Source organism: Coenobita brevimanus, chromosome 59, assembly GCF_032717465.1.
Source record: "Coenobita brevimanus isolate Jiangsu-jjx chromosome 59, ASM3271746v2, whole genome shotgun sequence".
In the NCBI taxonomy this organism is placed as follows: domain Eukaryota; kingdom Metazoa; phylum Arthropoda; class Malacostraca; order Decapoda; family Coenobitidae; genus Coenobita; species Coenobita brevimanus.
Window position 1 is genome coordinate 362,088 of NC_137012.1, and position 72,089 is coordinate 434,176.

Below are 72,089 nucleotides of genomic sequence, written 5' to 3' on the forward strand. Positions count from 1 at the left end.
TTCTCACTCCCTCACTTCAAGCTAACCCCAAGAGAGCACTCTCTCTCTCTCTCTCTGTTTATCGTTTATACGTTTCTTTCTTTTAATATACGTTGGTTCTTAGCCCAGAGAGAGAGAGAGAGAGAGACAGACAGACAGACAGACAGACAGACAGAGACAGAATCCTTTTCTAGCCTGCAACATCAGTAATGAGGTCCAGACAGGTGTATTGTCACATCCTCAGAAATGTGTGTGTGTGTGTGTGTGTGTGTGTGTGTGTGTGTGTGTGTGTGTGTGTGTGTGTATGTGTGTGTGTCAAATTCTTTACTATCTTGGATCATATGTGTGTGTGTGTGTGTGTGTGTGTGTGTGTGTGTGTGTGTGTGTGTGTGTTCTTACCTAATTGTTCTTACCTAATTGTATCTTTACAGGAATGAGTCAAGCTCGTACTGTCCCGTGTCTTAAACCATATTTATCGTACATATCCTTAAATTTATGAATTGTTTTGGCACACACTATTTCATTCGGTAGTGCATTCCATTGATCAATTGCTCTGTTTGGGAAACTGAATTTCCTGACGTCTTTATCACCTCTCTTCTTATGCAGTTTTTTGCAGTGTCCTCTTGCTGATGCTTCTCCATATGTTAAGTAATCATTTATGTCTATTTTCTCCTTCCCTGATATGCACTTACATAGCATTATCATGTCACCTCTTTTCCTTCTCTCCTGTAGTGTTGGTAGATTCAGTTTATTTAGTCTTTCTTCGTACCTTAGGTCCCTTAAGCTTGGTATCCATCTTGTAGCGGCCCTTTGAACTTTTTCAAGCTTGTCTATATGCTTTTTGAGATGAGGACTCCAGACTACTGATGCATATTCCAGGGTTGGTCTAATGAATGATGTTATTATCCTTCTTAGCATGTCTTCATTTATGTATGTGAATGCTATTCTCATATTTGCAAGCAGTGTATACATGTTCCGTACCTTCTCGCTGATGTGGTCAGCCGGAGATAGTCTGTTATTGATAATCACACCTAGGTCTTTCTTTCTGATGTGTATAGGGTTTAATTTCCTAACTTATAATCCCAATCAGGTCTTTTTCCACTTTTACCAAACTTGATTACATGACACTTGTCCACACTGAAGTCCATTTGCCATGTACTACTCCATTCATGAAGTTTATTTAATTCTTCTTGTAGCTCTTTACCAGAGTCTGTGCTAGTAATTCTCCTTTGTATTTTTGCATCAACTGCAAACATATTCAGATAGCTCTCATTTCCAGTGTTACTGTTTATATCATTTATATACACTAAAAACATGATTGGTGCCAGCACTGAACCCTGTAGTACTCCACTAGTCACTTCTTTCCATGATGAGTAGTTTCCTCTTAGTACTGTCCTCATTTCTCTTTTTATGAGAAAGTCTTGCATCCAACAAAACAGTTTGCCTCGAATTCCTCCTTGATGGTACAGTTTCCATAAAAGTATTTGGTGTGGTACTGTGTCAAAAGCTTTCTTGAAATCTAAATAGATACTGTCCACCCATCCTTCCCTTTCCTGTATTGTGTTTGTTACTCTGCCATAGTAGCTCAACAGATTAGTAACACATGATTTTCCTTTTCTGAAACAAAACTGTCTTTCTGTTATCATACTGTGTTCTTCTAGATGATTTACCCAAGCTTTTCTTATAAGTTTTTCTAATACCTTGCTTACAACACTGGTCAGTGATACTGGTCGGTAGTTGAGTGGATTTTGTCTATTTCCTTTCTTGAATAAGTGGACAATATTTGCTTTTTTCCAAATATCAGGTAGTTTACCTTGACTCAAGGATTTCTTGAAAATTATAAATAATGGTTTACTTAACTCCTTCGCACATTCTCGTAATACCCAACATGAAATTTCATCAGGACCACTTGCTTTTCCTCTGTCTAATCTACTTAACTCCTGTATTACTTTTTCTGCTATTTGCATATCTGGTGGTATGTGTAGACATGCGTGTTCCACATAGTCCCTCTCAAAATTTTTTTCTTCTGTAAAAACTAATTGGAAATTCTTATTTAGTGCTTCACAAATATCTTTCTCTTGTGTATAAGTGATTCCCTCGTCCGTAATGGATTGTATTATATCTTTTACTTTGGTTTTGCTTCTGATATAGCTGTAAAACAGCTTTGGTTGATCACTACTTTTATTTATTATATCCTCCTCAAACTGTCTTTGGGCTTCCCTCCTTATTCTTGTATAGTCGTTTCTTGCCTGTTTGTAATTATTATACGCCCTTTCACTATTGTGTCTTCTGTATCTATTCCACAACAAATCTCTTCTTTCTTTTGATTTTTTACATTCTGTATTGAACCATTTCTGTATTTTCTTATCTGCTTCTTTGTGCTGTGGGATGTACTTCTGGACTCCTATTCCATAAAATTCACAGAATTTTTTATATACAGCATTTAAATCTTGTCCTCTAAGCTCATTTTCCCAATCAACTTCTAAGAAATACTTCTTTAGGTCTTGATAATTTCCCTTTTTATAGTTTAGTCTCTTTTTGTAACTGTCATTGCTGTTTACTATGTCATATGCTATCCTGAAGTTCTAATTTAGTACTGCATGATCGCTTTTGCCGAGTGGAGGGTGATATATTAAACTGTCAATGTCATTTTCTTGCCTAGTAAATATTAGATCTAGCACTGAAGGTACATCAAGTCCTCTTTTTTCTAGTGGCTTCCATCACATGTTGCGTTAGGAAAAACTCTTGTACGAGATCCAGGAGCTTTTGGTCCCAACAGCAATCTTGGCTAATTATATCTAGAGTATTCCAATTTATATTTGTATTGAAATCCCCAGTTAGTATAATTCTTTCCGATTTCTCTTCCATTTTATGTAGCAAGGATCTTATACTCTGAATTGTACTCTCTGCCAGGTCCTCATATTCGTCTCTTTCCCATGTGTTTGATCTGGCTGGCATGTACAAATTGGCTACAATTACTTTACCTTCAGATGTGTTGATCTCTAGTGCAATCAGTTCTACTTGTGATGGTATATCTAGGTTTATTTCCTTAACTTTTAGATTTTCCTTAGTTAATATTATAATTCCTTCTCCTTTTTTTACATTTCTGTCTCTTCTCCATATATTGTATTCCTCTAAGTTTAGTATGTCATTGGATATCCTTGGTGTTAATTTTGTCTCAGTTAGGCATATTATTTGTGGTTCATTTTGTCTGACATAATCATTCATCTCTAGTAATTTTGATACCATTCCATCCACATTTGAGTACATAACTTAATCATTTTGTTTATATACTTGTCATGACATGATACTACTAACTTCCTCCTTTTTCTTCCATCCTGTTTGTGTACCACTTTTGTACCTGCAATCCTATTACTTTGTAAAAAATATTTCTTCTTCTCCTCTTCTGATCTTCCCTCATTTTTTGTTTTTGCTTCCTCCCTTTTCTCTTTCAGTAATTCCAGTTCCTCTTGTGTTAGGCTTCTTTTTATCCATACATTTTTGAACTCCTCTTTTTCCATAAGATTCTTTGCATTTTTTAGTATCTCTTCCACAGTGCTCACACTCTGGAAAGTCACCTTTAGAGGTCCTGTCTTGCTTTTCTCGTATTTCCCTAACCTTTTGTGTTCCTCTATGTCTTTACTACAGATTTCCTCTGATACGAGTACTTCTTTCAGTAAGCTCATTACATTTGCCATCTCCTTTTTGTCTCTTGTGATCTTGTTTTTTATTTCTTCCTCTTCTATACCAGTCATTACTACAGATTTGTTTATCTCTACTGAATCTCTGACTAACTTTAGATTGTTTTGGATTATTCTTTTCACTTCATTTTTAATGCTTTTTTCCTCCACCCTTGTTTCTAAGTCTTTCTTTACTTTCACCATTTCAGCATACGTGGTTTCTACATCATTTTTGTAGCTTTGCACAGCTTCATTCACCTGTGTTATCTTCTCCTCAATATCACTGCTCTGGTCCATAAGACTACTTGCTTGCCTAATTGTCTCTGTGTCATTTTTGAACTCTTCCATAACACTCTCGTGATTGACTACTGTACTTCCCATTTCACTCACTTTCTTCCTAAGCGTACTCAATTCCACTGTTAGTTCACTGATGGTTGTGTCTTTCTTATTGGCCTCCCTTCCTAGTTTTTCTATCTCTTCCTTTTGCAAGTGCATTTGCTTCTTTATTTCATCAATTTCATTTTTGAAAGCCATTTCTAGTTTGTGTACACGTTCAACCAGTCTATTGTGAGTCTCCACTTCAACCAGTTCTTGGTAGAAATCGTCATTTTGCTTTTTACTTTTATCTCTTTTCTTTTGCAACTTTGTTTTACTAAAGTATGTATCCATTTTGCAATACTAAAAGAACAGAGTATGTACTTACAGAGCATGTACACTTTCCCCGCGTTGCTGTAGTCTAAACAAACCCAGCTGACTCAGCGCATTTTCTTCCTCGTGGTTCTCTTTTCTGTTTGAACAAGTCTTGTTTAAACTTATTATTTTTTTCCTTTTAATAATGAAAAATCATTTAGTCTAACCTGGTACAGAGCTTGACTCATACAAAGATACTAATTTAGGTAATGCCACTGGCCGTGTTGGTTTGGTACGGAGTGCCGATGTCGGACGTCTGCATCTGATGACTGTGTGTGTGTGTGTGTGTGTGAAATTCTTTACTATCTTGGATCATATGTGTGTGTGTGTGTGTGTTTGTGTGTGTGTTCTTACCTACCTAATTGTTCTTACCTAATTGTATCTTTACAGGAATGAGTCAAGCTCGTACTGTCCCGTGTCTTAAACCATATTTATCGTACATATCCTTAAATTTGTGAATTGTTTTGCCACACACTATTTCATTCGGTAGTGCATTCCATTGAGCAATTGCTCTGTTTAGGAAACTGAATTTCCTTACATCTTTATCACCTCTCTTCTTATGCAGTTTTTTGCAGTGTCCTCTTGCTGATGCTTCCCCATATGTTAAGTAATCATTTATGTCTATTTTCTCCTTTCCTGATATGCACTTATATAGCATTATCATGTCACCTCTTTTCCTTCTCTCCTGTAGTGTTGGTAGATTCAGTTTATTTAGTCTTTCTTCGTACCTTAGGTCCCTTAAGCTTGGTATCCATCTTGTAGCGGCCCTTTGAACTTTTTCAAGCTTGTCTATATGCTTTTTGAGATGAGGACTCCAGACTATTGATGCATATTCCAGGGTTGGTCTAATGAATGATGCTATTATCCTTCTTAGCATGTCTTCATTTATGTATGTGAATGCTATTCTCATATTTGCAAGCAGTGTATACATGTTCCGTACCTTCTCGCTGATGTGGTCAGTCGGAGATAGTCTGTTATTGATAATCACACCTAGGTCTTTCTCTCTTTCTGATGTGTATAGGGTTTTATTTCCTAACTTATAATCCCAATCAGGTCTTTTTCCACTTCTACCAAACTTAATTACATGACATTTGTCCACATTGAATTCCATTTGCCATGTACTACTCCATTCATGAAGTTTATTTAATTCTTCTTGTAGCTCCCTACAAGAGTCTGTGCTAGTAATTCTCCTTTGTATTTTTGCATCATCTGCAAACATATTCAGATAGCTCTCATTTCCAATGTTACTGTTTATATCATTTATGTACACTAAAAACATGATTGGTGCCAGCACCGAACCCTGTGGTACTCCACTAGTCACTTCTTTCCATGATGAGTAGTTTCCTCTTAGTACTGTCCTCATTTCTCTTTTTATGAGAAAGTCTTGCATCCAACAAAACAGTTTGCCTGGAATTCCTCCTTGATGGTACAGCTTCCATAAAAGTCTTTGGTGTGGTACTGTGTCAAAAGCTTTCTTGAAATCTAAATAGATACTGTCCACCCATCCTTCCCTTTCCTGTATTGTGTTTGTTACTCTGTCATAGTAGCTCAACAGATTAGTAACACATGATTTTCCTTTTCTGAAACAAAACTGTCTTTCTGTTATCATACTGTGTTCTTCTAGATGATTTACCCAAGCTTTTCTTATAAGTTTTTCTAATACCTTGCTTACAACACTGGTCAGTGATACTGGTCGGTAGTTGAGAGGATTTTGTCTATTTCCTTTCTTGAATAAGGGGACTATATTTGCTTTTTTCCAAATATCAGGTAGTTTCCCTTGACTCAAGGATTTCTTGAAAATTAAAAATAATGGTTTACTTAACTCCTTTGCACATTCTTGTAACACCCAACATGAAATTTCATCAGGACCACTTGCTTTTCCTTTGTCTAATCTACTTAACTCCTCCTGTATTACTTTTTCTGCTATTTGTATATCTGGTAGTATGTGTGGACATGCGTGTTCCACATAGTCCCTCTCAAAATTTTTTTCTTCTGTAAAAACAAATTGGAAATTCTTATTCAGTGCTTCACAAATATCCCTCTCTTGTGTATAAGTGATTCCCTCGTCCGTAATGGATTGTATTATATCTTTTACTTTGGTTTTGCTTCTGATATAGCTGTAAAACAGCTTTGGTTGATCACTACTTTTATTTATTATATCCTCCTCAAACTGTTTTTGGGCTTCCCTCCTTATTCTTGTATAGTCGTTTCTTGCCTGTTTGTAATTATTATAAGCCCTTTCACTATTGTGTCTTCTGTATCTATTCCACAACAAATCTCTTCTTTCTTTTGATTTTTTATATTCTGTATTGAACCATTTCTGTATTTTCTTATCTGCTTCTTTGTGCTGTGGGATGTACTTCTGGACTCCTATTTCATAAAATTCACAAAAAATTTTATATACAGCATTTAAATCTTGTCCTCTAAGCTCATTTTCCCAATCAGCTTCTAAGAAATACTTCTTTAGGTCTTGATAATTTCCCTTTTTATAGTTTAGGCTCTTTTTGTAACTGTCATTGCTGTTTACTATGTCATATGCTATCCTGAAGTTATAATTTAGTACTGCATGATCGCTTTTGCCGAGTGGAGGGTGATATATTAAACTGTCAATGTCATTTTCTTGCCTAGTAAATATTAGATCTAGCACTGAAGGTACATCAAGTCCTCATTTTCTAGTGATTTCCCTCAAATGTTGCGTTAAGAAAAACTCTTGTACGAGATCCAGGAGCTTTTGGTTCCAACAGCTTTCTTGGCTATTTATATCTAGAGTATTAAAATTTATATTTGTATTGAAGTCCCCAGTTAATATAATTCTTTCCGATTTCTCTTCCATTTTATGTAGCAAGGATCTTATACTTTGAATTGTACTCTCTCCCAGATCCTCATATTCGTCTCTTTCCCATGTGTTTGATCTGGGTGGCATGTACAAATTGGCTACAATTACTTTACCTTCAGATGTGTCGATCTCTACTGCAATCAGTTCTACTTGTGATGGTATATCTAGGTTTATTTCCTTGACTTTTAGATTTTTCTTAGTTAATATTATAATTCCTACTTTTTTTACATTTCTGTCTCTTCTCCATATATTGTATTCCTCTAAGTTTAGTATGTCATTGGATATCCTTGGTGTGAATTTTGTCTCAGTTAGGCATATTATTTGTGGTTCATTTTCTCTGACATAATCATTCATCTCTAGTAATTTAGATACCATTCCATCCACATTTGAGTACATCAACTTTATCATCTTGTTTATATACTTGCCATGACATGGTTCTACTAACTTCCTCCTTTTTCTTCCATCCTGTTTGTGTACCACTTTCGTACCTGCAATCCTATTACTTTGTAAAAAAAAATTCTTCTCCTCCTCTTCTGATCTTCCCTCATTTTTTGTTTTTGCTTCCCCCCTTTTCTCTTTCAGTAATTCCAGTTCCTCTTGTGTTAGGCATCTTTTAATCCATACATTTTTGAACTCCTCTTTTTCCATAAGATTCTTTGCATTTTTTAGTATCTCTTCCACAGTTTTTACACTCTGGAAAGTCACCTTTAGAGGTCTTGTCTTGCTTTTTTCGTATTTCCCTAACCTTTTGTGTTCCTCTATGTCTTTACTACAGATTTCCTCTGATACTTCTTTCAGTAAGCTCATTACATTTGCCATCTCCTTTTTGTCTCTAGTGATCTTGTTTTTAATTTCTTCCTCTTCTATACCAGTGATTACTATTGATTTATTTATTTCTACTGAATCTCTGACTAACTTTGGATTGTTTTGGATTATTCTTTTCACTTCCTTTTTAATGCTTTTTTCCTCCACCCTTGTTTCTAAGTCTTTCTTTACTTTCACCATTTCAGCATACGTGGTTTCTACATCATTTTTGTAGCTTTGCACAGCTTCATTCACCTGTGTTATCTTCTCCTCAATATCAATGCTCTGGTCCATAAGACTGCTTGCTTGTCTAATTGTCTCTGTGTCATTTTTTAACTCTTCCATAACACTCTCGTGATTGACTACTGTACTTCCCATTTCACTCACTTTCTTCCTAAGCGTACTCAATTCCACTGTTAGTTCACTGATGGTTGTGTCTTTCTTATTGGCCTCCCTTCCTAGTTTTTCTATCTCTTCCTTTTGCAAGTGCATTTGCTTCTTTATTTCATCCATTTCATTTTTGAAAGCCATTTCTAGTTTGTGTACACGTTCAACCAGTCTATTGTGAGTCTCCACTTCAACCAGTTCTTGGTAGAAATCATCATTTTGCTTTTTACTTTTATCCCTTTTCTTTTCCAAATTTGTTTTACTGAAGTATGTATCCATTTTGTAATACTAAATGAACAGAGTATGTACTTACAGAGTATGCACTTTCCCCGTGTTGCTGTAGTATAAACAAACCCAGCTGACTCAGCGCATCGTGGTTCTATGTTCTGTTTGAACCAGTCTTATTTAAACTTATTTCTTTTTCTTTTAATAATGAAAAATCATTTAGTCTAACCTGGTACAGAGCTTGACTCATTCAAAGATACTTATTTAGGTAATGCCTCTGGCAGTGTTGGTCTGGTATGGAGCGCCGGTAACGGACGTCTACCTCCGACGATGCCCTCTGTGTGTGTGTGTGTGTGTGTGTGTGCGCGTGTCAAATTCTGTACTATCCTGGCTCTCATATGTGTGTGTCAAATTCTGTATTATCTAGGATCACATATTTATACAGTATATATATATATATATATATATATATATATATATATATATATAGATAGATAGATAGATAGATATATATAGAGATAGATAGATAGATAGATAGATAGATATAGATATATATATACAGCTACCGCAAATTGACTTAGGACCTCATCCCACAAGGTATTAAAAAACACAGAAATCATAGTATATCACAATGTTTGTTCATGAAATGCTATTCATTAATATGAAATCATGTTTCCCTTGTTTTTCAGGACCAGTTAGATGTGTTTTGGCATGGAATCACTTAGATCTCTAGAGTAATCTAAGGACATTTCTTTGCACCAAACTTTCGTCAGTTCAGTCTTGAGGTTGTCCAGACTGGGTGTCTTCTCTGGCATGATTTTCTTTATCTTTGCCCACCAGTTTTCTAACGGATTTAGATCCGGACTGTTGCCAGGCTAGTCGAGGACCTCAATCCGATTATCCTGAAACTATTTTGTCACCTTTCTTGTGACATGGAGCTGAATCGTGCATGAAAAAGTCGCACCCATGAAGAGCAAAAAAAAAAAAAAAAAAGTAACAAATGATCTTTCAGAACTTGAATGTACCGGCAACCATTCATCATCAAGTTCTTAGGAAGAAAGTAGAGGCCTCCCCTTCCCATTTCACCTGAGAAACACCCCCATACCATTACTGATTGTGGGTGCTTAACAGTCGGCACCATGTAAGCAGGGTCATACCGACTACGGGAGGCAGGGCGACGAACCTTGGCAGAACGCACCTGGAACACTTGAAATGTGCTTTCATCGGAAAACATAACTTCCTCCACTCATCCAATGTCCAGTGTGCATACTTCTTGGCAAACTGAATGCGCTGCTTCTTCATGTGGTTAGTGAGAGGTGGTTTCTTGACTGCGGTGCGGCTTGGCAAACCCAGCTCCTTCTGCAAGAGGTGTTGGATAGCTCGAATTGAGACGTCTTGTAACAGCTGGGGATGCATTCTTTTCAATTCCGCTGCTGTCAGTCGAGGATTCTTAATTACTTCCCTCTTCAGAAACGTATCTGTACCTCTGGAAGTCGTCGTCTTCTTTCCACCGCCGTCCTTGTGCTGTGGTACGACATCTAGGGGGTGCGTTTCAACAGCTGGAGCGCCACGGAACGTGACGGCGCTTTCGGGAGCGAAAGTGTGGGGGGTAAAGAGGGGGTTGTTGCGGTCTTCGTCGCGGTTGGAACTATTTGATGAGGTGGGTCTCTCTGGCGACATCTGACAGCTGTAAATGGTTTAGATCACAGTCGTGTAGAGGATAACAGAACTCTTAATGCCAGGATATCATTCTGTGTAATTTGGGAGAGTGAACGGATTTTGAATACTAACACGTCATAAATGAAAAGATTTGTTACAATACCCTCTTCATTTCAATTAAGTACCGTACTGATTTTCGGCTTAAAGGAAGTAAAGGCTATGTGGATCTAAAGGGTACGGACTGAGGGTTTGTTTTCATCCATTCTCGCAAAAATCATACTTCCATGAAGTACCTCCTCACCTCTGCATACTGATCATATCTTCCAAAGTCATCTTGTTCCACTGTAGTCTTGCACTGCTGGGTTCATTTCGTCTTCAAAATCGGAGGAAATTACAAGAGGAAGCAGCTGTGGCGAAGGCAGGATTTGTTATGGTTCTTCATTACGGCTTAAATATTTCCAAAGTATTTCGGCAATATGCATTTACAATTATATTTTGCTGACAAATATTCATGTAACATTAATACTGTTGTTAGTAATGATCAAATATACATAACTGCTAAGTATTCTGAAGGAAGGATATCTAGCGTAAAAGCGAATTCGCGCTCCAAGTATTTGGTGGTTTCACTGCTACCCCCACTACCCCCGGACAGCTGTGGGGCGCTAAGGCCTGTTGAAACGCAGCCCAGAGGTGGCAGGCCGCGCACTGCAGCAAGAATCTTCATGACGGTCGGCTCTGCGCATCCAGTATGTTCACAAATCGTATTGATAGGGACATTATCCTGCCTCCATGCAATGATACGGACCCTCTCATCCCTTCAGCAGTACTTTCCAGGCATGACAATTCGACTCTAGGAAAATAACAAGGCAAACAGTAATGCATACGAAAAAAGAGGGAGGTGCAAGCTCGAAGCGACGGGAACATTATATACTCCCACTCTCGCTTCTGGGCAAGCACTGACTTCCTGAGTGTTTCATCACCTCCCGCCAACACCAGAGGAGTTGCCAGTTCTTGCCCAAAAAATTCACTTGGTAGAGGTGGAAATAGACAACTCTTCCATAGCAACTGTGTGTAAGTCCTAAGTAAATTTGCAGTGCGTATGTATCTATCTATCTATCTATATCTATTTACCTATATCTATCTATATCTATTTACCTATATCTATCTATCTATCTATCTATCTATCTATCTAGAGAGAGAGAGAGGCTTATAAGGTATGAAAATTTTCTTGTGGGGAAATATACGTATAAATATGTATGCACACTGATGCCTTTTATTAGAATATCGACAGCATGCACACAAACAGGAGACATGTACTAAAATTGTATATTGTGAACTAAAATCAAAGTTTAATTAAAATGCATTTCTCTATTTTCATAGATCCTCAGTTAAAAATAGTGGCCCAGGAAGAGGTGTGCTTCCTACAAGTGATTGATAGCCACTGATGTTTGGTATGAATTGTCCACTGTTGTTAGTTTCATTTCGAGTTGTGTGAAGCTTCAGTTGCCCCATTTTCGTAATTCGGAAAAAGGTTTGTTTTTTGAAGCTGTAATTGGGTCAGTGTCTCATAGATCTCCTAAGTATAATTTAACACCTGGTGAACAAAAAGCAATAAAAGTCCTTAAGAACTGCACTGATGTAGTTATTAAAGAAGCTGATAAAGGGTCAGCTGTTGTACTAATAGATACATCATTCTATGAACAAAAGGTGATGGATATTTTAAAGGATCAGGATACATACGAAAAGATACCAAAAAATATAGACCAAAAAACTATGAATAAAATAAAAAGGGTAATTAAAAATTATAAGGATAGACTAACTAAAGATGAAGTTAATTACTTAATCAACTTTGAATATAAGACAAGCCTATTTTACGGTTTACCAAAAGTTCATAAGTCCAAAATGATAACTGATCAAATTAATGTTTGTAGTACAGAAGTGATTTCCGTAACAAACCCTGTAGACCTTAAAATGAGACCAATTATTGCGGGACCAGCTTGCCCTAGGCTACCCACCGTCTCAGTCACTTCTTAGATATATTACCGCAACCTTTTCTGAAATACATACCTTCATATATCAAAAACAATCAACTTTTTTTTTTTTTAGTAGATTCCTACTAAATTAGATGATAATGAAATTTTCGTAACTCTTGATGTGGTAAACCTATATAGCAATATTCGTCATGAACTTGGATATGAAGCTATCACTTATTGGATTGATGAACACTGTGATAATACAAATCGTATACCTGCAGACCTAATGAAAGAAGGATGCAGTTTAATTTTGGAAAATAACTCATTCGAATTTAATGGGCAAAATTACTTACAAGTGTCAGGAACAACAATGGGGACAAAATTTGCGCCAAATTATGCCAATCTTGTATTGGGTTACTTAGAAAACACCTTATATTCTCAGGTGTCAGCACATTTTGGTAAAACAATAGCAGATAAAATGAAAAAGAACTATGTGCGATACCTAGACGATATCTTTATGAATTGGGACGAGAGAGATGGACATTTCTCAACAGTCATAAACATCATGAATAACCTGGACCCCAAACTAACATTTACATGTGACATATATATATATATATATATATATATATATATATATATATATATATATATATATATATATAAACAAATGCATTACACATTCCTGCCGACACACACACACACACACACACACACACACACACACAGGGGCGTCATTTGGGGGGGGCAGCGAGGGGCGCTCGCCCCCCCAAGCCTTCTGAGGGGGCCCCCAAATCAACTACAATTAATGAAAAAATATTAAGTTAACACCGTAAAATTAAAAATAATTTGTATTTAGCCTCAATAGGTTTTGAGTGAAATACATCGTGTGTGTGTGTGTGTGTGTGTGTGTGTGTGTGTGTGTGTGTGTGTGTGTGTGTGTGTGTGTGTGTGTGTGTGTGGGTGGGTGTGTGTGTGTGTGTGTGTGTGTGTGTGTGTGTGTGTGTGTGTGTGTGTGTGTGTGTGTGTGTGTTCTTACCTAATTGTTCTTACCTAATTGAATCTTTACAGGAATGACCTGTGTATTGAACCCTTTTTATCATATATATATATATATATATATATATATATATATATATATATATATATATATATATATATATATATATATATATCCTAAAATTTATGAATAGTTTTAGCACAATATTTCATTTGGTAGTGCATTCCACTGATCAATTGCCCTATTTGGGAAACTGAATTTCCTTACATTGTTATCGCCTCTCTTTTTATGTAATTTTTTGTAGGGTCCTCTTGTTGATGCTTCCCCATAGGTTATATATTCATTTATGTCTATTTTCTCCTTCCCTGAGATGCAGTTATATAGCAAAGTCATGTCTTCTTTTTTCCTTCTCTCCTGTAGTGTTGGTAGATTCAGTTTTTCTAGTCTTTCTTCGTAACTTAGATTCCTTAAGCTTGGTACCCATCTTGTAGCCGCGGTTTGTACTTTTTCAATCTTATCTATGTGTTTTTTTAGATAAGGATTCCAGACTACTGATGAATACTCCAGGTTTGGTCTGATGAATGATGTTATTATCTTCCTCAGCATATCTTCATTTTATATGTGAATGCTGTTCTCATATTAGCAAGCAGTGTTTATATGTTACGTATCTTCTCACTGATGTGATCAGCTGGAGATAGTCTGTTACTGATAATCACTCCTAGGTCCTTCTCCCTTTCTGATATGTGTAGGGTTGATCTTCCTAACTTATAATTCCAATCTGGTCTTTTCTCACTTTTACCAAACTTAATACATGACACTTGTCCACATTAAATTCTACATTCCATTTATTGCTCCATTCATGAAGCTTACTTAATTCCTCTTGCAGTTCTTTGCAAGAATCTGTCAGTAATTTTCCTTTGTATTTTTGCATCATCCGCAAACATATTAGCTTCCATTTTCATTGTTACTGGCTATGTCATTTATATATAGTAATAACATAATTGGTGTCAGCACTGAGCCCTGTGGAACTCGGCTAGTCACTTCCCTCCATGATGAGTAATTTCCCCTTAGTACTGTTCTCATTTCCCTTTTTCTGAGAAAATCCTGCATCCAACAGTACAGGTTGCCTTGGATACCTCCTTGATGGTACGGTTTCCATAAAAGTCTTTGGTGCGGTACTTTGTCAAAATGCTTTCTTGAAATCTAAGTAGATACTGTCCACCCATCCTTCTCTTTTCTGTAATGTTTCTGTAACTATCATAGTAGCTTAATAGATTAGTAAAACATGATTTTCCCTTTCTAAAACCAAACTGTCTTTCTGTTGTCATATTGTGTTCTTCTAGATGGTTTACCCAAACTTTTCTTATCAGCTTCTTCAGTATCTTACAACACTGGTCAGTGATACTGGTCGGTAGTTGAGTGGATTCTGTCTATTCCCTTTCTTGAATAGGGGAACAATGTTTGCTTTCTTCAAAATATCAAGTAGTTGACCTTGATATAAGGATTCCTTGAATATTAAATATATTGGTCTACTTAACTCTTCTGCACATTCATGTGGCACCCAACCTGAAATTTCGTCAGATCCATTTGTGTGTGTGTGTGTGTGTGTGTGTGTGTGTGTGTGTGTGTGTGTGTGTGTGTGTGTGTGTGTGTGTGTAATAATTACAATAATTTACTAGGTATATTAAAGGATGTCAATGTAAACATGTTCCTAGCCTGCTGTTCAGTTCAATTCAGTATCGAGCTGCCTTTTTTATTGTATTCTGGCTATCATTAAAAGCTTTTATTCATCTTGGGAAGAACATACCTGTAGGTAGGAGTCTTAAAAGTTCATTTAGATCAGTGGTTCCCAAAGTGGGGGGTGATCCGGAAAGATCCAGGGCGACGGTGAGGTACTGTGGGACCGTGAGGAAAAAGGGCATAGCAGGGGGGCGGCAGGGTGGCATGAGAACCAAGTAAGCATTTTTATTTTTCACAAAATCTATATGACAAGATCTAAGTCACAAACACTTAAACGATATATATGCTTCACAAAAAATAAAATTAACATAGAATTGTAGGCTACACGAAAACATGGTTTTATTCTATTTTGTGGTTCAAAGTCGGAGTTAAAAGTTCGAACGTTTGCCAATGCTAGAATATCCATTTGTGCGTGTGTCAGGAAGTAACTGGTTTATTAAATAATTATATATAGTATATATATTTGTTTACTGCTTTAATTCATTAGACATAGCTTTGCATGTGGCTTCAGAATGCTCGCTCGCCACCCCACCCATGGGGGGAGATTGGAGTAGGGGGGCCTCCTAAATAGCCTATCCCCCCCCCCAAGGAAAACTGAAATGACGCCCCTGCACACACACACACACACACACACACACACTCGAACACACAAACACACACACACTCGAACACACAAACACACACACACTCGAACACAAACACACACACTCGAACACAAACACACACACTCGAACACAAACACACACACACACAAACACACACAAACAAGCAAACACACACACACACACACACACACACACACACAATACAGGAAAGAGAAGGATGGGTGGACAGTATCTATTTAGATTTCAAGAAAGCATTTGACACAGTACCACACCAAAGACTTTTATGGAAACTGTACCATCAAGGAGGAATTCGAGGCAAACTGTTTTGTTGGATGCAAGATTTTCTCATAAAAAGAGAAATGAGAACAGTACTAAGAGAAAACTACTCAACATGGAAAGAAGTGACTAGTGGAGTACCACAGGGCTCAGTGCTGGCACCAATCATGTTTTTAGTGTACATAAATGATATAGACAGTAACAATGGAAATGAAAGCTATCTAAATATGTTTGCAGATGATGCAAAAATACAAAGGAGAATTACTAACACAGACTCTTGTAAAAAGCTGCAAGAAGAATTAAATAAACTTCATGAATGGAGTAATACATGGCAAATGGAATTCAATGTGGACAAGTGTCATGTAATCAAGTTTGGTAAAAGTGGAAAAAGACCTGATTGGGATTATACGTTAGGAAATAAAACCCTATACACATCAGAAAGAGAGAAAGACCTAGGTGTGATTATCAATAACAGACTATCTCCGGCTGACCACATCAGTGAGAAGGTACGGAACATGTATACACTGCTTGCAAATATGAGAATAGCATTCACATACATAAATAAAGACATGTTAAGAAGGATAATAACATCATTCATCAGACCAACCCTGGAGTATACATCAGTAGTCTGGAGTCCTCATCTCAAAAAACGCACAGACAAGATTGAAAAAGTTCAAGGGGCCGCTAAAAGATGGATACGAAACTTAAGGGATCTAAGCTACGAAGAAAGACTAAATAAACTGAATCTACCAACACTACAGGAGAGAAGGAAAAGAGGTGACATGATAATGCTATATAAATGCATATCAGGGAAGGAGAAAATAGACATAAATGATTACTTAACTTATGGGGAAGCATCAGCAAGAGGACACTGCAAAAAACTGCATAAGAAGAGAGGTGATAAAGATGTAAGGAAATTCGGTTTCCCAAACAGAGCAATTGCTCAATGGAATGCACTACCGAATGAAATAGTATGTGGCAAAACAATTCACAAATTTAAGGATATGTACGATAAATATGGTTTAAGACACGGGACAGTACGAGCTTGACTCATTCCTGTAAAGATACAATTAGGTAAGAACAATTAGGTAAGAACACGTTCATACAGATGTACGCACATTCATGGGCGTCATCTGTTCTCTGAAAGTTGGGGGGACGTGGGTTGCTAATTTTGCAAGCTAAGCGAGCCTATACAGCAATATTTGGTGCATATAAAGGTTATATTAAAATGAATATATGACATTAAGGGGGGGAGGGAATCATCTCAAATCATCAACAAGCTGTCTGGAGTATCCTCAAAGAGCAGTTATCGTATATTTTGCTTCATTTATCATTTATTAACTAGACCAAGCAAACTGTGTAGCACAGTACATACAGACTCTTAACGAAAGAGAACCATTAAAAAAATAGTCTCCTTGTTTTAATGACTATTTCAGGATTATTAACTTAGAATACCAAGACTCAACATGCATTCCATAGCACTTCTTTGTGACTAGCACCATATTCTAGTCTTAAGCTCAGTACACATGTTTAAGATGGAGATGGGATTTCTGTACCTAGTTAAAGTGAAGAAAACATACGTACAAAAATCTCTCTTTTCTTTGCAATTGTCTACGTACTCAAAATTTGGACTTTATAAAACATTTGTATCAAGTACATTATCCCCTGTGAGATGTGGGGACCCAAGGCTTTCATAATGCCCAGCCTTCACCCCTAACAGCATTACAATAAAAAAAAAAAAAATCAATTCACCCCTTGGAGATTCAAACTGCATGCAAGACAAGACCATCATCCTAACTATACTTCTTTTACACTAACTTGGCCTAGATTTCCATTCTTTTGCAACTGATTTCACATAGACGATACAAGAAGACAATGCTATCGCTCTGCATCCATTGCACAGCACTTCCTCGTGATCAGCATCATTTTCTAGTGTTAATCTATTGTTACAACTCAGAATTCAAGATGGAGAGATGGCAAGATTGGGCTAAGTTAAGGTAAAACCAGTACAGCACCCACAAATCACTAAGACAACATAGTACAGTACTTTCTTCAACACAGGACTTCCTTCAGCATAGTACTCCCTTCAACAGAGTACTCCCTTCAACAGAGTACTTCCTTCACCACAGTTTGGTTACAGAGACTCTCAGTTTTGTCCTGGTAATGCTTCCCTTCTTCACTGACCCTTCACAAAATCAGCAATGAACAGGTAACGAAGGTAAGCCCGTGGAAACTAAGCCTGGAAAGTTAGTCTAATCCATAATATACTGTTTACTAAATGGCTTGTTGATCATTTTGCACTATGGCACAGAACTAAATAGCAGATGAATTATGAGATGATATTCCTTCACCTTTAACATTTTATTTCTGTGTCTGCCTCCTCTCTTCCTATTTCTCCCATTTCTCCTGTTACTTTTTATCACTCCTCTCTCCTTTCAGGTGGCTTTACGTTGAGTGACAAGCCTAATGGTTTCCTGTAAGCCAGGAAACATTTACAGTGCTGGGTGGTAACCATATAACCAACCCATACGTGTTCCCTACGTTTCAACAAGTATGTTGGTGGAGGGTTTGTGCCCCTCCCCGTAAAACAACTCAAAGACAAACGGCCACCCCTTACGGGATTATTGCGCCTGGCTATAGATGGATACAAAGATGCTTACGAGGCTCCTAAGCACTTCTTTACCAGTGTATACTCTTGCATGTGGCAAATTAGTTCTCTCTTGTTTAATATTAACATGATTGCAACTTATGTCTAAAATACCTGCCGCCGCCGGACCACCCACCCCGCCACCCCCCACCCCACCACCAAGCCGCTACCACACCACCACCCCAGGAGGACACCACGGTGGGGCTAGTGACCCAGAACAAGAGGGTCACCGGGACACTACTGTCCTGAGTCCCTCTTCCCCGCAACTATCCCAACACCAGGTAAGCAGAAAGAGATAAGGACCCTGCGAGCAGGACAGCCGTCACCAGAATCGGGGTGGGATTGAACAAGATTCAGTCCCAGGTGACACCGCGTTCACGGCCACTGTACGTGACGGGGAAGGAGCGGCTACTGTATGCCCTTCAGTTACCTCCCCAAGGGCAGGCAGGCCTAAGGCTACGGCCAAAGTACGTACCAGGGTAAGGGGACCCTCGGCTACAGCCTCAGTACGTACCGGAGAGGGCACGGCCTCTGTGCACCCCTCTCCTGCCTCTCTCTCCTACGGGAGCAACACCCCGTTCACGGCCACTGTACGTGACGGGGAAGGAGCAGCCACTGTACGCCCTTCAGTTGCTTCCCAAAGGGCAGGCAGGCTTACGGCTACGGCCGAAGTACGCACCAGGGTAGATAGACCCTCGGCTATGGCCTCAGTGCGTACTAGAGAGGGCGCGGCCTCTGTGCACCCCTCCTGCTTTTCTCTCCTACGGAAGCAACACCGCGTTCACGGCCACTGTACGTGACGGGGAAGGAGCGGCCACTGTACGCCCTTCAGTTGCTTCCCATAGGGCGGGTAGGCCCACGGCTACGGCCGCGGTACGTACCAGGGTAAGCAGACCCAAGGCTACGGCCTCAGTACGTACTGGAGAGGGCGCGGACTCCGTGTACCCTTCTGCCTTTTCCTCCTTCGGGAGCAGCACGGCCACTGTACGCCCTTCAGCTGCGAGTCCTAGGAGTCACGAAACCGCGCTCACGGCCGCTGTACGTGACGGGGAAGAAGCGGCCACTGTACGCCCTTCATTCGTGGTTCCGAAGGCCCTCCCGACGCAGGAAATCCCTTGCGCGGCCGACCCTTTCCCTCTCGGCTGCGTGGGACGCCCTTTGTCACTTCCGGGAGTGTTGCCCCGGAGGTGCTGCCAGAGTGGTGGCGTGGCCCGATCCAGGTCCTACCGCTTACCCCTGGGAGATCCCTGCTCCTGCCGGACACCCAACGGAGATGGTGCCACAGCTCACCCCTTTCGGCGCCTCCCCCTACAGGCGACCGCAGTCCTAGGTCTCCCAGGCCCGACCAGCAGCCCCCAGGTGAAGGCAACCCAGGCTCTCTCTCCCCACGGAGCCAGAGGCGACAGGCTCGCCTCCTACAGCTGTTTGACCCCAGTCCCGAGGGCCACCTCTCAGGTCGAGGCCCCCAGACCGGAGGGCCTCCCTGCACCCCACCAACGAGGCTCCAGTACGAGGGCCTCCTCCCAGGTCGAGACCCCCAGACAGGAGGGCCTCCCTGTACTCCACCGACGACCAGGACCCGGGCAGTGACTCCCCTTCGGGCAGTGTATTGCCCTCAGCAGGAAGGCTCCCTCTAAGGCCTCCCCCTCACGCCCGGACACCGTAGTGAATTATACCCAGGAAACACGGGTAAATAATGACGATTAACGCCCCTTGTGTCGTGAACAGTCGAGACAGGAAGATAACAGTGAACAGTGACAAAGTGAGGGCCAGAATAATACCAGTGACAAAGTTACCAATAACCTACCAAAGCCCGATACCCGGCAGAATAGAAAATAGCCTGAGTCCCAGATAAGAGAACTTATAGAAATCGTGAACCAAGACCAGGGTGCGCGGGAGAATCAAAAAGTCTGTGAATAAGTGCCGTCGCGACTGAGTGACTCCATCAAGTGTCGCGACCCGCACCCTATCTAGTTATAGTAACATTCACCCCACTAACTCTTGGCCCTGTTCATCCTTAGTGCACCGGACTCAATTTATATAATGCCAATTCTGCCTAAAGACGAAATAAGGGTATCACGATATTATAATTAACTACCTAAGTGTACATGCAGAATACTGTCTCAAGTGTAACTGTAAATCTTGGTGTTAAAGGCTATGTGTCCCTGTCTACCGTATATCCAATACCTCTCTGTTTTATATTGTAACGGTGTAGGAATTAAGACAATAGATGTGTTAAGGTATACTGCCTGGTTTTTATGTCCTGTTCCCTTGTGGGTGCTTTACTTCCCGTCCGGAAAGTGGACCCCGCTCAGTCGCTGGTGTTCTTAGAACGAGAAGTCGGACTAAAAACACCCAGCATAACAATGTCAGTATTTAGCATTCTTCTGTCCGTCATCCAATCCCCTTCCGCCCTATCAGGAGCACAGCGGCCCAGGGAATATTAAATGCATCTATATGATGAGATAAAGGAATGGAGTGGAGAAGTATATGAGAGTGGTAAATTTTTACAAGTGGACAATACACCCCCCAGGTAGTGCAATATATTTTTCTAGCAGTTTTTGATGCGATTCGAATGTTTCCGACTTTCATTTTTGTAGGAAATGCCCCTCACCGAACACAATAAAATTACCAAACCAAACCCAACATACCTAACCTATCTTAGGGGAGTAATAATCAATTTCTGAATGGGGAAATGGGGGTTATTTGTGATCCTTAGGGACTATACTATACGATAATGGTGCTAAAATTCCAAAACTGCATATTGTCCACTTGTAAAATACCAGATTTCCCATGTCATTGTACTTCCCATAGTAGGGAGCACCTATTACTTTTACCGTTATCTTTCGTCTTTCAGTAGTCTACCCCGTACCTTGTGCGCACGTACACTAGAGCAACTTCTGTGCTGCCAGAAGAAAAAAAAAAAAACGCTTATTCAACATCCTTAATGTCCCATTCGTGCTGAATATATGGTTACAAACTCACAATGTGGCTTGGCTAATGCCTAGTTTGTCAGCAACCACACTATTGTATATTAGTTTTTCTTGTCTGATGATCATTTCACCATGCTTTCGTATGCCTGTCACAATGCATAACTGTTCACTACAAACTTCTATATAGCACAACTACACACTTCTAATTATATAATTTACCTAGACTACATGTAACAACGAACAGTAAAAAGAACTTCGGCTCACGTAGTGCACTTTGTAAACACTGATTCAGCAGATGGGCAGTTATGCTCTACAGAAAATTGTAAATGTGAATGGTAGACCCAATCAAAGTGGTTCTAAATATCTTTATGCAAAATATATCCCATCTACATTAATTAAGCAAGTCTAGCCACCCTTGTTCTACAGTATGATAAACATCAGTTAACATCGTGCTAAGTCTGTTCTTCACTCTGCTAAAAATAATTTCATCCGTACTAAATGCTCTCAACTCTCCAACTCGAATTCTTCCCGCTCCTTCTGGCACCTTGTCAAAAACCTTTCTAACAACTTTACCTCTTCATCCTTCCCTCCTCTTTTCTACTCTGATGGTTCTATAGCTATTTCTTCTACTGATAAAGCAGATCTCTTCGCACAGACTTTCTCCTCCAATTCCACCTTAGACGATTCCGGTGCTGTTCCTCCATCACTTCCCCCCTCTGACTTCCTCATGGCTGACATTAAAATTTCTTCAGCTGATGTATTTTCTGCCATCACTGGCCTCAGTACTAACAAGGCATATGGGCCTGATGGGGTCCCTCCTGTTGTTCTCAAGAACTGTGCTTCTGTGCTTACACCCTGCCTAGGCAAACTCTTTCGCCTTTGTCTGTCAACTTGTACCTTTCCTTCTTGCTGGAAGTTTGCTCTCATTCAGCCAGTCCCAGAGAAGGGTGACCACACCCAACCCTCCAACTATCGTCCAATTGCTTTAACGTCCTGTATTTCAAAAGTTTTCGAGTCTATTCTCAATAGAAAATTTTTAAAGCATCTTTCCTATCACAACCTTCTTTCTGATCGTCAGTAGCCTACGGGTTCCGTCAGGGACGCTCTACTGGCGATCTTCTCACCTACCTTTCAGACTCCTGGTCATCCTCCTTTCGGGACTTTGGCGAAAGCTTTGCCATTGTACTTGACATCTCAAAGGCTTTCGATCGAGTCTGGCATAAATCTTGAATTTCCAAACTGCCCTCCTACGGTTTCTATCCTTCTATCTGTGCCTTCATCGCTAGCTTCCTTTCTGGTCGTTCTATAGCCGCTGTTGTAGACGGCCATCGTTCTTCTCCTAGATCTATCAACAGTGGTGTTCCTCAGGGCTCTGTCCTATCACCAACTCTCTTCCTTTTATTCATCAATGACCTTGTAAGCTGTACATCTAACCCTATCCACTCATACGCTGATGACTCCACCTTTCACCTTTCCATTCGGTTCCCGCAACGCCCATCTCAACAGTTACTTCAACAAACAAGGGATGAGGCTATGGCACACCTAATGTCTGACTTGGCTCGTATCTCTGATTGGGGTAAAATTAATATGGTTGTTTTTAATGCATCTAAGACTCAGTTCTTACACCTATCAACCCAACAAAATCTTCCTCAGGTATACCCACTAATGTTTAATAATATTCAGCTTAATCCTGCACCATCCTTGAACATGCTTGGGGTTTCATTTACTCGGGACTTATCTTGGAAAGATCATATTACATCTCTTGTAAAATCTGCTTCCAAGAGACTGGGTGTGCTAAGCCAACTCCGCTTTTTCTTTACCCCTGAACAATTGTTGACTCTATACAGGGGTTTTATCCGCCCCTGTGTGGAGTACAACTCTCATGTGTGGGGAAGCTCCCCACATACAGCTCTTCTCAATAGGGTGGAGTCAAAGGCTTTTTGTCTCATTAACTCTCCTCCTCTTACTGACTCCCTTCAACCTCTGTCTCTTCGCCACACTGTTGCATCTTTATCTCTTTTCTATCGCTACTTTGATGGTCACTGCTCCTCTGAACTGTCTGCTTGCATTCCTCCACCTCTACGACGGGTGCGTAGCACCCTTCTGGCAGCAAACTCTCATCTCTTTTCTGTCCAACTCTCTAATGCAAGAGTTAACCGTTACTCCCAGTCTTTCATTTATGCAACAGGTCAACTCTGGAACTGTCTCCCTCTGTCTGTATTTCCTGCTGCCTATGATCTCCAGTCTTTCAAAAGCAGTGTGTCCAGGCATCTCAAAATGATCGGATCTTGGATTTGGCTCTCTATTGTATTTTGTTTTTCTCTTGGAGGGAACTGTTACTGCGGGCTCATGGCCTTTGGTTCCTTCTTCCTCGCATAAAAAAAAAAGGGCACCTTCAGAGCGGCTACCAGCCATCTCCTGACTAGGGTGGGAGCGGCTACCAGCCATCTCCTGATTACCTCCAGAGCGGCTGCCAACCATCTCCTGATTACCTCCAGAGCGGCTGCCAACCATCTCCTGTAGGAGGGTCGAGCGGCTACTGGCGGTCTCTTGTAGGGCACCTTCGCAGAGGCTTCTGGCCGTCTCCTGACGAAGGCGGGAGCAGCTACTGGCCATCCCCTGTAGGAGGGTTGAGCGGCTACCGGCCGTCTCAGGGTGCTGCCTGGAGCTAGAGTAATAGCTCCATCCCAATGCTGTCGGTGGTCAGCTGCCCGGAAGGTAGTCTCTTTTTCCTGCTATGGTGGCGGCGGGCGAGTTCCGGGTCATAGAGGCGCGCGGCCCGGGCGGACTTATGTCCCCGTCATCCGGAGTCAGGTCGCGCTCTGTTTGCCCCTCCGTAGGCTCCTTCTGGGGGTGTTGAGATGCCCTCAGCAAAACTATTCGGCATTTCAGTCAAAATAATACCTCCACGAAGAAATGACAAAAAACAAAAAAAAAAATGAAGCGAACAACCCTGTAGGGGAAATGTGTTGTGACAGTGGTTGTGACGGGGAATAATATTTACGGGGAACTGGCCCGGAAAACCATATAGAAGTGCCATTTTAAGGATGTCTAGAGTTATTTAGAGATATTATCAAAGCTCTGATAGATCCTTAACCATATTTTAGTGAGTCAAACCTGTTTATTAACGATTTTGTAAATAATGTTTGTGCTTAGTGGTTTGGAGACCATTGAGGGCAAGTAACCTGAAGTTAGCGATTAGTTGAAACCCCCCCCAAGCTGCTGCATACAGAAGAAGGAGAGGGTCAAGCGAGGAAAACACCAGTCATCACAATGTCGGGGTCCAGTTATGATCGTGCTATTACGGTTTTTAGCCCTGATGGCCATTTATTCCAGGTAGAATACGCCCAGGAAGCCGTCAAGAAGGGGTCCACAGCAGTGAGTATCGGCTAAATGCTTTGTTAATGTGTAAATGGCAAGGGGGTGGAGGGGTCACTCATGCCGGGTTTCAAACTTCGCTGTGTCATTTCTTAGGATGTTTTCTACAGAAATGATCAACTCAAGTGTAAGTGTTGCTTTGCGATTATCTTACGGGCATATACTTAAACCTGGAATCGCAAAATGGAATGCAGACTTCAAAGATTGTTTATGACGGTCATAGTCAATATGCTGTTTCAGACAGCCGTGGAATTTAATTATGACTAGGTTTTTTGGTGCTTTAGTTGGGAATTGATCGCATTTAACCTACAGTCATGTCACAGATCAGTCGTTCCCAAGTTTTGCCTCCCCCCTCCACCTCAGACGACAATAGGGCACCACTAGGGAATCAGGGGTTGTGGGTGGGGGAGCATGGCTTAAAGGGTTATTCCCACAAAAGTGAAGGTAGAAATATTCCAAATCAACAGACTCTGTGTATGCATCTATCGCTAGATGCCATAATCCTGTAAGGGGTGGCCGTTTGAGTTCGGTGCGTTACAGGGAGAGGCACTAACCCTCGGCTGACCCATTTTTTGATACTTGGGGAACACTTATGGGTTGGCTATATTGTTGCCACCCAGCATTGTAAATGGTTTCCTGGCTTACACTCAATATAAAGCCACCCAAAAAGGAAAGAAGAGTACAGTGGGGCACCAATTTTCGCGCCTAATTGGGTCCAAAAATAATGCGCGAAAGTGGAATTAGCGAAAGTTGGGGCATTGTCTTTATGGCAAAAAGGCTAATTGGTTCCCGGTTATCCTAAAGTAACATCAGATTTTCATTTTCACTTGCAATACAGTACATCAAATCACTATTGTACATTACATTGTGAGATACAAACAATAAAAACTGTACAGTACACATTATATGAGGAGAAACATACCACAGAGACCAGGTTGAGGTGTTTAATGGATGTTGGGGGTAAGTATCCGAGGCACGTGGCGGGCTTATTTAGCCACGCCAGACGTATTGGCGCCACCTCTTGCTGCCTCGCTACCACTCTCTCTCTCTGCCTCCTCAGATGCAACTTGATGCAACACTTCCACTCTGTGCTGAATTCATTATTATACTGCCGTTTCTTCACTCCAACACGATACTCTCTTTTAGCCTTGGCCTTTCCTCCCGACTTTGAATGTCCCGGCCACTTTTTATCACCACCACTGCCTCCCGGCCCTCCCCCCACACCACCAGGCTCTCCCCCCACACCACCAGGCCCTTTCCCCACACTACCAGGTATAGTAGAGGCCATTGAACCGTGAGAATCCAACACAATGGAGCTAGCACGCTCGTACACAATGGCAGGAATGGGTGGACAGAGTGTTGACATGACGTCATTCAAGATGGCGGTGGGTTGCAGGCGGGCGGTGCAGGAAATTCAAAGTTCAAAATATTGTCCCAAACCCAAAATTTGTGGGCGAAAATCGATTTTTTTCAAGTGAAAGTGGAAGTTAGGGAATATTTGGTGCATGCCGCGAAAGTGGATTCCGCGAATCCTGCTGTAGCGAAAGTTAGTGCCCCACTGTACAGTAATAAGAAGTGACAAGAAAGGTGGGAGAAATACAAAGAGAGGACAGACACAGAAAAAGAATGATAAAGGTGAAAGACAAAGTAGGCAGCACTACATTAAATGAGTGGATAATGGTTGCCACCACCTGTCAACAAACAACACCATTAAGAAAATATCCTTATCCCAGCTGGAGAGGCTGTACTCCCCAGACCACCCCCCCCTGCAACATTAACCACCTCATCACATTCAAACCTAACCTTCCAAATGCTTGAACTGTACCATCTTTAAAGCTGTCCAGTATGCGTGGTACCATGAATATTTGTCGTTTCCGTAATTTGCAGTTAGGACAGTCACCCACTCTTGGTAACATTCCATTATCTTTTAATAAGCCAATATCTGCATCATCTTCCTGGAAAAAATTAATCACAGATGCCCAGTAGTTATAAGAACAGCCTTTTTTTTAACCGATTTTAAAATCAGAGTTGAGGAAGCATAGCTGCTTATGCAAGTGTTGACGTGACCATTTATGTAAGTGTCACATCTCCCAAATTAAACACTGTCACTGGTTTCTCTGCTTGGTTGGCACATGTGCCATATGTGACCAACATTGCCACTCCCTTCCCCTATCCACAGTCAAGGTCATATCAAAAAGTTGTTTATTTTGGTTCATTTTAATATCCAACAACTACATGTATTGGAAAAAAAAGTTAGCAGATGTGCACTATAAACTGCCACAAGGAATATTCCTGATTCCTGATTGTCGGAAATGACAAATTGTCAGATATAATTTTGGCCCTCATGATCTCACATAGATTTGAATCCAGAGTGCAATTTCAAGTTTCTTGTGGACCAAAGTCAGATGAATGCCATCATAAAATGCCCTTTTGGCACAACTCCTCACTCCTCAGTGCTGATTTACCCAAATTTACCCAGGTCGTCATAACATAACCTCATCTGTTCTAGCCAATCCATACCTAACCTAACTAAACCTAGATTTTCTTGGCATAATCCGTAATATCCTACTCTAATCTGATGAACTCAAATCTAACCTTGTTTAACCTGATTTATCCACGGAGCTCTTTAATATGGAGGGGCTATCTCTGCAGCGAGCGTTTGGCTGATACATCACACTCATCGCCCCCACCATGGTAATGCAATTGGAATACTGTTCTTAACCTGCTGTCTCTTTTTCACTGTTGCTTCCATAAGCTGTAAAGTTGACCACGGCACTATATTATCTGGATTCATCGGCCAATTTCAAAAGGCACGGGCATCAGGCATGGTGCACAAACATGGTTGCCGCTACATCAGTACCACCCTGAGACCCTGGAGGTGGGCACACAGACTACACGGCACTACCCATGAGAAAGCCCCTCCATATTATAGAGCTCAGTGGACACCTATATCCTAAAAACTTATTTTAACATAATCATAACCTTACCTCACCAAATTAATCCTGGCCTAACCTAATTTTCCCTGATCTAACCTAACCTAATCCTGACCTGCTGTTTTTGACAATTATACAATTGTCTCCATAAATGTACAGTATCTGTCTATAGCCAGATGCCTAAATCCTTTAAGGGGTGGCCACAAACAAATTGATTCCATGTTGCCCTGCCCTCTGCCATTACATTGCTCTCTTCTCCCCTCAGCTCGTGCCCTCTTCTCTCATACCTCTCCACTCTACCCCTCCACCTCATTCTCAGTCTCCCCTTCTCCCTCCCCCCTTCCACCCCATTCTCGGTCTCCCTCCCTCCACCTCACTCACATATGCTATCCTTGTTAGTCTCTCACCATCCTCTCCACATGGCCAAACCACCTCACTGTATATCTCCTAACACTTTCTATCACATCCACATCTACACCACAATGCTCCTTCATTTCCTTGTTTGTCAGTCTCTCTCCATGTACTGTAACTCCACATTCTTTTTTCAAAGAACTCATCTCCACTGCTCACACTCTTGACTTGTGTCCTTCCAGCAAGATCCAAGCTTCACTTTCATATGTCAGAGTTGGTATCAATAGTATCATGCAGCTACTTTGTTTTACATCCATGCTGACTTCCCTATTTCTTACAACTGCATTCAAACAACCAGCAACCTTTCTTCCTTGTTGTATCCTTTCAAGCACATCACTCTCCAATGTTCCATCTTTACTGATCACACTACCCAAGTATTTAAATGCACTCACATTTTCCATTTCCTCCTCATTCAACCTCACTGTATATTCAGTGACTTCATTTCTCTCGAAGACCACAACTTTACTTTTCCCTACATTCACCTTTAGATTCCGTTTCTTACACACACTCCGAAACTCATTCACCAAGCCTTGCAGCTCCCCTTTGTCTTTAGTACAGTATCATTTACAAACAACAGTACTGGAAGTTTCCAAACCTTCCTTTTCATGCAGCAGTTAGTGGACTTGGGTGATTTGTTCAGACTGACACCAGAGGATTTTGTTCTGCTGAGAGAAATCCTAGTAGTCATAGCCTAGGCTTCAAAAAACCTTCACAGGTAACTTTGTCCCTTTTTTTGGTACGCTTAGTCTAACAACAAATGGGTTTGTTTGGTCGAGGAAAATCCTACCAGTCAGAGGTGTAAAGGGCTGACTTTTCTTTATTTTGTTTTCGTTTTTAACCAGCCCCATCCCAACGTTTTCTGGGCAGTGGTTCGCCCCAGTTCTGACATTTTTGGACCTTTCTTTTCTTTTTTTGGCTCAAACATCCGCTTTTGGTGAGAAACATCAAAAATTCATAGAGAAATCGCTCACCTGAGGTTTAAAATACTCGATCCAGGTACGAGTTCCTCCTTACTTGACTAGGTTTTCTAACAGGCTGGCACCAAAGAAAACGAGTTCTGTGGGAGGGTAACTATTTTAGCCACTCATAAACAGTATTTATTTATTTACTTGGTACAAATTTATATGTAGTACAAGAGTATATTGGTTTTCAAACAGTAATATAGGCATTAAAAGCATTGTTTCACTCACTAACTCATCACCATTCATGACCTTTTTTTCCCACATTACCTGATCATCATTTCTGACTGTTTCTTCCTCTAATGCTATGTAAACTTTGTCCTCCACATTGTCATCAATTGGGGAATCACACTGGGCCTGAATGTCTTTATTAGCCAGGTCACTGGTAACAGGTGAATTGCCGAGACAGTGGCGTGCAGGGGGGGAGGAGAGGTTATGCAGTGTAAGGCATTGTCCCTGCTTGGCATCTTGTAGAGAAATGGAGGAAGGTGTCCCGTGTATACGTGCCAAAAATCACTTGCGAAATCACTCGCGAAAATTGAAAATTGTGCAAATTATGCAACTTGCAATGTTGCCGCGTTAATTCACGTCGCCGGGACATGAGTGCACATCATGTGCGGACATTAATTCACGTCGCCGGGACGGCGCGGGTTAAAGGCTCCAACATGCTTGCATGTGTCGGCCTTGGTCACCTAATGGCGGCTCTCCATGCTGCACAATCCATTGCAGCCTCCCTGTTCAGTCCCTTAACCCTGAGGTCACACTTAATGACCTCATCCCATGTCTTTCTCGGTCTACCCCTCATAACCCCACCCCCAATATTAACACTTCTCACCTTCTTCACCCAATTATCATCCCCCATCCTCTCCACGTGTCCAAACCATCTCAATCTACCTCTCCTCATCACAACACCAATACACTCCAGTCCCATCCTACCTCTCAACTCTTCCATCGTAAACCCAGCCCCTCCAGGCCTTGGACGCAGGGACGCACTGCACATCCACCTAATCATTGTCATTTCTGTACGTCTGAGCCGGCAGATATCTTCCTCCTTCACTGCCCAGGTCTCACTACCATACAGCATTACACTCCTAACACACGCTGCATACAAAGACCCCTTAGCACATAGGGAGAGTCCTCTCAATGTCAGGAGAGGCAAGAGCTCCCTGAACTTCTTCCAACCACTTCTCACCCTAGCCACAGAGCTAGCTCCAGCCTCACCTCCAGCACACAACATGTCTCCCAAATAACAAAACTCTTCCACACACTCAAGAGATTCACCAGCAAGTTCAATCCTTTCACGTCTGACAATCTCCACCTGCTCACCCCGACATGCCGTACACAAAAAATCAGCATTATCTCGCAGTCTACCTGTGATACCACTACATCTCTTATGCACCCATTTATCACACACACACCACACAAGATGGAATTACTTCCCACGCCCTTGTGGCAAACTGCACATGGCCACTCTCCCTCGTCTTTGACAGTACCGCCACCAACCCTAGATATCATCACTTTTGTTTTATCTGCATTTACCCTTAAACCTTTGTGCCCCATACCATCTCTCCACTTCCTAAACTTTTCCTCCACCTCTCTTTCATTCTCTGCAATCAACACTAAATCATCAGCATACAACAACTCCCACAGGAGTCCGTTTCTAAAGTCACGTGAAAGGGCTTCAAGTACCATGATAAACAACATGGGACTCAAGACTGACCCCTGATGCACACCAACATTCACGGAAAGCTCATCACTCAAATCTCCATTCACTCTTACCTGGGTGTGAGCACCCACATACATAGCCATAACTACCCTAACCAGCCACTCCTCCAAGCCAAGCTTTCTCATTGCCCACTTCACCACCTCTCTAGGGACTCTGTCAAAGGCCTTTTCCAAATCAACAAAAACAAAATAAAGATCCCTTCTTCTACCAATATATTTTTCCTGAAGCTGTCGAACAATGAATATAGCATCAGTGGTCCCCCTACCTGGCATAAACCCAAACTGCATCTCATCAATATTCACTCTTTCTCTAATCATGCCTTCTGAAACTCTCTCCATTACCTTCATTATCTGATCTAAAAGCTTTATACCTCTATAATTTCCTCTTTCCAGGGCATCACCCATCCCTTTATACCCATTTACAATTACACTCTTCAGCCAATCATCTGGGACAACACACTCATAAATAATCCTATTTATCAGGTCAGTGACTAAACTCACCCCTATATCGCCTGAGGCCTTCAACATTTCAGCAGTCAACCCAGACACACCTGCTGCCTTCCCCACCCTCATCCTGCCTATTGCCTCACTCACAGTAGCAATATCAATCAAAGGCCAAGGGCCAGACACTGGATCTGCTGGCTCCAAACCTTCCCTGTCCCAGTCAAACTCCTCATTCAGCAACCGGTTATAATGCTTTCTCCATGCATCTTTAATATCCTCACTGTTCACCACTACCCTTCCTTCATCATTCTTCACACACTGCTCACCTGTAATATCCCGATTATCCCTCTTCACTTGACCTGCCACCCTAAATATCATATTTTTCCTTTCCCCATGATTTAGGTTATCAAGTAATAGTCTCTGTGACTCAGACTTTGCCCTGTATACCTCTCTTCTAGCCCTACGCTTGGCAGCCAAATATTCCTCTTTGCTACCTCCCTTCTTCCATTCCCAGAAAAGCCTTCTTTTCTCCTTAACTGCAGCTTCTACACCCTCATCCCACCACCAAGTTACTTTATGTCTTGGTGGTCCTCTTGTCCAGCCGCATGTTACATCAGTAACTCTCAAGAAATTGTTCTTGAGGGCTCTGTACTATTCATTAATGCCTCTGTCTACAGCTCCCTGTTCAGCCACCACCCTCCTCAACTCGCTGTAGAAGGCATCCCTTACTACTTGGTTTTTCAGCTTTCATATTTTTCTTCTAGGTACATAAGTCCTCTTTTTCATCACTTGTTCTTTAAGCACCATATCACAAATCAATAGTTTGTGCTGCTGCACACACTCCGCACTTCCTATAACTTTAACATCTCTCACTAACCTCCTATCAGCCCTCCTAACGAGAAAATAATCTATCTGACTGCTATTTCCCCCAGACTCGTACGTAATTAACCTACTGTCTCTTTTCCTAAAATATGTGTTGCACACAATCATGTCTGTTGCCTCCCCAAACTCGAGTATCCTTTCCCCTTCTGCATTCCTTAGCCCATATGCACATCCCCCATGCACTCCTTCATAACCTTGTGCTGCTTCACCTACATGACCTACATGACCATTTAAGTCCCCTCCCAAAATCACTATCTCATCATCCCGCATACCACCCACTACACGTATTAAATCATCCCAAAATCTATCTTTCTCTGCTTCATCTAGTCCTGCCTGTGGTGCATATGCCGATATAATCACAGCTACCTTTCTACCCAACAGAATTTTCACTACCAATATCCTATCGCTTACTCTCAAAACATTCATAACATATTCCACCCATTTCTCCGCAACCATCACACCAACGCCTCCATATCCGTCTGTCCCCCCCTGCCAAAACAACTTATAGTAACAGTCCTTCCCAACAGTCTTTCTGGCTGATCCACCCCTGTACCGGACTTCCTGCAAACACGCCACATCCACCCACCTCCTACTGACAGCCTCAACGACTTCCCCCGCTCTTCCCCTCAAACTTCCCACATTCCATGAACCCACCCTCATCCCCATGGGTGATTTACATTGTTTAATTAGGTACCATACTGTATGTATTTTTTGCAATTGATATCTCAGAGCACATACAGAGCTTATCATGTATTTTCAGGTTGGTGTAAAGGGGAAGGATGTGGTGGTGTTGTGTGTGGAGAAGAAGTCAGTGCCCCAGCTGCAGGAGGAGAGAACTGTACGCAAGATATGCATCCTTGATGACCATGTAATAATGGCCTTTGCTGGTGGGTCTTGTGTAAAACTGTATTATTTTAGTTATAATCAGTCCACACTTTGATTCTGGCTTGTGGTTTGGTGTATTGGTACTCTAACCCCTTAATTTTGTGGGCTCTTCCTCCATGCTAAGTTGCCAAGGGATCTTTGCATGTGACATAAGAGTGTAATGCTGTATGGTTGTGAGACCTGGGCAGTAAAGAAAGAGCATATTCATAGGCTCAGACATAAAGAAATGACAACGATAAGATGGATGTATAGTGTGTCCTTTAACCCCTTAAACGCGGCCGTGTACAGTCGCTCTCCCCCGAGTGGCGGGGTTGTATCGCGGTCTGAGTACCTGTAGGAAAATATTCGCCAAATTTAACCCTAGAACATTATACTTGGTATGGCAGATAGTACTTACATTCAGCTTTCTCCAGAGACAGGTGTTGAGCCTTCGTGAACTACCCAAGGACTTGTGGAGACTTGCAAAGTTGGGTAACCAAATCTTCACTTTCCGCCGGCATAGATCATGGGTCCAGGGCGAGATGGGGCTCGGGCCTGTGCTAGAGGGTACAGGGCATTGCGGTTCCCAGGCTGCCGCTTCCGCCCAATAGAGAGGGGCCCGAACCTGGGAGTAGCGTCCCAGGAGGCTGCCCTATCAGTGGGTGTATAATGGCGGGATAGTTGCAGTGCCAAGACGCGCTTGGAGGGTGTCCCTGCAGCTGTCCTGGCAGGGTGCCCCGAGGCCACTACCACAGCCACTGGTAAGCTGGTGGGCTAGGGGTCCCAGATCCATTGCCTGGACCTGGGACTGTGCGGTGAGTGGGACCTGTGCTGTGTCTGTCCCCATTTATTAATACTGAAGATGACAAAACAAAAAAGGTTTCAAAGCAAGCCTGAGGACAGTAAATCACCCATGGGGATGAGGGTGGGTTCATGGAATGTGGGAAGTTTGAGGGGAAGAGCAGGGGAAGTCGTTGAGGCATTCAGTAGGAGGTGGGTGGACGTGGCGTGTTTGCAGGAAGTCCGGTACAGGGGTGGATCAGCCAGAAAGATTGTTGGGAAGGACTGTTGCTATAAGTTGTTTTGGCAGGGGAGGACAGACGGATATGGAGGTGTTGGTGTGATGGTTGCGGAGAAATGGGTGGAATATGTTATGAATGTTTTGAGAGTAAGCGATAGGATATTGGTTGTGAAAATTCTGTTGGGAAGAAAGATAGCTGTGATTATATCGGCATATGCTCCACAGGCAGGATTGGATGAATCAGAGAAAGATAGATTTTGGGATGATTTAATACGTGTAGTGGGTGGTATGCGGGATGATGAGATAGTGATTTTGGGAGGGGACTTAAATGGTCATGTAGGTGAAGCAGCCCAAGGTTATGAAGGAGTGCATGGGGGATGTGCATATGGTCTAAGGAATGCAGAAGGGGAAAGGATACTCGAGTTTGGGGAGGCAACGGACATGATTGTGTGCAACACATATTTTAGGAAAAGAGACAGTAGGTTAATTACGTATGAGTCTGGGGGAAATAGCAGTCAGATAGATTATTTTCTGGTTAGGAGGGCCGATAGGAGGTTAGTGAGGGATGTTAAAGTTATAGGAAGTGAGGAGTGTGTGCAGCAGCACAAACTATTGATTTGTGATATGGTGCTTAAAGAACAAATGATGAAAAAAGAGGACTTATGTACCTAGGAGGAAAATATGGAAGCTGAAAAACCAAGTAGTAAGGGATGCCTTCTATAGCGAGTTGAGGAGAGTGGTGGCTGAACAGGGAGCTGTAGACAGAGGCGTTAATGAACAGTACAGAGCCCTCAAGAACAATTTCTTGAGAGTTACTGATGTAACATGCGGCTGGACAAGAGGACCACCAAGACATAAAGTAACTTGGTGGTGGGATGAGGGTGTAGAAGCTGCAATTAAGGAGAAAAGAAGGCTTTTCCGGGAATGGAAGAAGGGTGGTAGCAAAGAGGAATATTTGGCTGCCAAGCGTAGGGCTAGGAGAGAGGTATACAGGGCAAAGTCTGAGTCATAGAGACAATTACTTGATAACCTAAATCATGGGGAAAGGAAAAATATATTTAGGGTGGCAGGTCAGGTGAAGAGGGATAATCGGGATATCATAGGTGAGCAGTGTGTGAAGAATGATGAAGGAAGGGTAGTGGTGAACAGTGAGGATATTAAAGATGCATGGAGAGAGCATTATAACCGGTTGTTGAATGAGGAGTTTGACTGGGACAGGGAAGGTTTGGAGCCAGCAGATCCAGTGTCTGGCCCTTGGCCTTTGATTGATACTGCTACTGTGAGTGAGGCAATAGGCAGGATGAGGGTGGGGAAGGCAGCAGGTGTGTCTGGGTTGACTGCCGAAATGTTGAAGGCCTCAGGCGATATAGGGGTGAGTTTAGTCACTGACCTGATAAATAGGATTATTTATGAGTGTGTTGTCCCAGATGATTGGCTGAAGAGTGTAATTGTAAATGTGTATAAAGGGAAGGGTGATGCCCTGGAAAGAGGGAATTATAGAGGTATAAAGCTTTTAGATCAGATAATGAAGGTAATGGAGAGAGTTTTAGAAGGTATGATTAGAGAAAGAGTGAATATTGATGAGATGCAGTTTGGGTTTATGCCAGGTAGGGGGACCACTGATGCCATATTCATTGTTCGACAGCTTCAGGAAAAATATATTGGTAGGAGAAGGGATCTTTATTTTGTTTTTGTTGATTTGGAAAAGGCCTTTGACAGAGTCCCTAGAGAGGTGGTGAAGTGGGCAATGAGAAAGCTTGGCTTGGAGGAGTGGCTGGTTAGGGTGGTTATGGCCATGTATGTGGGTGCTCACACCCAGGTGAGAGTGAATGGAGATTTGAGTGATGAGTTTTCCGTGAATGTTGGTGTGCATCAGGGGTCAGTCTTGAGTCCCATGTTGTTTATCATGGTACTTGAAGCCCTTTCACGTGACTTTAGAAACGGACTCCCGTGGGAGTTGTTGTATGCTGATGATTTGGTGTTGATTGCAGAGAATGAAAGGGAGGCGGAGGAAAGGTTTAGGAAGTGGAGAGATGGTATGGGGCAAAAGGGTTTAAGGGTAAATGCAGATAAAACAAAAGTGATGATATCTAGGGTTGGTGGCGGTACTGTCAAAGACGAGGGAGAATGGCCATGTGCAGTTTGCCACAAGGGCGTGGGAAGTAATTCCATCTTGTGCGGTGTGTGTGATAAATGGGTGCATAAGAGATGTAGTGGTATCAGAGGTAGACTGCGAGATAATGCTGATTTTATGTGTACGGCGTGCCGGGGTGAGCAGGTGGAGATCGTCAGACGTGAAAGAATTGAACTTGCTGGTGAATCTCTTGAGTGTGTGGAAGAGTTTTGTTATTTAGGAGACATGTTGTGTGCTGGAGGTGGGGCTGGAGCTAGCTCTGTGGCTAGGGTGAGAAGTGGTTGGAAGAAGTTCAGGGAGCTCTTGCCTCTCCTGACATTGAGGGGGCTCTCCCTACGTGCTAAGGGGTCTTTGTATGCAGCGTGTGTTATGAGTGTAATGCTGTATGGCAGTGAGACCTGGGCAGTGAAGGAGGAAGACATTCGCCGGCTCAGACGTACAGAAATGACAATGATTAGGTGGATGTGCAGTGCGTCCCTGCGTCCAAGGCCTGGAGGGGCTGGGTTTACAATGGAAGAGTTGAGAGGTAGGATGGGACTGGAGTGTATTGGTGTTGTGATGAGGAGAGGTAGATTGAGGTGGTTTGGACATGTGGAGAGGATGGGGGATGATAGTTGGGTGAGGAAGGTGAGAAGTGTTAATATTGGGGGTGGGGTTATGAGGGGTAGACCGAGAAAGACATGGGACGAGGTCATTAAGTGTGACCTTAGGGTTAAGGGACTGAACAGGGAGGCTGCAATGGATCGTGCAGCATGGAGAGCCGCCATTAGGTGACCAAGGCCGACACATGCAAGCATGTTGGAGCCTTTAAAAACGAACAAACGAACACCTCCAGCAACCCGGTTTCCCCTCTACCACAGCCTCATTCTGTCACAGTAAACTTTATACTACAACGTAAAGGTAGTTAGGAATCCGTATTTGTACAGTAAGCACTGAAAATAAGGCTAAAATCAACGGAGCGTACAGCCGACATGCAGTGCGGCGGCGGTCTTCCCGTCACTCAACAAACATTTCCATTTTCACAGCTAAAAACATGTATACTACATTATTTTCAATCATATTACTTCCCAAAAGATCACCACGGCGCGCTTTTTATTCTGCCTTACGCCCGTCACTTTATTGTCGTTCCTGTCGGCCGCTTGCACTGACTCGGAAGAGCTAGAACTCGCCATAATGTCACTTTGAAAGCCTGCGGTAAACTGACGCTAAACAGGGGCAAACCGTGAGAAAAAAAGCTAGTGTTACAACTGGGGAAACAAGCGTTTCCTATTAGCACAAACTGCTTGTGAGAGGAGAGTGTAGATTTACAGTTCTGAGCACTCAGAGCGCTGCCATGTATCACAGCCAGGCTGGCAGGGGCCGTGGGGGGGGGGGACGGGGGGAAAACGCGATACTTGGCAACAACGCAGGTCAGTGGTACAAAGATCTAGTGTGCTAAAAGTAGCTAAAGGGTGGTGGTACTAATAGACAATACTAGCTGGAGCCTGCCTGCCCGCGGTTATTCAAAATTTACTAGAATCGCAAACGCGACGCTCCGCCGTTATGTCCTTTTTGCCGAGCGTCGCAAACGCGACGATCCGCGTTTAAAGGGTTAATGCAAACCTGGGGGGTGGCTAGGTTTACGATCGAAGAGTAGAGGGAACAATGATACTGGGATGTATTGATGTTGCAGTAAGGAGGGGTAAATTGAATTGGTTTGGGCAAGTTGAGAAGGTGGAGGATAACAGTTAGGTGTGGAAGGTTAGAAGTGTGAACGTTGGGGGTAAGGTTGTGAGAGACGGACTGAAAAAGACCTGGGATGAGGTCATAGAGTGTGACGTCAGGGATAAGAGACTGAATAAGGAGGCTTCCAGAGATTGATCAGCATGGAGAGCTTCCATTAGGTGACCAAGGCCAATGTGTGCAAGCGTGTTGGACCCTTTGTAAACAGTACAGTCATGTCTGGTGTGGGAATATTTCAGTTACCCTGTGTTTTAAGGGTATTTGTACCCCACCCACGAAACTAGCACGGAAGTACCAGCGCTTCACCTGGAATTAAGAAAGTAACTACTTCACGTTAACATGAGCCCTGGATAGAGCTGCATGACCCCCAGTGTCACTAACTTTTCTTCAGCTGGTAAAAAGAAAAAAAAAAAAAAAGCTTTTTGCATACCATGGTCCTCAAAAATGTAAATGTAAAATGTGGTAAGGAGTTGACTGTGATTACTTGTCAACCCCTTTGGTTTAGGTGACATCCTTTTTAATTTTTATTGCTTCTACCAGACAATTTTATTCAATTTTGAAGATCCTCCCATATTGAAGGGGGTCTTTTAAGGCTATAGTTAACACCTTCCATTTGAAGAGCATCCTAAGCTGAATAAAATCATCAGGAGATGAAAACAATACTGAAAATGAAAAAGATATTCCTGGCCTGGGTAGGTCAAGGCCTTTGCTTCAGTGAATTATTTTTCATTTTAGTCTAGCTGCCTTCAGGCTTTTTTATTTAGTTCAAGGGTAACTTGTTGCAGTAGGGGTCAGTGGAGTTTGTATTCCATGCGTATTTAAATTGAACAAGCACAGACATGTCACATCCCTGTTTAAGTCCAACATCCAGATCAAAGAACTATTAACCAGCATAGCTCTCCTAGTGCCCTCAAACATACTCTTCACAGCATTCAGCAACTTCCCAATGATTCTGCTGAATGTACTTTTAATACCTTCCTCATTCCTTGTTTATCATGGGATGGAAGAGGATAATGTATTTTCACAGTGGTGGCGGAAAGATGTATTCTTAAATGTATGCTGCTTCCAGTCCCCATTTATAAATGTAAAGCCTGGTTACTGAATGATTTGAGAAATTTCTAAGCTTCAGACTTTAGACTTGATTTTTTCAGTTATTGAAGACACAGGTAGGATATTATTCCTGACGTTTATTATTCAATGAAGGAAGAGGGATATCATGTAGTGTTGGGAAGTGTTTCATTTCTTTGTTTGTGGTTGGGGTGGTGCAGCATAAGCTTACATAATGGGATGGATCCTTTCCTAAAACATGAATTCTCTGCCTTTCATGTCCATGTGTTAGCACTCATATGTACCCACATGATAAAGCTTCATGGGTATACATACACCCCTCAACTCCTCCTCCTCATCCCTCAAAAGGTGATGAGTGAACTACATTGTCAACAGAAAGCCACACTCCCAGAAGCATAAACTGAATGAATGGGATATGTAATGGGAGAAATCTGTGTGAACTTCAGAATGAAAGAAAGGTCAGTGGGAGTGATATGTGGCATTGCTGACTGAATAGCAGAGAAAAATACAGTATATAGAGATGGCTTGGGGAATAGTCAGAGAATGCACATATACATTGTTTAGTACTAAAGGAAGTCTGTTAAAAGTAAGACAGAAGGTCCTTTTGGAAGGGAAAGAGTAAATGAAGTATGAAAATTTAAGGAATACTAGAGAGAGAAAAGAGGACAAAAGGGGAGGTCATGGTCAAGTGATTAGAGAAGCAGTCTTAGGTTTGAAAAGATACAAGGTCAGTCTCGAGTTATGGCAGGAACACTTTGATGATTTGTAACTATTTCTTTCTAACCCCACCCAATAAATGGATCCTAAATTAGGCTGTCCTTTTTATGTTGTTTTTTCTTGGAGGGAACACTTTGTGGCGTCCTGGCCTTTGATTCCTTCTTTCTTGCATTAAAAAAAAAAAAAAAAATATGCTGTTCCACAAAGTCCATTGACATCATCATAACACTCCAGCAAATACTATCATATCAGTCCTGAAAGAGACAGCTCCAATACAGACAGAGTTTCAGTGCTAGGATGGTGACATTTGAAGGTGTGTAGGAAGAAGAGGATTGATAGGCATCAGGAAATGGACTGTTAAGTTTGTACCTGCAGTTTAAAAAAAAAAAAAAAAAAAAAAAAAAAGTAGAGAATCATGAGCACAAAGTAATTGTAGAGCAGTTGTTATAACCACTCACTATTGGAAGGTTCTTATGAGGGAGGTGATGATGACAACAGTGCCTCCTCCCCCTTTTTTATGTAATAACTTGTTGAATGTTACCTCTTTCTGTACCGTGCTTATTTTTATTTATCTGTCACACTATCTATAACCAGATGCCATAATCCTGTAGGGGGTGGGTGTTTGTCTTTGAGTTGGTGATTTTCCAGGGAGGGACACTAATCCTGTGCCAACCCACTTGTTGACATGTAGGGAACACGTGTCAGTTGGTTTTATGGTTACCACCCAGCATTGTAAATGGTTGCCTGGTGTACAGTTAACCATTAGGCTTGTCATTCAGTGTAAAGCAACCAGAAAAAGAAAAAAGATTAATATAAAGTGACATGAAAGATGGGAGAACTAGATTAAGGAGAGACAGAGAAAAAGGATGATGATGAAGGAAAAAGTGGGCAGCACTACATTAAGTGAGTGGATGATGGCCGCCACCACCTACCACAATTTTATTTACGTAACTCATACTATTTCCTGGTGATTATATTCATCTTGGAGGTGATGTCTCAGTGGAGGGGGTTAGATATATCTCCATAATCTGCTTCAGTGCAGTCATATCATTTTCATTTTGTTCTTGTTGTGCTGATGCTGTGGGACACTATTCAGCATGGATGAGAACTCTCCTAGTGTGTGAAGAACTTGTTCATCATCATCATCATCATCATTACTCCAGTGTTGCCCCATGAGGAGTGTAGGAGCTTGGGGCTAGGCAAGTTGGTCCTGACATTTGAGATGAGAATGATCAGTCTTACTCATCCCTGAGTGGCATTGTGTAAGCAGTAAAACCCAACCATCCTTTGGATATAAACTTGCACCGGCTCAATCCGATTGGAACGCTTTACTTGCCCACTAAACCACCAGGCACCATAATTTGGTTATATGGTTACCATCCAGTGTAATAAATGGTTTCCTGGTGTACAGGAAATCATTTGGCTTTTCACTTATTGTAGAGTCACCTGTAGACAGAAGGATGAGGAAAGAATAAAGGAAAGAAAAACAGAAGAGGAAGGATGGAAAGAAGGAAGGAAGTGTGGAAAGGGCAGGCACCTGAGAGCAGCACTACATCGAGTAAGTGAGCACCTCCACCCTCTGCATGGATTTGACCTTTTGTATTGCAGGAGTTTGTGTGTTGAGAGTGTTGATAACTCAAGGGCCATATTATCATCATTTAAGAAGCTTTGTAGCATCTCCTCCTCACTGGGTTTTTATGATATCTGGTGTGTTACAGTAATATACCCTTGTATGTTGTTGCACCAGTTTTGTTGATGTGAAAGAGCTTTATATGTCTTAGAAGAAGAGATTACTTTGAAATAAGCAGGGGTGTAATACTCAAAGATATTTATTATTGACATCCTGTGTTATCTAAGATTTTTTTTTTGCAGGGTGACACTGAGGATAGACTCTTTCCTGGTCTCTCCTTCTTTTGTCAAAAATAATTTCTGGTTACAAGAGGAAAACTATTATTGCCGTTATTTGTCTTGGATGGAATGGGAGAGAGAGGAAAGAGCAGAAACTTTCCACATCTCCATTTTTTTTTCTGCGGAAAGAAATCTAAATTGCAATGAGGGATCATTTGTAAAGTTTTATGAGAATTCCACCCTTGAATATTTCACAGAATAAGAGATGTTAGAAAAGCACCTAACAGCGAGAATATAACCCACCAGAGGAATTGTGATATTTAGGTAGGTAAAGTAACATGTTGAATACTTTCAGGTCTGACCGCTGATGCCAGAATTCTGATAAACCGAGCAAGGACTGAGTGTCAGTCTCACAAACTGACTGTGGAGGACCCTGTCAGCATTGAATACATCACCAGGTAAAGATATTCTCTTCAGCAGTAGAATTTGTGGCATTGTGTGACATTGCTTGCCATTTGCTTTAGAAGTTCTTGTATACAGCAGTTTAACCCTTTCCATGCAGTAACATCTGTGGTATTCTATCCTTTGTACTGACAGACAGTTTACTCACCATAGGAATGTCCATCTTAATACATGAATTAGTGAAAGCTGTAAGTAACCCCGCCAGATAGAAAAATATCATCATTGTTAGTATAATTATGAAGGAGTGTTAGTGCCAGCCATGGTGTGGCATGAAAATGAAAAGTCAAGAGTGAGAGCAATGGAGATGGGACTGCTGAGGAATGTATGTGGAGTACAGAGAGTGGATAGGATACAAAATAATGTGATTCATGAAAGATGTGGAGTGAGGAAGTCTGACAAGAGATTGAGCTGGCTGGATGAATGTTGTGAGAAGTGCGTGATCGGGGATTTGGCACCCCTTCTTAACGTGACAGCGTCCAGGCTGACTCTATCAAATACGTTTATGTGAAGCTACAGAATGTGGTGAATGTTTTTGGCGTATCAGATAGAGCCAGGATTCCAGGGGCTTGAATGATGAATGAATGGAAGCAAGGAGAGTGTATGTGAGTGAGGGGGAGGGGGGGAGGCTGAGGATGAGGTGGAGGGATGGAGTGAGGAGGTATATGAGAGAGGGGTTTGTGAGCCAGGAGCAAGGCAGTAATGTGACAGTGGACAGGGCAGCAAGGAGGTGATTTGTTTGTGGCCACCCTTTAAGGAATTGAGGCATCTGGCAGTAGATAGATAGATAGATGAACCTCAACAATAATGATACACATAACACAAACTTTTGAAATGATCAGTGAAAAAAAATTGGAGCATAAGAATTTCATGAAAACCAAAAGGGGTTCATCATAGGCATTGTATCAGAAAGTAGTTTAAAAGCAAGTAAGGCATTCCAGAATCCCCAGTGTTAGATTTCAACACTCGGTTTTATCCACATCCTCAAGAAATGCAGAACAGTTAATGTTTATCATTTATTTATCAGTAGCAGATGGTCGCCAGTTATTCGAAAAGTTGCCCTGTAAACAGTCATGATTGTCACTACAGACATTTTCTTAGTTTTCTTTGTATTTTATGTGTAATAAACTATTTACCATAAACTGGGATGTAGAGATTAATAAAAAATTATCACTTTTCCAGTATTGTATTATTTGTATGTAATGTGAATATAGGGTGTACTGTGTGTGATCAGTACTGTGTAATTCAGCTTGTGTGTATATGACTCAGTGTTACCTTGCCTCACATCCTTGGCATTGTCAGACTCAGTATTTAGAAGTCTCTGCCTCAGGTATTAATTCACAAAAGCCATGTCATTGATCCTAGCTTTTCATGAACCCCATCAGTGAAGGACAGCTAACTTGAAGCTGCAGAGAGAGTGTGATTTCTTTGATAACAGTGTAAGTAGAGCTCTTGGTTAGTGAGGGCTTGAGAGTGAGGATGATAAGCATTTGGAAGTCATGTGTGGACTGGGATTGACTGCGTGACTTACGTGAATGACTGCACTGCTCAACTCCGTCATATCACATCATTCTTTCTTCACAGCACTGTGTATCATGCATCCCTAAATTGCAGATTCATTGCCACTCTGAAGCAGCGGTACACACAGAGCAATGGGAGACGTCCCTTCGGCACATCATGTCTCATCGCCGGCTTTGATATGGACGGCACCCCCCACCTCTACCTCACCGACCCCTCTGGCACCTACACTGAGTGGATGGTGGGCATGTCATACAGTACAACTTAAAAAGTTCTAAGACCAAGAACTGTTTGAACTGTTTGATGCTGTACAGGTAACTCGCACGGAACACGTGGGTTTCGTTCCTACCGTGCCGTGTTAGGTGCGAAATCGCATATATATAAACTACTCCGTATTTTGCTCCCTAGACCGCCCAAATGTGTTGTTTTGCTGTTATCTGTCACTGGTAATCACTAGAAAGCACTTTAAGTGGTTAGAAGGTTTATTTAATGTTATAACTCACAAATACAGTACTCCAGAGCAAAACTTCAACACACAAATATTGTACGTAAACACAAGGAAACATTCCGACGCCGATCATAGGTAATCATATAAATCAGGTTAACTGGTACCAGTGCTTTAACTTACAAGTACATACCAGAACAGTACATATTTAACTTAGAGGTGCAGTACTGTGATATCGAATGATTTCAGTACATAATCTATTAGGAATGGCTGAAAAAAAAAAAATGTTATGAATACATTTTCACCTTTTTGATATATATTTATGGTAGTTTCGAGTTATTTTTTACGTTATCGTTGTGCCCATGCTTGGAAAAGGGAGCGAAAGAGTTGAATTTTCAGTCCTAAATGAGAAAACTGCACGTCCTCCAAGGCTAGACTCTGCCACGGGAGAATAAAGTGGAGGGTCAGTCCGATTAGCAATAAGGAAGTAGTGTCACAACTTCCAGCTCCCACACCACGAGAATGGCTAAAAATAGAATCGTAATGCAGTTTCAGAACTAACAATAAGTCTAATTATTACGAATACAGATACAAAGCAGAAATAAATATGTTTACAGACGGGGAAAACGTTCTTCTTCCGTCATAACATGTTCATCTTTATCATTTTACGTTCATCTTTATCATTTTACCTTGTTATTTTCGCAATATATATTGCTGTCTCGTAAACAGGGTGGTTGTTTGTGTTTTGCAAGGGAGGAAAAAGATAGTATTTTCTGTCTGGGTCGAGATAATGGGTGTACCTAAGCGTGGTTAGGCATGGCCACGAGCGAAAAAATCGTACATCCACCCATCACGATAGCAGGTGGTGAACTGACAGATGATACATGAGAGGGTGAAGTCAAGGTCAGTCTCATGTCCCAGATTTTCGTTCATTTCCCGAAAGTTTATTCACAGTTTTCTACAAGTTGCATTGCATCAAATGATCCAAACCATTACAGCAAACCTGAGCAAATAGGTAAAGATACCAAGACAAAAATGTATTTTTCTTTTATTATAAGTCTTTAACGAACAAACAAAAAAAGGCAATATTCCGACGCCGATCATGGGTAATCATATAAATCAGGTTAACTGGTTACAAGGCTTTATTTAATGCTTTAATTGCTTACAAGTACATACCAGAACAGTAAATATTTAACTTACAAATACAGTACTGTAGAAAAGCAGTACAGTAAGAGTTTAACGAACAAACAAAAAAGGCAATATTCCGACGCCGATCATGGGTAATCATATAATTCAGGTTAACTGGTTACAAGGCTTTATTTAAGTGCTTACAAGTACAGTACATACGAGAACAGTAAATATTTAACTTACAAATACTGTGCAGTATTGTGGAAAAAACGAACAAATAAAAAAGGCAATATTCTGACGCCTATCAGGTAAACTGGTTATAAAACTTTATTTCTTGCTTTAACGTTATTTAATAGTACTTTAAGTTGCACATAAACTTACCAGAACAGTACAGTACTGTAAATATTTAACTTACAAATACTGTGCTACTGTACTCGGGAATGTCTCACTCACTGAATAATTTCCCGCCTAGATCGTCACGTAATCAAAACTAACCGCGCGCTGCGGTGACGTTTGAGGATTTGATCTTTCAAAGGCCTCTCCTGCGTTAATTTGTAGTTTTCATAAAGGTTTTTTAATCTTACGTTGTCTTATATGTATCCCAGCCCTTACCGTGTATAATTGCGAGCGCGTTCCATGAGATCGTGTTCCATGTGAGTTACCTGTACTTTGTAATTGGCTGTCCTAATCATTATCTTAGTTTAGACAGACAGCACCTTGAAAAAGAACAGATAAGCCAGTCCACTGTGGTTTTTCTCTTTACAGCATTCATATAACTTGGCAGTTATCATTTGCCTTATAACTTAGCCAGTGAATGTTGCAGCTGCACGAGGCTTACATGAAGGAGTGTTAGTGCCAACTTTAACATATACTGTAGATGTGAGACTATGGTGTGGCACGAAATGAAAAGTCAAAAGTAAGAGCAATGGAGATGGGACTGCTGAGGAATGTATGTGGAGTATAGAGAGTGGATAGGATATAAAATAATGTGATTCATGAAAGATGTGGAGTTAGGAAGTCGGTGGACACCAGAATCGAAGAGAGTGTACTGAGATGGTATGGTCATGTGTAGAGAATGGATAACAGTAGAATGGTGCAAAAGGTATACCTGAGCGAATTTGAAGGAGGGAGGGGGCGAGGTAGGCCAAGGAGAAGGTGGAGAGATATTGTGGATGAGTGTGTGAGAAAGAGAGGTTTGGAAGTCAGTGAGACTAGGGAACTGACAAGAGATCGAGCTGGCTGGATGAATGTTGTGAGAAGTGCATGATGAGGGATTTGGCACCCCTTTTTAGTTTGGCAGCGTTCGGATTGACTCAGTCGGATATGTTTATGTGAAGCTACAGAGCATGGTGAATGTTTTTGGTGTATCCGATAGAGCCAGGATTCCAGGGGCTTGAAGGATGAGTGAATGGAAGCATGGCCCATTGGATTGGGCAAGTTTGGGCTGTCAGGACATTGCTACTCCTCACCCTGCTGCAGGATGGGAAAGGAGGTCCAGATGATAATGATGATAACATTCTTCTGGAAAGAGGTGTGGAAATGTAGAAGTGACAGCGGAAAGAAATGTGAAAGTGTTAAGGATGTAAGTGGTAGATAATTAACCCATGGGGATGAAGTAAGGACCAGATGGAAGGAATATTTTGAAAGCCTGATGAACGGGAATAGAGCGAGCAGAGCGGCTGTAAACATGATTGGTTTTGAGGGTGTGCAGAGAAGGAATGCAATACCAGGAGAGGTGACATTCGCATGAGTGAAGAATGCTGTGAAGTGACTGAAAAATGGGAAAGCAGCTGGGGTTGATGAGGTGTATGCAGAGATGCTTAAGTGTAGTGGAGAGAGTGGAATGAAGTGCTTGGTGGAGATATGTAAGAAGGCATAGATGAGTGAAACTGTGCTAGCAGAGTGGAAAAAGGCTGTGATTGTACCCCTGTACAAAAATGAAGGTGAGCGAAGTGAGTGCAAAAATTATCATGGCATAAGTTTATTGGGTGTTGTAGGATAGGTATATGGAAGAATTATTATAGAGAAAGTAAGAGAGATATCAGAAGTCCTAGTGAGTCATGAACAGGGTGGGTTTAGGAGTGGCAGAGGATGTGTGGATCAAATATTTGCAGTGAGACAGATAGTGGAGAATGCTTGTGAGAAGGATCATAAGGTATTTATAGCATTTATGGATCTGGAAAAAGCATACAAAAAAGTAGACAGAGAAGGACTGTGGAAGGTTTTGCGGATGTAAGGTGTAGATGGTAAGCTGCTAAGTGCTGTCAAGAGTTTTTACAATGGTAGTGAGGCATGTGTAAGGATAAATGGGCATCCATGTAAATGGTTCATGATCATTGTGGGTGACAGGGTTGTGTGGTTTCCCCATGGTTATTCAATATATGTATGGATGGGGTGATGAGAGAAGTAAAAACACGAGTAATGGAGAGAGGGGTGACGTTGGTAATGAATGGTGATGGATGGAATATCTCAAATTTTTTGTATGCTGATGATGCAGTGCTGCTTGCAAATACCTGACAAGAACTTGGTAGACTAGTGCAGAGTTTGGCTGATGTCTGTGAGCGTTGAACCTCAAGAGTAAATGTAGAAAGGAGTAAAGTGATGGTAATCAAGAGAAAAGGACACTCCCAGTGTGATGTTACAGTAAATGGAGAAAGACTGAAATTGGTAAGAGAGTTCAAATACTTGGGGACAGTGATAGAAAAGAGAGGAAAATGTGCAAAAGAAGGGGAAGGTAGAGTGACACTAGGAAGGAAAGTAGCTGATGCTATGGAGGCTTTGATAAAAAACAGAGGCTTGAGTGTTGCAGCTGCACGAGGCTTACATGAAGGAGTGTTAGTGCCAACATTAACATATGGATGTGAGAAAATGGTGTGGCATGAAAATGAAAAGTCGAGAATGAGCGCAGTGGAGATGGGATTGCTGAGGAATGTATGTGGAGTACAGAGAGTGGATAAGATACAAAATAATGTGATTCATGAAAGATGCAGAGTGAGGAAGTTTGTGGACACTAGAATCAAAGAGAGTGTACTGAGATGGTATGGTCATATGGAGATAATGGATAACAATAGTGATCAAAAAGATATACAGTAGAACCTCTCTAGTTCGGACTATACAGGGGAAAGGGTTGTCCGAATTAGCAGATTGTCCGGACCATCAGGGTAATCTCATTCATGAGTTTTCCTGCAGGAACACCAGCCTCTAGTTTATCCAGTATTTTCACTTTACCTGCAATACTTAGTGTTACATGCTTCCTTTTAACACCTGTATTCATTGCAGAAGCTACACTTGCATTAGGGGGCATGGTAAGGAGGATTAACTTTTGAAATGTGGCGTAAAAATATAAATGGTCGGTAAACTAGATGATGGAATGAATGCTAGCGTGTGTTTAAACAGGCACCCATGTTACGACCTAGCATGATCTGAGACTAAACAAGTGACGATCGCTTTCCGCACTGATACTGAAAATGACTTTAGAATGATTTTCAACATATTTTTGGAGTTTATTATTTTTAAATTTTGTCCGAATTAACAGAAATCCGGATTAACGGGGTCCGTACCAAAGAGGTTCTACTGTACCTGAGTGAATTTGAAGGAGGGAGGAGGCAAAGTAGGCCAAGAAGAAGGTGGAGGGATATGATGGATGAGTGTGTGAGTAAGAGTGGTTTGGAAGTCGGTGAGGCTAGGGAACTTACAAGAGATCGAGCTGGTTGGAGGAATGTTGTGAGAAGAAGTGCATGATCGGGAACTTGGCACCCCTTTTAAACGTGGCAGCTTTCGGATTGACTCAGATACGTTTATGTAAAGCTACAGAATGTGATGAAAGCTTTTTGGGATATCAAATATAGCCAGGATTCCGGGGGCTTGAATGATGAGTGAATGGAAACATGGCCCATTGTATTGGGCAGATTTGGTCTGTCTGTGCATTGCTACTCCTCACCCTGCCCTGGTGTGAGAAAAGAGGTCCGGATGATGATGATGATGGTAATGATAGGGTAATAATAGTGAAAATTGTGTATGATGGGAAAATGGTTGCATTCATATCGGGATATGCTCCACAGGCAGGCTTGGATGAGATAGAGAAGGATAGATTTGAGAATGACTTAATACGTGTAGTAAGTGGTATGTGGGATGATGAGATTGTAGTTTTGGGAGGGGTCATGTAGGTGAAGAAGCTCCTGGATATGAAGGAGTACATGGGAGATGTGAACATGGTAGAAGAATGAGGAACGGGACAGAGTACTCGAGTTTGGGGAGGCAATGAACATGATTGTGTGCAACACACATTTTAGGAAAAGAGAGAGTAGGTTGATTAGATACATGTCAGGGGGAAATTGCAGTCAGCTAGACTATTTCATGGTCGGGAGGGGTGATAGGAAGTTAGTCAGGGATGTTAAAGTTATAGGGAGCTAGGAGTATGTGCAGCAACGCAGGTTATTTATAAGCGACATGTTACTTAAGGAGTGGTTGATGAAAAAGAGGACCTAAGCACCTAGGAGGAAAATACGGAAGTTGAAAAAACAAGCAGTAAGGGATGCCTTCTATAGGGAGATAAGGAGAGTGGTGGTTGAACAGGGAGACATTGACAGAAGTGTTAATGAACAGTACAGAGCCCTCAGGAGCAACCTCTTGAAAGTTACTGATTCAGAATGTGGATGGACAAGAGACCCACCAAGACATAAAGCAACTAAGTGGTGGGATAAGGGTGTACTGTAGAAGCTGCAGTTGAACAGAAAAGAAGGCTTTTCCGGGAATCAAAGAGGGTGGTAACAGAGAGGAATACTTGGCTGCCAAGCATAGGACTAGAAGTCTGAGTCACGGAAACTTTTACTTGATAACCTAAATCTTGTGGATAGGAAAAATATGATGTCTAAGGTGGCAAATCAGGTGAAGAGGGAGAACAGGAATATCATGGGTGAGCAGTGTGTGAAGAGTGATGAATGAAGGGTAGTGGTGAAGAGTGGGGATATTAAAGATGCATGGAGAGAGCATTACAGCCGATTGTTGAATGAGGAATTTGGGACAGGGAAGGTTTGAAGCTTGCAGATCCAGTGTTTGGCCCTTGACATTTGATTGAAGCTGCTACTGTGAGCAGGGCAATAGGCAGGATGTGGGTGAGGAAGGCAGCAGTTGTGTCGGGTTGACTGCTGAAATGCTGAAAGCCTCAGGAGATGTAGGAGTGAGGTTAGTCTCTGACCTGATAAATACGATTATGTATGAGTGTAGTGGTTCGTGGGAGCACTCACCATCCACTCACTCAGTGTATTTTTAGGAATGAGGTTAGTCACTGACCTGATAAGTACGATTATGTATGAGTGTAGTGGTTCGTGGGGGCACTCACCATCCACTCACTTAATGTATTGCTGCTCTCAGGTTCCTGCCCTTTCCTCTCTTCCTTTTTTCCATCCTTCCTCTTCTGTCTTTTTTTCCTTCATTCTTTCCTCATCCTTCTGTCTATTGGTGTCAGCAGTGAGTGACAAGCCAAATGGTTTCCTGTACACAAGGAAACCATTTACTAAGCTGGGTGGTAACCCTATAACCAACTTATGGCACCTGGTGGTTTACTGGGCTAATAAGGCACTCCAATCGGTTTGAACCGGTGCATGTTTATATCCAAGGGGTGGTTGGGGTTTATTACTCACCTAATTCCACTCATGGATGAGTGAGGGTTGTCACTCTCATCTTAACTGTCAGGACAAACTTGCCTAACCACAGGTTCCTACACTTCTTATGAGGCAACACTGGAGTAGGTATGAATGAGTGAAAAAATATATGAGTGTATTGTTCCAGATAATTGGCTGAAGAGTGTAATTGTAAATGTGTATAAAGGGAAGGGTGATGCCCTGGAAAGAGGAAATTATAGAGGCATAAAACTTTTAGACCAGATAATGAAGGTAATGGAGAGAGTTCTATAAGGTATGATCAGAGAAGGAGTGAAAATTGTTGAGATGCAGTTTGGGTTTATGCCAGTCAGAGGAACCACTGATACCATATTCATTGTACAACAGTTTCAGGAGAAATGTATAGGAAAGAAAAGGGAACTGTACTTTGTTTCTGTTGATTTGGAGAAGGCCTTTGTCAGGGTTCCTGGAAAGGTGGTGAAGTGGGCAGTGAGAAAGCTTGGGATGGAGGAGTGGCTGGTTAGATTGGTTACGGCCACGTATATAGGTGCTCACACCCAGATACGATTGAATAGAGATTTGAGTGATGAGTTTTCCGCGAATGTAGGTGTGCACCAGGGGTCAGTTTTGAATCCGATATTGTTTATCGGTGTACTTGAAGCTCAGTGATGTGACTTCAGAAATGGACTTCCATGGAAGATGTATGCTAATGATTTTATGTTGATTGCAGAGAATGAAAGGGAGTTGGAGGAAAGATTCAGGAAGTGGAGAGATGGTATGGAGCACAAGGTTAAATAGTAAATGCAGATAAAACAAAAGTGATGGTATGTAGGGTTAGTGGCAGTACTATCAAAGAAGAGGGAGAGTGGCCATGTGTGCTTTTGCCACAAGGGCGTGGGAAGTACACTCGACCCTCGATTTGGCGGACTCCTATTTCCTGGATTTTGGATTTCCCAAACACGGGCTGAGGCTGGACAATATTATCAAATGCCAGACAAATGCCCGTACAAGTCTGGGATTCTCAACAAAAGTCTGGCCATTATTCTCTCATATAAAACTATAAGGAGTCTGCTGCACAACACAGTATAATTTTAGCAAGGTTTTGACTTGATAAAGGCCATTTGTAACACACACAAGAAATTATTTTCATTCATGAAACGCATCTTGGCCACCAACCTGCTTCATGCCACCAGCTCCTAACTCATGGCAATATCCCATTTGCCTCCTACCTTTCTCAAGTTCCACTATAAATAGTTTACTGCATAACACAGTAAAGTTTAAGGAAGGCTTGGACACAATAATATTCCAAGGGAATAAAAAAAAAAATATTTTCTTATGGACAGAGTCAGTGGGATCCATTTCTACTGACTTAGCTCACCCAACTCAGTATGACTAAATATTGAATCGGCACTTTTCACTGGAAAATATTTCATTTTTTTTCACCACAGTGGCTCATACACACCTAATTCTCTGAAATCTACTTAAAAATTCTTACTTGATATATCTTAATTTAAAAATTAGGTTTCAAAGCTAAAATGCACAAATGTTAGCAGATATTTCCCCTTCAGATCGTCAGTGTTTATGTCAGCTGATTAGTGGTTGGCCAGTGTTAGCAGATATTTCCCCTTCAGATCATCAGCACACCTTGACAGACTTCTGTTTTTCATAATTATTTGTGTTGAGTACAAAAAAATTTATCTGCATTGTAAATCGATATTTATCCAAAACAAAAGTCCGTCAATGTGAGCTGGTAGGCTAGAGGCAAAACACTTCTGCTAACTTTAAGAAATTTTCACTCTGAATCCTGACTTTGTATTAATAATTAAATTAAGCACAAATTTTTGACTGAATTTCAAATAATTAGGTGTGCAAACCTATATGGTGTTAAAGATTAAAATATTTTCCAATTAAAATTGCCGATTCTGTCCAAGATCGAGATCACATTCGATGATTATATCATGATCAGCTGATTAGTGGTTGGCCAGTGTTAGCAGATATTTCCCCTTCAGATCATCAGGACGCCTTGACAGACTTCTGTTTTGGATAAATATTTATTTTGAGTACAAAAAAATGTATCTGCATTGTAAATCAATATTTATTACAAAACAAAAGTCCGTCAAGGTGACACGCTAACTTTAAGCAATTTTCGTTCTGAATCCTGATTTTCTATTAATAATTAAATTAAGCACAAATTTTTGACTGAATTTCAAATAATTAGGTGTGCAAACCTATATGGTGTTAAAGATTAAAATATTTGCTAATTAAAATTGCTGATTCTGTCCAAGATTGCGTGTTTGTATCTCGGTCAGCTGATCGGTGGTTGGCTTACCTCGTGTATGTGTGTGTGTGTGTGTGTGTGTGTGTGTGTGTGTGTGTGTGTGTGTGTGTGTGTGTGTTTTTTAAATCGAGGAAGAAGGAACCAAAGGCCACGAGCGTTACATTCCTTGCTCATTTTCCTCTTTTTTCCTCAGCTTTCTGATCTTCTATCATACCCTCCACATTCTCGTCAACAACTGTCTAAACAACCATTCTTAGGGTTGTAGCCAGCAAAATACAGCTATTGTGTCAGTTATTATTATTGTTATTGTGTCAGTGTTATTATTTTATGTACTGTGTATGTTCGTTACGTTGGTATAGGTAGCCTATATTCCAGAGTGCTCTAGATTATCGGAATAATTGCTAGACAGTGTTGAAGAATTTGGACAAAGTATGGTAATAGTACAGGGAATGGTATGTAGGGTCGGACCTTTGCCATTCTCAGACTGGTCTACCCCCCATTTAGTCCGGTAAATCGAGGGTCAAGTGTAATTCCATCTCGTGCAGTGTCTGTGATAAGTGGGTGCATAAGAGATGTGGTGGTATTAGAGGAAGACTGCGAGATAATGCGTATTTCATGTGTGCGTTGTGTTAAAGAGAGCAGGTGTAGATTGTCAGGCATGAAAGGATTGAAATTGCTGGTAAGTCTCTTGAATGTGTGGAAGAGTTTTTTTTTATTTGGGAGACATGTTGTGTGCTGGAGGTGGGGCTGGAGCTAGCTCTGTGGCCAGAGTAAAGAGTGGTTGGAAAAAGTTCAGGGAGCTGTTGCCTCTTCTGACATTGAGAGGACTCTCCCTCCATGCTAAGGGATCTTTGTATGCAACAAGTGTTACTAGTGTAATGCTGTATGGTAGTGAGACCTAGGCAGTAAAGGAAGAGGATATTTGCAGGCTCAAACGTACAGAAATGACAATGATTAGGTGGATGTGCAGTGTGTCCCTGAGTGTGAGGCTTGGGGGGGCTAGGTTTACGATGGAAGAGTTGAGGGGTAGGATGGGACTGGAGTGTATTGGTGTTGTGATGAGGAGAGGTAGACTGAGATGGTTTGGGCATGTTGAGAGGATGGAGGATGATAATTGGGTGCAGAATGTGAGAAGTGTTAATGTTAGGGGTAGGGTAGTGGGAGGTGGATCAAGAAAGACCTGGGACGAGGTCATTGAGCATGACCTCAGGGCTAAGGGACCGAATAGGGAAGCTGCTAGAGATCAAGCAGCATGGAGAGCTGCCATCAGGTGACCAAGGCTGATGCATACAAGCATGTTGGAGCCTTCTAAAATGAAATGAAACTAAAAACAAAAACCATACCATTGCCACACATATTCCATTGATGAAGGGTATGCCTTTTTTCAATGGATTTATTCATTTTGCTTATCTTGAAAAAGTCTTTTGAACTTGGGTCCCCCGAACTTAATGTAGTATGCCTTTTTTCAATGGATTTATTCATTTTGCTCATCTTGAAAAAGTCTTTTGAACTTGGGTCCCCCGAACTTAATGTAATAAATGATGGAATTTTCTACATTATATTCTTTCTTCAGTTTCTTATGACGTTCACATTTGTAAAGTCTATTGCATATGTCCAGCTTTTGTTTCAAGGTGAACACAATTCATTTTAAGATTAGTTTGCATTTTAAGCATCACCGAGTGTAGAAATCACGACACAACAACACAACAGTGAGAGTGTTTGTCTGCTAACTGTTGGCAGTAAGAAGACTGGTGATTTGTGGAAGTACGGAGGGTGACTGCAAGAGGGGGGAGGAGGGACGGGAAGGGGATTAACTAGGAAATGACCCTGACTGGAAATGCCTTCACTTCACTTTGCCAGACTTCACCCGTCTCACGTGACAAGTGACTATCCCGTGCAGGGGCGGACATTCACGGTGGCACACACATATTTTTATTTATGTATTTGCCAGTCCCTGAATTTTCTTGGTTGTCTGATAACCCCGGTTATCTGGATACCAGATACCTGGTACAGTATCTGGGATTGTACTATATATGTGGAGGTTGTTAGGCTTGTGAGGTAAAGTCATGATTCTGGGATCCTGAGTGGTAAATGAACGAGTGTCTGGTCCATTTCACTGGATATTGCTTTCTGGACCATACCTTGCTCCATCTTTAGGTTGAAAAAGATACCATGATGATGATGATGATTCCTCTCAACAGGCTAATGCAACCGGACGCAGTGCCAAGACAGTGCGTGAGTTTCTTGAGAAGCACTACACAGATGATGCTGTGGCCACGGAGGAGGGTTCAGTGAAACTGGTGGTGCGGGCGCTGCTGGAAGTGGTGCAGTCTGGGGCAAAGAATGTTGAGGTGGCCATCTTAAAGCATAACCAGCCAATGAGGGTCAGTAGCTCTCGGATGGTTTGTACATTTATGGCCTTTCCACCTTACCTTTGTGCATTTGATTTCCCAAACCATAACAACACTGGGCTGGATGTCGTAGCCAGTGCTGAGAACAGTAGGGAAGAAGTGGTATGCTCCTATTTGTACTAGCAAGGAAGCCAGTGCAATGATTTGTTTTATAGATTTGCATTTGAAAATAGTTGAACATAAATCAAAGAATTGCCTGATAAATATAAATATATACTGTATATATATATATATATATATATATACATATATATATATACTGTATATATATATATATATATATATACATATATATATATCTATCTATCCATTGCCAGACGCCTCAATCCCGTTTGCGGTGGCCACAAACAAATCGCCTCCAAGTCGCCCTGTCCCCCGCCATTTCACTGCCCTGCTCCCAACTCACACCCACCTCTCTCATATACCTCTCCACCCCATCCCTCCATCTCATCCTTGGCCACCCCCTCCCTCTTCCCCCCTCCACCTCACTCACATACACTCTCTTCGTCAGTCTTTCACCCTCCATCCTCTCCACATGGCCAAACCACCTCAGTGTGTTCCTCATAACGCATCCTATCACATCCACATCCACACCACAACGCTCCTTTATATCCTCATTCGTCAGCCTGTCTCTCCACGTGACTCCACAGGCTCCTCTTAAATAACTCATTTCCACTGCTCTCACTCTTGACTTGTGTCCTTCCAACAATGTCCAAGCTTCACTTCCGTACGTTAGAGTTGGTATCACAATACTGTCATGTAGTAACTTTTTCACTTCCATGCTCACTTCCCTGTTTCTTATCACTGCTTTCAAGGAACCAGCAACCTTTCTTCCCTGCTGTACCCTTTCAAGCACTTCACCCTCTAAACCTCCATCCTTACTCATCACACTACCCAAATACTTAAACGTACTCACATTTTCCAATTCCTCACCATCCAACCTCGCTGTACATTCACTAACTTCACCTCTCTCAAAGACCATCACTTTACTCTTCCCTACATTCACCTTTAGGTTCCGTTTCTTACACACTCTCTCAAACTCATCCACCAAGCCTTGCAGCTCCCCTTCGTCTTCACTCAACAACACAGTATCATCTGTAAACAACAGTACAGGGAGTTTCCAAACACTATCCTCTCTCACCAGGGCCACTCCAACATCCACTACCCTACCTTGTACCTCTTTTATTACCCCATCCATGTTCAGATTGAACAACCATGGAGACATGACACATCCCTGTTTCAAACCAGCTTTCAAAGAGAAAAATTCACTTAGTTCACCATCCACACGCACTGCAGCCTTCGCACCATCGTACATACTCTTCACAGCATTCAGCAACTTCCCATCTACTCCATATATTCTTAACACTTTCCACAATCCTTGTCTATCCACCCTGTCATATGCTTTCTCCAAATCCATGAAAGCCGCATACAACTTCTTTCCCTTCTCTAGAAACTTTTCCACTAAAGATCTAAGAATGAATATCTGATCTACACAACCTCTTCCCTTCCTAAAGCCTTCCTGTTCTTCTCCAACTAATTTCTCTGTTCTTTCTCTAACTCTGTCTATAAGTATCCTGCCATACACTTTTCCTATTATACTAAGAAGACAAATGCCCCTATGATTACCACACACTTCTTTTTCCCCTTTTACTTTGTACAAGGGAATAATTATACCTGACTTCCAATCCTCCGGGACTCTACCTTCCTCCCAGGCCAATCTGCACATCTTCCACATCCATTCTACTACTATCTCTCCCCCATGCTTCAGCATTTCACCACACACTCCATCAATTCCTGGGGCTTTCCCCGATTTAACTTTCTTCATTGCTTCCACAACTTCTATCCTACTGATTTCTTCCTATCTTCTCACCTCCCTCCTCCTCCCAGCCATTCCCCAGCCACTTATACTCGCATTACTTCCATCCTCTACGTTCAACAATTCCTTAAAGTGTTCTCTCCATCTGCTCACTTTTTCTCTCTTCTCCACTAGTAATATACCATTTTTATCTTTCATTCCCCTGCTAACTTCACTTCCACCCTGTCTTACTCTTTTCACTTCTCTCCAAAACATTTTCTTACAGTCCCTCCACTTTACACTCAAATTCCTTCCAAATTCCTCATCCACTTTCTTCTTACTCTCTCTTACTAATCTTTTCACCTCTCTCATCCTTTCCACATATAACTCTCTCTTCCGCCTCTCAACTTCTTCCATGCCCCTACTTCTCATCCATTCATTGTATCCTTTCTTCTTTTGTGCCACAGCCTGTTTCACCTCTTCAGTCCACCACGCTGTTCCTTGCACCCCCCTCCGTCTTCTCTTCCTTCCACACACCACATCACATGCTGCACATATTTCTTCTGTAAATATCTTACACACACCTTCCACGTCTCCCATATATATATATAAACTAGGCTTATCTGTAATATGATTTGGCAACTGAGGCTCACATCGTGGGTTGCTTTGCAGGCAGATTCATGTTATGGGGTAGTCTGTGTGTATTTGTTTGAGTAAATGGTTACAGAAAGGAACTTTATTAAAAACTAAAAGTTTTATCGGTTAATAAAAATCTTCCATCCAAAGATTGGCAGCACCACTTGGTGTGGTGAGCATGGTGATCACTAACTGAAGTCATTGGTAGGTGGTGGTGACCATCATCCACTTACTTGATGTAGCGATGCTTGCTTCTTCATCTTTTTCATTCTTTTTCTGTGTCAGCCCTTCACTCTTCCTGTTTCTCCCATCTTTCCTTTCACTTTTTATTACTCTTCAGTCACTCTCATCTTAAATGTCAGGACCAACTTGCCTAGCCCCAGGCTCCTACGCTCCTCATGGGGCAACGCAGGATTGCATGATGGATGGCTGGATGGACTCTCCACTTCAGGTGGCTCTGCATTTAGTGACAGGCCCATTTATAGTGCTGGGTGGTAACCATATAGCCAGATAACGGGATGATGTGGAGCCACTTTTCTTTGTGCCTCCCTACAAGAGGGCACTGTCCGCCACGAGGAAGCACCAGTTCACTGCACAGGATGGCTTGGCAGGGGCAAATGCTTGCCTGTGGCACAGCCCCCAGGGGAGGCAGGGAAAGAATACTTCGCCAGTGTCCCTGCTTGGCGTAAGAGGCAACTAAAGTGTCCCTTTTTGTCTCCAATCTTTCTCTCCATTCTGTCCTCTTCATTTCTGTCCTACCTCTCATCTTGATATTTCTACATTTCTTCGGCCTTTATTTACCCTATCAGAGCAGGAGTGTGGCCATGTGCGGTTTGTCACAAGGACATGGGAATTAACTCCATCTTGTGCAATGTTTGTGATAGGTGGGTGCATAAGAGATGTAGTGGTTTTAGAGGGAGACTGCAAGATAATGCTGATTTTTATGTATGCAGTATGTGTGGGAGAGCATGTAGAGATTGTCAGGCATGCAAAGATTGATCTTGCTAATGAGATTCTTGAGTGTGTGGAAGAGTTTTGTTGTTTGGGGGTGTTGTGCTGGAGGTGGGGCTGGAGCTAGCTCTGTGGCTTGAGTGACTGGCTGGAAGGAGCTCAGGGAGCTGTTGCCTCTCCTGACATTGAGAGAGATCTCCCTCCATGTTAAGGGATGTTGTATGAGGCATGTGTTAGGAGTGTAATGCTGTATGACAGTGGGACGTGGGCAGCAAAGGAAGAGGATATTTGCAGGCTCAGACATAAAGAGATGACAGTGATTAGGTGGATGTGCGGTGTATCCTTGAATGCGAGCTCTGGGGGACTAGGTTTACAATGGAAGAGTTGAGAGGTAGGATGGGACTGGAATGTATTGGTGTTGCATGAGGAGAGGTAGATTGAGATGGCTTGGGCATGTGGAGAGGTTTGAAGATGACAGTTGGGTGCAGAAGGTGAGAAATGTGAAGGTTTGGGGTATTGCTGCGAGAGGCAGACTGAAAAATACCTGAGACGAGGTATTAGAGTGTGACCTCAGGGATAAGGGATTGAATAGGGAGGCTGCCAGAGATCGAGCAGCATGGAGAGCTGCCATTAGGTGACCAAGACCAGCACATGCAAGGATGGTGGAGCCTTTATAATTGAAAACGACAATGAACGATTAAAGTGGAAATCCACCAATATGCAAATCTGACATGATGGCAGCTATTCACCTCTTAAGTGTGTGGACCGAGTCATCTAACCACAGGCCATACAGTCTTGATGGATCAGTGAAGGATGATATTATAGAATAAATTATGATACATGTGTCCAGGCATTGTAATACTGGGATGGGATTCTCAAATGTATGTACAATCAATTCCCTGTCCTAATGTATGTTTGTTTTTGCAGGAAGAACTAGGGACATGGAAAGATTTTGCACTTTCTTTTCATTATCATTTCTCCTAAAACACTTTTATTATCTCTCTCTCTCTCTCTCTCTCTCTCTCTCTCTCTCTCTCTCTCTTCCCCATGCAAAACCAAATCTGTGTTGTGATGGGGAATCAGTGGTAAATATGTCCGAGAATCCCACCACAGGTACTTTATACATTAATTTATCCTGTAGTTAGATTTTGTCAATTTTTTTTTCGTTTCAGATGCTGGACATCAGCAGTCTTGAGAAGATAGTTTCAGAAATTGAAAAGGAGAAGGAAGAAGAAGCAGAGAAAAAGAAACAGAAGAAATGAGCAACGGAGACTTAATTTGTACTTTAACCCATTCATTATGATGGTCTTTTCTATTCCATTCTTGGTGCCACCGGACAGTCTGTCAGCTTAGGGGACATTTTCCAGACTGGAGGAGTTAGATATAGCTTTCACTGACTTCATGGGTAACAGTGTCCCATGAGCTGAATAGAATTGTCAAGAGGTATCTAGAATATAAATAAAAAGGCATCATCTTAGTGAACGGGATAATAATAAGGGTTTTATCTTTGTCATATAATGTGTACGCAACAATAGTTGGATTTTCGTATTACCTTCACAGCCTCTTAATAAAAAGTTTTAAAAATTTAAAAAGTATCCATAGAGGGGATATGATTATCCACCCTTACAGAATGTAGATCTCTGGGAAGAGCAAGTGAATGGAGGGGAGAAGAGGTTTTTGCTTCCTCTTGGGAGGTGATGGACAGATAGTTAGAAAATTTGTCTGCTGATCAAAAGAACACAAGTTCAATCCGAGGCCAGGGAAGGTTACAGGAATATTTTGACAGTACATGGGCAGTGAGAAGCAGTCATGATATGATTGTGGTATGGAAGGTAGAACTGAGAGGAACATGGAAGAGAGAGTGAGAGAAGATTGAAAATGGAGAAGCTGGGAAACAAAGCAGTGTCAGATGTACCAGGTAAAGATAGAAGTTCAATGAATTGTGAGGAAATGGAGCTGAAAGGTTTGTGGAATGCATACAGAGGGTGTTTGGTCAAAAATAGTAAAGCAGTGTGTGGTGTTGCAAGGTTAGCATCCAGTAAGAAAAGTATTGTGTGGTTTTGTGTGATTCAGAGGTGGAAAGGGCAGTGGAAGAAGATAGAATGAAGTAACTGGAGAGCATGCAAGGATGGGGATCAATAGGGAAAGCATATCCATAGTAACAAACATGTGAAAGCTCATAGGGCAATGCAGAGTGCGGTGTTCTGGACAACATACAGCTTCTTGAGGAGTCGGCGCAACCAATTCATAGAGGGAGGAACCATATGAAAGCTTGGGAGGAACCATGTGAAAGCTTGGTGTGGATGAATGCCATATACAGGCAGAGGAGAGTACTTTGATCAGCACCTCAGCAAACTCCTGCAACATTTCATGACGTTCAGGGGCCTAAGGCATGCTGACCAAAGATAGTCAATGTAGGGGACCCAGGTGGGACGGTGGCAATCCAGATGGAGACTGAGAAACTTCTGCTGTGAGAGGCTCCACAGCAAGCCAAACCATCAGCATGGAGGGGAGGGAGCCTCAAATGGCTGAAGCACATAAGTGCACTTTGGTGTGCATCAGCTGTAAATTCTTAATATGCAGCCCAGGTGGCAAAAGCATCCACAGCTTTTTGAAGGCAACTTTGGGTCTCCCATGATGAGGCAGCATTGCAGAGGATAGAAACATCATTGGCATTGATCAAGATGGATATGCCTGGAGGATGAGAGAGGTCAGACATTAAAACATTAAAAAGAAGGGGACATAGAACAGATGTTTGTGGTACTCCCCACCTGACCAGGGTGGGGGAGGAATAAGTACCCCTCTTAAAAAGCTCTGTACCCACGTAAGTGCAGAGCCCATGACAGACATGACACAACTTGTAAAGGATCCTGTCATATGAAACATCATCCAAAGGCCTTCTGGAGGTTCACAAAGACTGCCAAGAGTGTCTGCTGATGACAGTATGCCTGGTGGATATGATGCCATGATGGTCAAACTGGAGGAGGACATCAGATGCCCTCATCTCATGGCAGAATCCACACTGAACCTCAGTCAAGTAGCAGTCATGCTCAACCCACCAGGAAAGCCAGTGGCACACCCTCTCAAGCACTTTCCTGACATTGGAGAACAAAGCTATTGGCCTGAATGAAGCTGGAGAAGAAGGGTCCCTCTCTGGTTTGGTGAAGGGTAGGATGTGATAGGCTTTCCAGCAGGATGGGAAGACCCCTGAGGCCCAGCTGTCATTGAAGATGTCAAGGAGAGAGACCTGATGGGGGAAACTGGTTGGGGACAAAATATGAGCCACATGCTTTCTTAGCTGATAAGGTTTGCAGAGCGGAGGAAGTTCCGCCTGGGCAAAGGAGGAGGTTATGCTTGCAGAGGGAAGGAGGGGGGGGAGATGCCAGCCTAAGTGACATCAAGCAACCATTGGAGTCCTGATGTGGAGCAGAAGCACCAAACTGGAACCAAAAAGTGGCCAAGAAGGCAGCCTTGTCCTGGACTCCTACCAGAAGAGTACCTTCCTTCACTAGGGGATACAAGGGGGTGGTAGGGCAACCCTCCATTGTATGAATAAATTACAAAGTCTGGGGTGGTGAGGTGGAGAATGAGAGGGTAGAGCAGAAAGCAGACCAGGCAGCATGCCGAGCCAGATGAAGAGTCCTCTGCCATTCCACATTCTTATGGTAGTGAGGGTCCCAGTGACCATAGGAGAGGGACACCTCAGTCAGGCATTCCAGGAAGACCGCCGAGCCTGGATGACCCTGGTGCAGTCTCCCTACCACCAAAGTACCGCAGCAGTGCCTTGGGTGATGTGCTGAGGACCTGCAGAAGTTCGTCCCACCTATCACGACCACAGAGGAAGTAAAGGCCGCCACACGGACATCCAAGGGCCCTCCAGGCTAAGCCCAGGCATCACCAGGGGCTGCCTTAAAGTAGGACCAGAGCTGCATGTGAGGATCCATTGTGTGTATATCTGCGACGTCCCCTCTAGGTGTGTTCAAGCTTCCCAGCAATGTGGCAGCACTGTATATATTTGTTTTGGGTGGCATCGGAGGGTTTGTAGCTCCTCGTCCTAAGCGATTTATTTGGCACATTACATCTAAACATTTTCTTGTATGCCAATGATATCGTTTTAATAACGACATAGACTGCATCAGTAACATACAAGAGGATATTGAAGTGTAATGCGTCGAATAAGCCAATGTGGAAGAGTTGCTACGAAATAAAAACTGTTATGCGGGGTGTTTTTAGTCCGACCTCTCGTCCTAAAAACGCCCGCAACTGAGCCGGGTCCTCTTTCCAGACCGGACATACAGCACCAACAAAGGAACAGGGCATAAAAACTCGGCAGTACACCTTAACACATCTATTGTACTAATTCAATGCACCTTACAATACAGAAACAGAGAGACACTGGATATGGTATGAACAGGAAGACAGAGCGGGTTTGCTTACACACACTATACACACGAGAATGTCAAAGGCAGAATTCATACATATCTTACAAGTTAACAATCACTAGAGTATGGCATCGGTATTATGAACAGTGAATAATTGTCACTTGGTGTTCTAGACAAGATACACAGTATATATTTGGAACAACTGGTCTAGTTGGCTTATATTTGCATATATCTATTCTAGCACGCGGCACATCCTCAGGGATTGTCACTTTGCCGCGGCGACACTATTATTCTAGTTTCTGAACTCGTCACTCAATTAGTTTCTCTACATTCAGTCACTTTATATATACGTTCTCTGACCCTGATTCACTGCCTTGAGGTCCGGCACTATAGTGTATTACTTCACATTAATTTCCGCACTGTTTCACTGTCACCGTCTCTGCGGGTTGCACTCATACTTCACGGGCGAGACACGTTGAGATCGCCACGAGGACCCGGTACCTGGGTTAGTAGAGGTGGCACCCGGGCGTGGGAGGGGGTCCTCCAGGGGAGCCCTCCCGCAGGAGACAGGGGATCGCCCGCAGGGGTGTTGTCTCCCGGACTTCCTTCGTCTGGGGGGTGCAGGGAGGCTCTTCACTCTGGGGGCCTCGACCTGGTGAGAGGCCCTCGTGTAGGAGCCTCGTCGGTGGGGTGCAGGGAGGCCCGCTGGTCTGGGGTCCTCGACCTGGTAGGTGGCCCTCAGGGCTGGGGCCAAACAATTCCAGGAGCCGGGCCCGCCGCCTCTTGCTCCTGGCGGAGGACCGTGGGGGAGTGGGGCTCAGACAGCCCTGGTCAGGGGCCTGCTGACAGGCACTGGAGGTCCGGGTGCTGCGGTCGCCTATAGGGCAAGGCGCCGTCAGGAGGGAACTGCGGCACCTCTTCCGAAGGGCATCCGTCAGGGTCCGGGGTCGTCCAGGGGCTGGCTGCAGGACCGGTACAGGACCGCTCCACCACTCTAGGAACGGCAGCACCTCCGGGGAACCACACCTGGAGGGAGAGTGAGAAGGGCGTCCTACGCAGCCGAGAGGTAGGGGGCCGGCCGCACAAGGGACCTTCCTCTCTGGGAGAACCCTAGGAACTGTAGATGAAGGGCGTACGATGGCCGCTCCTTCCCCCACACGTACGATGGCCGTGTTGGCGCCTTGGCGGTTCCACAGCTCCTGAGGGTAGCAGCTGAAGGGCGTACGATGGCCGCTCCTTCCTCCACACGTACGATGGCCGTGTTGGCGGTGCTGCTCCCAAAGGAATAAGAGGCAGATGAGGGGCGTACAATGGCCGCTCCCTCCCCAGCACATACGATGGTCGTGTCCGCGGTTCTGCCTGCCCGACGGGAAGTAACTGAAGGGCGTACGATGGCCGCTCCTTACCCCACACGTACGATGGCCGTGTTGGCGGTGTTACTCCTGTAGGAGGAGAAGGAAGTGGATGAGGGGCGTACGATGGCCGCTCCCTCCCCAACACGTACGATGGCCGTGTTCGTGGTTCCACTTCTCCTTCCTTTGCCTGTCGGTGTGCGCTCAATAGCTACTCCACCGAGGCCGTCTCCAGATAGGTCTGTAACCGAAGGGCGTACGATGGCCGCTCTTTCCCCCACACGTACGATGGCTGTGTTGGCAGTGTTACAGGGGGAAACAACTGAGGGGCATACGATGGCCGCTCCCTCCCCGGTACGTATGATGGCCGAATCCGCGGTGTTGCTTGGGACTGTTTCTGGAGCAGTCCCACTCCGAACCTGGTGAAGGCTGCCCCGCTTCCAGGGTCGTTCCTTCTTCCTGCGTGGTCGCCGTTGGGTCGGTTCTGCAGAAGAGTAACTCAAGGTGGGGGCGCCCCTGCGCCCTTCTTGCTCCAGTTCAGGCTTACCTTGCCTGGCCTGCCGTGGTGTCCTCCTGGGGTGGTGGGGGGGCTGCGACTACACTCAGAGTGTAACACTCTTCTAATCAGTTTTTCATTCTCCATCCTCTCCTCATGGCAAACCGTCTGAAAAGGATGGAGAATGAGAGTGTATGTGAGTGAAGTGATAAACCAATGATAAACCAGTAAAACACGTCATCGGAATGAAGGGGTTAATGGATCTAATTGGTCTGAATGGATCTATCGGGTCCGAATGGATTTAATTGGGTCTTTAAATACCAGCGCTGCGGGATGAGCCCTACACCACCACCCCAGGAGGACTGAGGGGGTGACACCCACCCCACAAGGAGACAATGGAGGGGCTGAATTACCTGGGCGGATGTCCAGGCAACAACGGCGCATCTCCCCCGCGAACCGGCGCCCCTCTTCTGCGCAGCCAGACCACCCGGCAGTGTACAGAAAAAGCACACTACTCTCCAGCAGAGGGAATGCTCGTCAGAATCGGGGTGGGACTTGCAGTGGCAAGTTCCCAGGCACACCCTCGGACACCAAGTCTTCTGGATCGGCTCCACACCTAACTGAGGACTCAAGAGGAGCCTCTAGGGTTGTTATTCCCCTGCCTAGACTGAAGGAGGGCACACTCGGTCGGAGCTGTGGCGAAAGCCAAGAGAGTACGTTCGACCTCTTCCTCCCGATGTTACAGGCACAAGATCTTCCTCCACAGAAGGAGGACACGCTCCATCGGAGCTGTAGCGAAAACTGAGAGAGTACGGCCTACCTCTTCCTCCTGACGTCCCCGGGACAGGTAACCTCATCCTGATGAAGGGAGGGCACCCTCCGTCGGAGCTGTGGCGAAAACCAATAGTGTATGTCTGACCTCTTCCTCCCGACGTCTCCAGGGCAGGAGGCCTTAGCCCTACGACAGGAGTGCTTCCGCACCCCTGATCCATGTAGGAGCACAGACAGTGCCTGACGGGCTGCCTGCTGAGAGGAGTCACCTCTGGCTCGCCCCACCACCCTGGTGTTAGAGCAAGGTGCCACTCACTCCAGCTCTCTTTTTGGAAGGCTGGAGTCTCTCCCTCTACAGGCTCCCCACCTGAGTCTGGACCAGATGAGGTGCCCCCGAGGCCCGGAATCCAGTCCCTGCAGCCCGGGCCACCCCAGACACTGACAGGCTCCGCCAGGACCAGAGGCCACAGCCCTACCCTGTCGGCCTCCCCCTGCAACAGAGGCCACAGTCCCCGGAGTCAGCAGGCCTCCCCAGGTGCTCACCAAGGCCGAAAGGCCTCCCCTGACGCAAGCGGCCACAGTTCTCCCCTGATGGCCGCCCCAGACCGGGGTACGGGCCGCCCTACCTCGGCAACACCCTCCTCCCAGCCGACCCTAGTGCCGGGCCTCCACCAGTCCCTCCCCCTGGACCCTAAAGACGACCAAGGGCCAATGACGTACAGCCCGACTTCTGGCCCTCTTCAGGCCCAGTCCCAGGAGCCCTGCCTCCTACAGGGCTGACACGGCAAGAAAGCCGTCCTGGACGCCGCCCCATTACTCCCGGACTAGTGGCAACTCCATGGACCCCACTGTTCTGTACAGCTCCCCGGACGGCCCACCTCCCACGCCTGGCCGCCACCTGGAGCTCCCTGCATAGGCTCTCTCCCCCGTGGGCCGTGGTCTCCTCTCCGTCACAACTGTGAGTGACAGGTCTCGGATTATATACCTCCCCAGTGTTGTGACCCCCCCCCCACTTTTTCAGTGAACTACCAGTGAACCGTTCTACTGTGTTCCTCTCCTCTATCCCCATACGTGGCACACACACACCCCTGTCAGTGTTCCCTCCCCCCTTGTTGACGAGTCAAGCCCCTGTGTATCACGTGCGGAGTGTATAACCCCAGCCCCGAGTTGAGACCCCCCACCCCTTCGGACAGGACAGACGAGCCCGTATCACTCACGTAACACAGCAATCTCTCAGTATTGGATCCTCCCCTTCCTCTCCTCCCTACCCCCGGCCCGGCCCCACAGAGAGAAACCCTCCCTATCCTCAGTAAGTCCCTCGCCCCCCCCCACCCACTTCCCCCCAGTGTGACCTACGGTATATTCTCGATCTGTGTGACGCGTATATAGAGGCTAAGTTACCTAGGGACTGCTGTACATGTCACGCGGAGATGATGTATTAGCTAGGACCCGTCTATGTCATGCGAGCACCTAGCCTTAAGAGCTGTCCCTGTGGGTATACTGGGTTGTGTTGTATGTAAACCTCTGTGTTGATGTATTATCTATATTGGCGAAATAATGCCTGTGATACTGTGAGAAAATAACCCAGATGTGAGACAAAGATGCTGAACTAGGTGGACAGTGATTCAGACCAACATAAATGTAAGGCATTGTGTAATTTCGACTCTGGTCATAGAATATTGTGTGTATAATTGTTTCTCTATTAATATATTGGTGTATTTGTTCACTCGTGGTGTTTGTGTTTCCCTTCCTTGCTAGTGCTGACCCGGGCAGGAATTAAGGACCCAGAGTTGCACCGTGACTGGACCCGAGAAGTCGGGACAGAGAACACGCTGCATAACAGGTCTCAACGAATCTACTGGGCCTGAATGGATCTAATTGGGCCTGAATGGATCTAATTGGGTCTGAATGGGTTTAATTGGGTCTGAATGGGTCTAAGTGGCTCTGAATGGATGTAACTGGGTGTGAATGGATTTAATAGGATCCAACTGGGTCTGAATGGATCTAATTGGGTCTTAATAGATCTAACTGGGTCTGAATGGATCTATTTATCTATCCATTGCCAGACGCCTTAATCTCGTAAGGGGTAGCCACAAACAAATCGCCTCCATATCGCCCTGTCCCCCGCCATTTCACTGCCCTGCTCCCAGCTGACACACCCTCTCTTTCATATATACAGTATATACCTCTCCACTCCATCCCTCCATCTCATTCTTGGCCTCCCCCTCCCTCTCCTCCCCTCCACCTCACTCACATACTGTACACTCTCCTCGTCAGTCTCTCACTCTCCATCCTCTTCACATGGCCAAACCACCTCAATACGTTTCTCCTAACGCCTCCTATCACATCCACACCACAACGCTCCTTCACTTCCTCATTTGTCAGTCTGTCTCTCCATGTGACTCTACATGCTCCTATCAAAAAACTCATTTCCACCGCTCCCACTCTTGACTTCTGTCCTTCCAGTAATGTCCAAGCTTCACTTCCATACGTTAGAGTTGGTATCACAATACTGTCATGTAGTAACTTTTTCACTTCCATGCTTACTTCGCTGCTTCTTATCACTGCTTTCAAGGAACCTTTCTTCCTTTTTGTACCCTTTCAAGCACTTCACCCTCCAAACTTCCTTCCTTACTCATCACACAACCCAAGTACTTAAATGCACTTACATTTTCCATTTCCTCTGTTATGTTGGGTATTTTTCAGCCGACATCTTGTCCTAAAAACACCAGCGACTGAACGGGGTCCTCTTTCTAGACCGGAAATAGAATACTTACAAAGGAACAGGACATAAAAACTAGGCAAGACACCTTAACACAAATATTGCCTTAATCCAACTTCCTTACAAAATAAATACAATGGTACACTAGTCGCGGAACGGGTATAGTGACAGGCTAGTTAACAATAATACATCACGTCACACAGGCACTGTGATTATACATGAGTTATTGTACAAGAGAATATCATATAGGTATGGTGACACTGTTCATATAATGTCTCCTCAGACTTTGCGTAGTATACTGGTCTGTTGCACTTAGGTATCTCCACACACTTGTATATTGCTCTAGTCCTGGGAACTTAGGCACTGACACAGCACACTGAGTACGTTGGGTTAGAAACATTTTACTGGTGGTGTTCCTGTCTCACTGTCTTTAGAATACACGGGCACTGTCACTGATAAGTCTCTAACACGACACTGGGATCTCACTGTGTCGTCACTGTGCTGCCGAGGTCTGGCCTTAGTCAAGATGGCGCCCGGGAGTCGGAGGGATCCCTACTGGTGAGCCCTTCTGCAGTAGGCATGGAACAGCTCGTGGGGGCGTCGCGCCCCGGGCTCGTTTCTGATTTGGGGTGCAGGGAGGCCCTTTCCTGTCAGGGCCTCGACCTGGTGAGGGGCCCTTTGGGCTGGGGCCAAACAGCGTCAGGAGTTGGGCCTGCCGCTTCTTACTCCAGGCGGAGGGCCAACGGTGAGTGGGACCAGGGCGGTCCCACCCTGGGGTCCGAGGACCGGCCCTGGGAGGCCTGGGACTGAGGTCACCTCTAGGTTGGGGCGCCATCAGGGGTTGGCTGCGGCACCTTGTCCGTGGGGCTTCCGTCAGGACCCAGCATCGTCCAGGGGCAGGCTGAAGGGCGTGGATCCCACCTTCAGCGACCGGGCCTCGCCACTACTACTGGAATGGCAGCACCTCCGGGGAACCACACCAAGAGGGAGAGACAGAGGGGCGTCCCATGCAGCTGCAGGGTGGAGAGTGGGCCACGCAAGTTCTCCTCTGGGAGAACACTCAGGACTGTGGACAAAGGGCGTACAGTGGCCATCCCTTCCCCGACGCGTACAGTGGCCTTCGTTACGTTTCCACGGGCCCTTGGGACAGCAGCAGAAGGACGTACAGTGGCCTTTCCTTCCCCGGCGCATACAGTGGCCGTCGCCGCGGTGCTGCTCCTGAAGGAGGAAGAGGCAGATGAGGGACATACAGTGGCCTTTCCCTCCCCGGCGCGTACAGTGGCAATCGCCGAGGGTCTGCCTGCCTGATGGGAAGTAGCTGAGGGATGTACAGTGGCCGTTCCCTCCCTGACGCATACAGTGGCCATTGTCGCAGTTCCACTTCTCCTACCTTTGTCTGTCGGTGTGCATACAGTGGCCGGCACACCGAGGCGGGCTCCAGATGTGGCTGCAGCAGAAGAACGCACAGTGGCCATTCCTTCCCCGATGCATACAGTGGCCGTCGTCGCGGTGCTGCAGGGGGAAACAACTGAGGGACGTACAGTGGCCGTTACTGCGGTGCTGCCTGGGACTGAATCCGGAGCAGTCCCATCCCGATCCTGACGAGGGCTGCTCCGGCAGAAAAGTAGTCTCGCATTCTTGTGACGTCGTGGTTGGGCAGGTTGAAGGGAAGAGGGACACAAGCTCGGGGCGCACCTGAGCCCGTCTCGCTCTGGGCCGGCGTCGCGCTCACCTGGCCCACTGTGGTGTCCTCTTGGGCAGGGGTGAGGCTGCAGCTCCGTAGTGGGGTGGAGGGTCTGGCAGGGGGAGCGTGCATTTCATCCTCCTCATCCAACCTCACTGTACATTCACTGACTTCACTTCTCTCGAAGACCATAACTTTACTCTTCCCCAAATTCACCTTTAGATTCCGTTTCTTACACACTCTCCCAGACTCACTCTAATTGGGTCTAAACGGCTCTGGATGGATTTTTGGGCCGAATTTTAGTGCGCTGGAAACAAGCTTAGAGTAGAGAAGTACCTCACTCATGACCTATTTTCCATGTTATTCTTATGTGATTATTTGCCACGTACAAGGAAATTTATAGACAGGTTGTGTTGATAATACAGCCTTCAGTAGCCGCTTCAGACGCCTTCCCTGTGCTGACTGAAGTTGTTCTGAAATACTAATTAAGTTGTCCTGGAATACTAAGTTGTTTTGAAATACTAAGTTGTTTTGAAATACTAAGTTGTTTTGAAATACTAAGTTGTTCTGAAATACTAAGTTGTTCTGAAATACTAAGTTGTTTTAAAATACTAAGTTGTTCTGAAATACTAAGTTGTTCTGAAATACTAAGTTGCTCTGAAATACTAAGATGTTTTGAAATACTAAGGAACGCTATGACTGGAGTGCGCGTCCTGGTTGTCATTCCTTGGCTGTTTGTTATTCATATTACACTGTCTTTCATTATATTATTTGCGTATCTATAAATCTACACGCACACGAGATAATGCACCGTATTGTAGCTGGCACTGAGCCTCGTAACACCCGCTCTTCTGCGATGAATTTATGCAAGTACACCTTAGTATATTGGTGTGGGGGGCCTTCAGGTGGTGGCATCAATATTACTGTACGATGGAGAGGCCCGGCTATACAAACGTCCCTCAATCCCCTCCTTACCCCCCAACAGGAGGATGGTGGGCTGTGCAAGGGTAGCTTTAGCCTGTAGTTCACTGGGTTCACATTTAAATGACCCTAAAGTTGTAACTACTACTACTACTACTACTACTACAACTATTACTACTACTGCTACTACTACTACTACTACTACTACTACTACTACTACTACTACACCTTTGCATATTACACTTTGCTGTAAGGTCTGTACAAGTCATGAGAGCAATGAATAGGAGTTACCTGAGAAAAGACTGGAGTTACATGGAGAGACAGACTAAAGGAGGAGGTAAAGGAGCGTTGTGGTGTTGATGTGGATGTGACAAAAACATTAGTGGAAATACTGAGATGTTTGGCCATGTGGAAAGAATGGAGAATGAGAGGATGGCTGTAACAGAGAGAGTATGTAAGTGAGGTGGAAGAAAGATGGGGAAGGGGGAGACAGGATGAGAGAGAGAGAGAGAGAGAGAGAGAGAGAGAGAGAGAGAGAGAGAGAGAGAGAGAGAGAGAGAGAGAGAGAGAGAGAGAGAGAGGAATGGGAGGAGGAGTATTTGGGAGAGGGGAGTGTGGATTGGAAAGAAGACCCTCTGATGGCCGAGGACAAGGTGACATGGAGGTGATTCGACTACAGCCAACCTTTAGGGAATTAAGGCGCCTGGCCATGATAGATAGATTCATTTATATCCCTTTGTTACTTTCTGAGGCAAGCTGTGTTGATACTGCCAATATATAAGCAACACTCAAGTAAACATAAGCGTGTCATATGCAAAATAAATCGCTAAGAGAAAGCTCTTACGAACTCTACAGATCCAGTTAAAATACGACTGCCGGTCTATAGCTACAGAACCCAACACAAACCATATAGTCCGTTTGTGTTCACTTGGCAACGATCATTAGCCCCGTTTCAGCTCAGTTGATGCCCAGGTATAGT

The 72,089-nt window shown here is 43.5% G+C and overlaps 1 protein-coding gene across 1 annotated transcript; it reads left to right on the plus strand.

Annotated features, from left to right (window-relative positions):
* Positions 1-24,674: 24,674 nt before the first annotated feature.
* On the plus strand, positions 24,675-60,372 carry Prosalpha4 (proteasome alpha4 subunit). The gene is made up of 6 exons (XM_080274766.1): positions 24,675-24,812; positions 32,927-33,053; positions 41,896-41,998; positions 43,614-43,758; positions 55,191-55,373; positions 59,955-60,372. Exons 1-6 carry the CDS (start codon positions 24,708-24,710, stop codon positions 60,042-60,044), a joined length of 753 nt encoding a protein of 250 aa, XP_080130892.1. The 5' UTR covers positions 24,675-24,707; the 3' UTR covers positions 60,045-60,372.
* The last annotated feature ends 11,717 nt before the right edge of the window (positions 60,373-72,089 follow it).

What these genes read in the sequence shown, in the direction of transcription:
- Prosalpha4 (XM_080274766.1), top strand. Translation starts at nt 24,708, where the DNA reads ATGTCGGGGTCCAGTTATGATCGTGCTATTACGGTTTTTAGCCCTGAT. An exon ending in TGTAATAATGGCCTTTGCTG is followed by an intron (nt 33,054 to 41,895) that starts GTGGGTCTTGTG and finishes GAATACTTTCAG; the next exon opens with GTCTGACCGCTGATGCCAGA. An exon ending in AGCATTGAATACATCACCAG is followed by an intron (nt 41,999 to 43,613) that starts GTAAAGATATTC and finishes CCTAAATTGCAG; the next exon opens with ATTCATTGCCACTCTGAAGC.